Source organism: Lolium rigidum, chromosome 1 (genome assembly GCF_022539505.1).
Source record: "Lolium rigidum isolate FL_2022 chromosome 1, APGP_CSIRO_Lrig_0.1, whole genome shotgun sequence".
Lineage (NCBI taxonomy): Eukaryota > Viridiplantae > Streptophyta > Magnoliopsida > Poales > Poaceae > Lolium > Lolium rigidum.
This window is the reverse complement of record NC_061508.1, coordinates 124,252,156-124,317,781: the sequence shown is the minus strand read 5'-3', so window position 1 is coordinate 124,317,781 and position 65,626 is coordinate 124,252,156. Positions and strand designations below refer to the sequence as shown.

The 65,626-nt window shown below is 44.5% G+C and overlaps 1 protein-coding gene across 1 annotated transcript; it reads left to right on the top strand.

Moving 5' to 3' along the window:
- The first annotated feature begins 27,035 nt into the window (after positions 1–27,035).
- Positions 27,036–38,976, top strand: LOC124668075 (protein transport protein SEC23-like). Its single transcript, XM_047205304.1, has 14 exons — positions 27,036–27,137; positions 27,486–28,037; positions 28,122–28,337; positions 28,481–28,654; positions 29,376–29,537; positions 30,256–30,398; positions 30,815–30,890; positions 30,982–31,154; positions 31,248–31,329; positions 31,544–31,621; positions 37,289–37,450; positions 37,550–37,813; positions 38,080–38,184; positions 38,695–38,976. The coding sequence occupies exons 2-14, from the start codon at positions 27,528–27,530 to the stop codon at positions 38,836–38,838; spliced, it is 2,289 nt and encodes a 762-aa protein (XP_047061260.1). The 5' UTR covers positions 27,036–27,137; positions 27,486–27,527; the 3' UTR covers positions 38,839–38,976.
- Positions 38,977–65,626: the final 26,650 nt, after the last annotated feature.

Genomic DNA, 65,626 nt, shown 5'->3' with positions numbered 1-65,626 from the left:
TGACCAAGGTCAACCTCTTCATAATCATCAACTGGGAAAATAATTTAAATGAGGTGCTACCCTCATACAATTTAATCCTAACATAGTAATGATTTAATGTCATCACACAATTCAATATGATATCACTTAGACCATAGTCACTACCTCATATTGAGTTATTGGAGACAAGAATTAAATGAGAGAATAGCTCCCATAATATTTAATAATTTATTTAGATCAATTTAAATGGACTAGAATTAGCCCTAGAGCCATTTTCAAATATAGACCATGATCATACGAACAACTATGTAATATTTTTATATATTCTGATAGACAATGTGAAATATGATTTTTGAGAGTTGGAATCAACACAAAAGCATTTTTGGTTGATTTTTAATAATTGTTTGAAGTTGCAAAAGCCCCTGCCTTGTTATTTTTGTCACATTAATTCTACAAATAATCTAGAGTTGGGACCAGTGTAGTTATTTAGATAATTTTCTCAGATTTCTAAATATATAAAATTTATTAAATTTGGCCCATTAGATTTATTTCTATTTCAATTTGAACATGGCATATGTGAGCAAATTAATTAAATTCGAAATATTTGAATTTGAACGAATGGGCTTAGGCGGGAAAGCAAGTTGGGCTAAACAGAGAAAAGGAGATGGGCCAGCCCAGCTGCACGTCTCGCGTGCGCGGGCCGCCTGACGCTGGGGTCCACGCGTCAGCCTAACATAAAGGGCGAAACGGTATGTTTCAGTTTGGGCCATTGGATTAGATGGCGATCGAGCGGCTGGGGCTCGCCGTCATCTCCGGCGAGAGATAAGCTTACTAGCGGCGAGGGTCGGGGGTTGGCGAGCGCGACGGAGCTCCGGCGGTTGACGGCGACGTGCGCAGCAACGTTGGCGTTGACGACGAGGCTCCAGGTACACGCGGCTCCGCTCGAGGTGGCTCCAATCGGCGGCGATGACCTGCGGGTACTGGCGGCTCCGGCGATGAAATTGGGCGGGCTGGTGGCTAATCAAGGAGGGGCGGTGGTCGAGGTGAGTGAGAAGAGTGAGGGGAGCACGGTGGTGTGAAGATTTGGGTGCGGGGAGTGCCCCTTTTATAGAAGCGCGAGGGTCTGAGGCGCGGCGGAGGAAGTCGTCCATGGCTACGTTGCTACAGGAGCGCAGGGGCACTGACGATGATGCTCCTGGCTCGGCGACGTCATGGCGAGGACGCGAGGCTTGACGGCGGTGAAAACGATGCAGAGGAGAGGACGAGCGCGTGACGGGAGCGCTCAGTACCGCGGCGGAGGACATCGTCGACATCGTCGTCTACAGGCACGGCGCGGGCCAATGATCGTGTCTATGGCGTAGAGGGTGACGTGAGGAAGCTGGTGGCGCAGAGAGGAGGGCCAGGGGTCAACGGAGCTGTCCTGGCGACGACGTGGCCGGGCGCGTACGCGTGACGCTCGCCGTGCGCGCTCTGGCGTGCGCGTGCACGTCTGGGCCTGTCTGGGCGTGCACGGCCTGGTGAGTGTGGTGCACCCTTGGCACGATGCTCGTGTCTGGCACGCTCAGGAGAGTGTGGGGAAGCGTTGTGACAAAGGGGTGCATGCTGAGAAGGGCAGAGAGAGAGGGAGCATGTCCATGGCCATGCCATGCCACCGCATGATTAGTTTAGGTCGATTTGGTGATGATGGCATGTACCATTTCTTGTCTATTCTGCTTGGCAATGCTCAGAGAGGTCAAAGAGGTACCAGGGATGACCTAGGGCTGAAGAGAGAGGCTATGGTCCAATGGTTTATTGAGTGTGTTGGTTTGGCAGATTAGTGCGCACAACCTGTTTGATGAAATGGCCGCAAGAAAGTTACTTTCAAATTTTTGGATGAATTTTGGTGGGTTGCAATCATATATTATTTGCGGTAGAATGGTGGTGGTGGTGGTCAAATTTGAATGGTTTTACAAAAATCCAAATTGCGCATGATCTTACATATGCTTCAATGTCTCTACTTTACTTGATCATATCTTTGAATCCAAGATGAGTTTGAAGGGATGTGTTTGAGCAAAGTTGTTCACCTTGATGTTGGCTTGGATGAGGTGCAAAGAGTTGGCAATGTTTAGTTTAGAAATCTTCAAATAGAGAGGCTCAAAGTGTGCATCAGGCTAAGATTTGCCAAATTGACCATTAGTGCATGTGAGCTCATATTTCATTCAAATTTGATTTGATTTGAGTTTCTTTGATTCCAAAAGTGTTAATAAGTGTTTAGTAACCATTTAAAACCAATGGGGCAAGCCAAAATGGTCTAGGTTAAGGATTTGTAAAAATGGCCATATGCACATATGTGCATTTCATATTTTCATTTCCTTTTCTTTTTCTTTGACCCTAGGTCTTGGTTTTGAGTTCACGGAGGGTTAGATTAGATTTAGGAAGGGTAGTAAACCATTGGAGCCAAGTTTAATGGCATAGGTCAAAATTTGGTATTGTGGCTATGTGCCACATATGCTTCTATGCAAGTTTTATTTTATTTTTGTTTCATATTGAATTTGGTTTATAAACACTAGGTTAAGTGGGTGGAGGTTGTGCAAACCCTCTAATAAGATTAGAACATAGCATGGTTGATTATTTGCAATTATAGCCATAGGCTTACATATGCTTTTCTTTTTAATTTAAAATCTTTTTATTTATTTTATATTGGATGGTGACAAGAGAGGTGAGGTTTAGGGTTTTGGAATATTTCAAGGTAGTTCACATAAGCATCATGGTAATAACACAATTATCAAGCACAAGTATTATGCATAGCACCTCATTCAGAAAAGTTTTTGTTGGTTCTCATTTTTGGAAAAAGGGAAATTCATTTTCTCTTTGTTTTGAAATTTGGGATGTTACAAACCCTTCCCCCTTAAACAAATCTCGTCCCGAGATTTTAAGAGAAGTTAGGTTCCTATGAGAGATTGAGCAATTAGATTAACATGAGACATACTTGGCATGGCCTGAGGTGCTTCCTGTGCTTCTGCTGCATTCATGTGGTAGAGGCGGCCGTTGCGGTTGTTCTGGTTCCTTCGGGCTGCGAAGCGGCGCTGTTGCTGAGCAGGTGCAGCGGTATTGGCGGCAATCTTGGCAAGCTTCGTGGGGCACTCATTGGAGTAGTGACCCACTACTCCACATTCATAGGAGTTGATGGTGGACTTGTCCTTGGGGTTGACGGGAACAGCGTTGCTTCCAGTCATTGGGACAGTATTGGGGATGTTGTTGTTGCCATTGGGGTGGTTATTGTTGTTGGTGCGGTTGCCGTTGTTATTGTTGTTGTTGTTGTTGTTGTTGTTGTTGTTGTTGTTGTTGTTGTTGTTGTTGTTGTTGTTATTGTTGTTGTTGTTGTTGTTGTTGTTGTTGTTGTTGTTGTTGTTGTTGTTGTTGTTGTTGTTGTTGTTGTTGTTATTGTTGTTGTTGTTGTTGTTGTTGTTGTTGTTGCTGTTTCTTGGGCGGTATGTCTGAGCAGGGGGCTTGTTGTATCTTGAGGCAAATCCTCCAGTTGAGCTGTTGCGGTACTTCTGGGCATTGTTGGGTCCATTCTGGTTCATCATCCGGCGCTTGCGGTTCTCGTTGGCTTGGTGCAGCTTTCCTTCCATTTGTATGGCTGAGTCTACCATGGCTTCTAAGTCAGCGAACGGAATGTTCACCAACACAGTTTGCATCTCGTCATGCATTCCGTTCAGAAATCTCTCCTTCCTTTTCTCGTTGGTGTCGGTCTCATCCGGGGCGTACCTTGACAGAGTAAGAAACCTGTCGCGGTATTCCACCACGGACATTCTTCCTTGCTTGAGTTCGCGGAACTCGTCTCTCATCTTCTTAATCAGTCCTTGGGGCACGTGATACTTGCTAAACTTCAGGTTGAAGTCTTCCCAGTTCATTATTTGTCCGGCATTCATTGCGCAGGCACTTGTCCACCGAGCTCTGGCAGGTCCTGATAGGTAGTGAGTGGCAAGCAGTACTTTTTCAGCGGCTTCAACTCCCGCAGCTTCAAGGTTGTTCTCCATTGTCTGGAGCCAGTCATCAGCATCTAAGGGTTCTTCTGTCTTGCTAAACATCGGAGGGTTGGTGTTCTGAAACTCTGAAAGTTCTTCAGTTTAGATCCAGGGTGATCATGGTTTCCATGGCCTTGACTATTCTGGGCTATCTGCTGCAGTGCGGCTATGTTGGCTTGTCGTTCAGCTCTCTCGGCTTTGCGGTCTTCCATCATCATCTGTATCATCTGCATCATTGCGTCTTGGTTGGTGCTGCGGGTTGGTGGGGCCATCTGAATATTGAGGTAGATGATAAGATAAGAGGGAAATTTCTATGGTTTGTTTGGTTTAAAGTTCAAAAAGTTTCAAAACTTGAGTAGTGTTGAGGGGGTACAACCAACAACACTTTTTCATTCATACCAAACATCACATATTACAAAGCTAACACACCGTTGGTTTTAAGAACCATTCATCGCTCTACGATACAAGGGAATCCTGGTACAAACTCACACCTACGATAGTGCTTTAGTGATACTACACTTCATGGTGGGTTCTTCATCTTCAGGGGTGGTGTGCTTAGCGACGAGCGCGGGCGTTGTCCAACTCCTTGCAGGTCTTGTGAAGCAAGAAGTCGAGGCATGTAACATAGCAGTTCATCTCCGGGTGCGGTGGCATGGTTAGTGGTCTTCCCATGGGGTCATGTCTTGGGTAGTAAACAAAGCGAGTGTTCTTGATCTTGTTCTCATTTTGTCCACACAGACGGGCAATTGCTTCCTGCATGGCTTTGGCTATTCCATCCTTCCAAGTGTTTCCCGTTACAGAAAACCATATGGTTTCCCATATTGGGGCTCCAAGCTTTCCTCTCAGATCTGCAGTACCTTCCCACCGAGGTGGTCTTCCCGATAGATGGTTGAGGGGTATTCCGAAGAACTCGGGATACGGGCGTCCTAAATACTCCACTAGTTGCTTCAAATCCTTCTCGAACATCAGGTCTCCTCCGTGGCCAATCTGATATGACTCATAGTGGTACTCCATCTGTGAGCAATTAGGATGAGTCAGTTAGAGAAGTGAGAAAGTGCGCAAAATTTTATGTAGATTTACAAGAAAAAGTAGAGTATGGATTTCTCTTTTTGAAAAAGATCTCAAGGATAAGAGTGAGAATAAGTTTTCATAAATATTCACTTCATTGGTTTTGAAACTAAGTTTTTGAGACGTCCATTCTAACTAGGGTCTCCTAAGGTCAACAATGGCTCTGATACCAACTTGTCAACACCCGGATTTTGAAGTCCAGATGCCTATTATGCCATTCATCGCAATCCCAGGAATATTGTTTTTGCGAGACATAATAGATTGATATCACAACACATCATTCATTACAACACATAATCGTCTTACAACAAAGGATCACATGATCCAGTACTAATACAACATAGGGGATCTAGGGATCCAATTACAAAACACATAGCGGAAGCGAAGTAGCGCTTGTGGTCCATCTGTTCCACAGGCAACTGTTGACGTCAGGAGTAGTCCTAGTTGTCATAGACGTCCTGCTGTCCATCTTCCTCGTACTGCTGTTCTCCTTCATAGTCTGGCCATTTGAATAGCCAGGGACAAAGCCATGAGTACTTTAAAGTACTCGCAAACTAATACTATTGTAAGCACTATCAACTATAGTAAAGGGGTGCTAAGCTCTAGGTTTATTTGCATAAAGCCAATTTTAGTTCATAAACATTTAGTAAAAGGCTCTTCATTTGCTAACTAACTCAAGTGGGAACATTAGTGTCATTCCCACAACTCTTTTGTGATTCAAGTCAAATTTACCATTCACCTTTCAAGTTCAAGTCATAAGTCATATGTCACATTTTTGAAAATGGTCTGATGACGGAACAGTATGGCCTTTCCAACAGTCCTTAACTGTGGACGCGTCTATTCGAATAGTTTTACACTCTGCAGAGGTTGCAAACTTGTGCCACAACATTTGATTACATCCGTCAGGGATAACCCTGAATAATCGTAACTCAGTACGCGGATCATCAACCATAACCTTTCACTTACATATCCTAGTATAGGCACCTCTCCCCATGAGCTTGGCCTCCCGAGTGAAGACAGGACGATCAGCCACAGGAACCGCACGAGGCTTGGGCCGGACATTCACCTCATTTCACGTCATTTCACATCATTTCTTTTTTTGTAGAGGCAGCTTTCGGCATAACCCCGATGACGCTTGTTTAGAGGGAACCCATACTAAGACACATAAACTTCCAGTTAAGCCCTACCCATAATCAGGTATTGTGGGGGTACTTGTAAATTGGAATGGTATCGCATCCGAACCCAACCATCAGTTTTTGTAAAGTTCACCATGTCATTCACAAGTCATATTCACCTTCAAAATCTTTCAATAGAATGAATCATCATTCCAATGTTTTCAAAGTCATTTCATTTCACCTGTTCCCACCTAGAGTATTCAATTTTATTTGTTAGCACTAGCAACTAGTCATGAGGGGTGCTAACTAGCTTTGATTGCCATAGGCTAACTTTGATGATCTTGTTCTACTCTAGACCAAGTGAATCATGAATCAAAAAGTACTTTGATAAAACAAAGCAATAAAGCTTGTAAAGTAAAAAACTTGGGATAGGACTAGTAAGCATAAAGTAAAATGTGGTGATACCTTGCTCTTGTAGAGCTTTGCACTTTGCAAGAATATTAGCTTGCCTTGGTTGGTGTATTGATCAAAGTGGTCTTCTTCTCCTTGGAAGTAGACCTCCTCCTCCTCTGGATACTCCTCGGTACCAGCGTCTAAAAACGAATACGATACACACAATCACCAAACAAGGCTTAACACTAGACTAAGCACAACCTATGAGTCACACAAGCTAGGCTGGCATCACAACATTATTATTATGTTGGTTGATTTTATTTTCTTCTTTAATAAAAATAATTTCCTCTCATTACAATATATTATTTAGTGTTGCTATTTAATTCTTTGGAGAAATAATTTCCTCTCATTGAATCTTGTTAAGATTTAATTCCCTTAATTAATAATATATGACCTAGGTTGACCAAGGTCAACTTGTTCATAATCATCAATTGGGAAAATAATTTAAATGAGGTGCTACCCTCATACAATTTAATCCTAACATAGTAATGATTTAATGTCATCACACAATTCAATATTTGATCACTTAGACCATAGTCACTACCTCATATTGAGTTATTGGAGACAAGAATTAAATGATAGAATAGCTCCCATAATATTTAATAATTTATTTAGATCAATTTAAATGCTCTAGAATTAGCCCTAGAGCCATTTTCAAATCTAGACCATGATTATACAAACAACTATGTCATATTTTTATATATTCTGATAATGTGAAATATGATTTTTGAGAGTTGGAAACAACTCAATCGCATTTTTGGTTGATTTTTAATAATTGTTTGAAGTTGCAAAAGGCCCTGCCTTGTTATTTTTGTCACATTAATTCTACAAATAATCTAGAGTTGGGACCAGTGTAGTTATTTAGATAATTTTCTCAGCTTCCTAAATATATAAAATTTATTAAATTTGGCCTAGTAGATTTATTTCTATTTCAATTTGAACATGGCATATGTGAGAAAATTAATTAAATTCGAAATATTTGAATTTGAACGAATGGGCTTAGGCGGGAAAGCAAGTTGGGCTAAACAGAGAAAAGGAGATGGGCTGGCCCAGCTGCACGTCTCGCGTGCGCGGGCCGCCTGACGCTGGGGTCCACGCGTCAGCCTAACATAAAGGGCGAAACGGTATGTTTCAGTTTGGGCCGTTGGATTAGATGGCGATCGAGCGGCTGGGGCTCGCCGTCGTCTCCGGCGAGAGAGAAGCTTACTGGCGGCGAGGGTCGGGGGTTGGCGAGCGCGACGGAGCTCCGGCGGTTGACGGCGACGTGCGCAGCGACGTTGGCGTTGACTACGAGGCTCCAGGTACACGCGGCTCCGCTCGAGGTGGCTCCAATCGGCGGCGGTGACCTGCGGGTACTGGCGGCTCCGGCGATGAAATTGGGCGGCGCTGGTGGCTAATCAAGGAGGGGCGGTGGTCGAGGTGAGTGAGAAGAGTGAGGGGAGCACGGTGGTGTGAAGATTTGGGCGCGGGGAGTGCCCCTTTTGTAGCAGCGCGAGGGTCTGAGGCGCGGCGGAGGAAGTCGTCCATGGCTACGTTGCTACAGGAGCGCAGGGGCACTGGCGATGACGCTCCTGGCTCGGCGACGTCATGGCGAGGACGTGAGGCTTGACGGCGGTGAAAACGATGCAGATGAGAGGACGAGCGCGTGACGGGAGCGCTCAGTACCGCGGCGGAGGACATCGTCGACGTCGTCGTCTACAGGCACGGCGCGGGCCAATGATCGTGTCTATGGCGTAGAGGGTGACGTGAGGAAGCTGGTGGCGCAGAGAGGAGGGGCAGGGGTCAACGAAGCTGTCCTGGCGACGACGTGGCCGGGCGCGTCTGTGATGCTCGCCGTGCGCACTCTAGCGTGCGCGTGCACGTCTGGGCGTGCACGGCCTGGTGAGTGTGGTGCACCGTTGGCACGATCCTCGTGTCTGGCACGCTCAGGAGAGTGTGGGGAAGCATTGTGACAAAGGGGTGCATGCTGAGAAGGGCCAGAGAGAGGGAGCATGTCCATGGCCATGCCATGCCACGGCATGATTAGTTTAGGTCGATTTGGTGATGATGGCATGTACCATTTCTTGTCTATTCTGCTTGGCAATGCTCAGAGAGGTCAGAGAGGTACCAGGGATGACCTAGGGCTGAAGAGAGAGGCTATGGTCCAATGGTTTATTGAGTGTGTTGGTTTGGCAGATTAGTGCTCACAACCTGTTTGATGAAATGGCCGCAAGAAAGTTACTTTCAAATTTTTGGATGAATTTTGGTGGGTTGCAATCATATATTATTTGCAGTAGAATGGTGGTGGTGGTGGTCAAATTTGAATGGTTTTGCAAAAATCCAAATTGCACATGATCTTACATATGCTTCAATGTCTCTACTTTAATTGATCATATCTTTGAATCCAAGATGAGTTTTCAGGGGTGTGTTTGCGCAAAGTTGTTCACCTTGATGTTGGCTTGGATGAGGTGCAAAGAGTTGGCAATGTTTAGTTTAGAAATCTTCAAATAGAGAGGCTCAAAGTGGGCATCAGGCTAAGATTTGCCAAATTGACCATTAGTGCATGTGAGCACAGATTTCATTCAAATTTGATTTGATTTGAGTTTCTTTGATTCCAAAAGTGTTAATAAGTGTTTAGTAACCATTTAAAACCAATGGGGCAAGCCAAAATGTTCTAGGTTAAGGATTTGTAAAAATGGCCATATGCACATATGTGCATTTCATATTTTCATTTCCTTTTCTTTTTCTTTGACCCTAGGTCTTGGTTTTGAGTTCATGGAGGGTTAGATTAGATTTAGGAAGGGTAGTAAACCATTGGATCCAAGTTTAATGGCATAGGTCAAAATTTGGTATTGTGGCTATGTGCCACATATGCTTCTATGCAAGTTTTATTTTATTTTTGTTTGATATTGAATTTGGTTGATAAACACTAGGTTAAGTGGGTGGAGGTTGTGCAAACCCTCTAATAAGATTAGAACATAGCATGGTTGATTATTTGCAATTATAGCCATAGGCTTACATATGCTTTTCTTTTTAATTTAAAATCTTTTTATTTATTTTATATTGGATGGTGACAAGAGAGGTGAGGTTTAGGGTTTTGGAATATTTCAAGGTAGTTCACATAAGCATCATGGTAATAACACAATTATCAAGCACAAGTATTATGCATAGCACCTCATTCAGAAAAGTTTTTGTTGGTTCTCATTTTTGGAAAAAGGGAAATTCATTTTCTCTTTGTTTTGAAATTTGGGATGTTACAGATACGTTCTTCATCCAAAGAATACTTGGTGCTGCAGACGAACAGGGTGTCATCCGAACCTAGCCTGTGCCTGGTGTCGCAGTTGAGGCAATAATACGACATCAGATCGGACGATGCAGAATCATCGGATCCAACATACATAGATGATGTCGAACGGTGCGGAGACGATGATGGCGAAGATGTTGGCGTTGATGCTGATAACGTAGCCGATTGATTGACCGAGACCGGAGTCGATGCGGTCGATCCTGCAGCTGATGAAGCCAAAGTCCTTGACGTGCTGGGGGACTTAGGGTTGACGAAATCCTACAGGCTAGCACGAGACATCGGAAACCAAACAAACGGGGAGAGAGATTTACCCAGGTTCGGGGCCCTCGATGAGGTAAAACCCTTACTTCCCGCTTGTCTGATCTTGATTATCGAATATATTGGGTTACAACGGGGTAGCCGATAGGCTATGGTTTTTTCTCGTCGAGAGGCTAAAACTCTAGGATTCTAGAACTTGACTTGCGGTGAATATATGTGTTGAAGTTATCTCTCGGCGGACCCTCTCCTGGCCCTTATATAGCAGGCCAGGTCCCGAGAGTTCTGTCCGGACTCGACTAGGTTACAAAGAGATCTACTCTAATCTTTCCTTGTTTAACGTCTTCTTGCCTTGTTCATCAAGAATCCTTCTTCGGGTGAGTCTCCTTTACTGGAACCGACGTATGGGCCCACCATGGTTGTTGGGCAATCTTCATGGGCCCCTAGCTGGGCCGTAGGAGGTAGTCTAATGTTGGTTACTCGAAGGGTAATGCCCACATCAGCTTGCAAGATCACAAATAACATATAAAACAAATCTATAATCAACTCAATCATAGTACTCAATATTCATCGGATCCCAGCAAACACAAGATGTAGCATTACATAAAGATGATCTTGATCATGTTAGGCAGCTCACAAGATCTAAACATGAAGCATAAGGAGGAGAAGACAACCATCTAGCTACTGATATGGACCCGTAGTCCAAAGATGAACTACTCACGCATCACTTCGGAGGCGGGCATTGATACGTCTCAAACGTATCTATAATTTCTTATGTTCCACGCTAGTTTTATGACAATACCTACATGTTTTGTTCACACTTTATGTCATTATTATGCATTTTCCGGAACTAACCTATTGACGAGATGCCGAAGTGCCAGTTCTCGTTTTCGCTGTTTTTGGTTTCGAAATCCTAGTAAGGAAATATTCTCGGAATTGGACGAAATCAACGCCCCAGCATCTTAGAATTCCACGAAGCTTCCAGAACACCCGAGAGCCACCAGAGGAGAGCCACAGGGGTCCCACACATGGGGCTGGCGCGGCCAGGCTAGGGCCCGCGCCACCCTATTGTGTGGCGGCTCCGTACCCCTTCCGACTCCGCCTCTTCGCCTATTTAAAGCTCCCTGACCTAAATCTTCGATACGGAAAAACCACGGTACGAGAAACCTTCCAGAGCCGCCGCCATCGCGAAGCCAAGATCTGGGGGACAGGAGTCTCTATTCTGGCACGCCGCCGGGACGGGGAAGTGCCCCCGGAAGGCTTCTCCATCAACACCACCGCCATCTTCATCAACGCTGATGTCTCCCATGAGGAGGGAGTAGTTCTCCATCGAGGCTAAGGGCTGTACCGGTAGCTATGTGGTTAATCTCTCTCCTATGTACTTCAATACAATGATCTCATGAGCTGCCTTACATGATTGAGATTCATATGAGCTTTGTATCACAATTAGTCTATGTGCTACTCTAGTGATGTTATTAAAGTAGTCTATTCCTCCTTCACGGTGTAATGGTGACAGTGTGTGCATCGTGTAGTACTTGGCGTAGGCTATGATCATAATCTCTTGTAGGTTATGGAGTTAATTATTACTATGATAGTATTGATGTGATTTATTCCCCCTTCATAGTGTAAAGGTGATAGTGTGTATGCTATGTTAGTACTCGGTTTAAATTGCAACGATCTATTATGCTCTAAGGTTACTTAAATATGAATGCCGAATGTTGTGGCGCTTGTTAACTCCGGCTTGAGGGAGCTCTTGTAGCCCTACACAACGAATGGTGTTCATTATCAAACAAGAGTATATGTAGCACAAAGGAAGAGAACTTATTTATTTATGTGATCAATGTTGAGAGTGTCCACTAGTGAAAGTATGATCCCTAGGCCTTGTTTCCAAATACGCAATCATCGCTTGTTTACTCGTTTTACCGCATCTTTACTTCCTGCAATATTACTACCATCAACCGCACGCCAGCAAGCACTTTTCCGGCGCCGTTACTACTCGCTCATATTCATTCATACCACTTGTATTTCACTATCTCTTCGCCGAACTAGTGCACCTATACATCTGACAAGTGTATTAGGTGTGTTGGGGACACAAGAGACTTCTTGTATCGTGATTGCAGGGTTGCTTGAGAGGAATATCTTTGACCTCTTCCTCCCTGAGTTCGACAAACCTTGGGTGATCCACTTAAGGGAAACTTGCTGGTGTTCTACAAACCTCTGCGCTTGGAGGCCCAACACTGTCTACAAGAATAGAAGCACACGTAGACATAAGGCACTTTTCTGGCGCCGTTGCCGGGGAGGAAAGGTAAAAGGCACTCATACTCCGGTCCCAGGTAACTAAGTACTTTTCTGTTGCCGTTGTGTGTGTGCTCGAAGCTATTTCGTTTAGATCCTGCAATTGCATCTTTTGGTTTCTTGTTAAACACTAGTAAGGCATAATGGAAAACATCTGTGAGCTTTTTAAACTATTTCCTGAGTCAAGACATGAATGGTTTAATGCGAAAATTAAAAAACCTATGGAACCTTATTTGCATGCTAGTAGCAATGATATTAGTATGAACGCTTTGAACACCATTGTTGCTAATGATATGGAAAATCCTAAGCTTGGGGAAGCTGGTTTTGATGAGCATGATATTTTTAGTCCCCCAAGCATTGAGGAGAAAATTTTCTTTGATGATACTTTGCCTCCTATTTATGATGATTATAATGATAGTGGTCTTTTGGTGCCGCCTACTATGGAGGATAAAGTTTATTATGATGATACTATACCTCCTATATTTGATGATGAGAATAATAATGATAGCTACTTTGTTGAATTTGCTCCCACTACAACTAATAAAATTGATTATGCTTATGTGGAGAGTAATGATACTTTTATGCATGTGAATAAGAATGCTTTATGTGATACTTATATTGTTGAGTTTGTTCATGATGCCACTGAAAGTTATTATGAGAGAGGAAAATATGGTTGTAGAAATTTTCATGTTACTAAAACACCTCTCTATATGCTGAAATTTTTGAAGTTACACTCGGTTTTATCTTCCTATGCTTGTTACTTTGCTCTTCATGAACTTGTTTATTTACAAGATTCCTATGCATAGGAAGCATGTTAGACTTAAATGTGTTTTGAATTTGCTTCTTGATGCTCTCTTTTGCTTCAACTCTTATTTCTTGCGAGTGCATCATTAAAATTGCTGAGCCCATCTTAATGGCTATAAAGAAAGAACTTCTTGGGAGATAACCCATGTGTTTATTTTGATACTGTTTTGTTGTGTCTTGGAAGTTATTACTACTTTAGCAACCTCTCTTATCTTATTTTATTGCATTGTTGTGCCAAGTAAAGTCTTTGATAGTAAGGTTGATACTAGATTTGGATTTCTGCGCAGAAACAGATTTCTGTCTGTCACGAATTTGGGCAGGGTTCTCTGTAGGTAACTCAGAAAAATCTGCCAATTTACGTGCGTGATCCTCAGATATGTACGCAACTTTCTTTCAATTTGAGCATTTTCATCTGAGCAAGTCCAGTGCCTCAAAAAATTTCGTCTTTACGGTCTGTTCTGTTTTGACAGATTCTGCCTTTTATTTCGCATTGCCTCTTTTGCTGTGTTGGATGGATTTATTTGTTCCATTGACTTCCAGTAGCTTTGTGCAATGTCCAGAAGTGTTAAGAATGATTGTTTCACCTCTGAACATGTGAATTTTTGATTATGCACTAACCCTCTAATGAGTTTGTTTCGAGTTTGGTGTGGAGGAAGTTTTCAAGGGTCAAGAGAGGAGGATGATATACTATGATCAAGAAGAGTGAAGAGTCTAAGCTTGGGGATGCCCCCGTGGTTCATCCCTGCATATTTCAAGAAGACTCAAACATCTAAGCTTGGGGATGCCCAAGGCATCCCCTTCTTCATCGACAACTTATCAGGTCACCTCTAGTGAAACTATATTTTTATTCGGTCACATCTTATGTACTTTACTTGGAGCGTCTGTTTGTTTTTGTTTTGTTTGAATAAATTTATGCTTGTGTGGGAGAGAGACACGCTCCGCTTTTTCATATGAACACTGGTGTTCTTAGTTCTATCTTTAATGTTCATGGTGGAGTTGAAAATCGCTTCGTTAATTGCTATATGGTTGGAAACAGAAAATGCTGCATGTGGTAAATGGTATAACGTTTTGAATAATTTGATACTTGGCAATTGTTGTGCTCATATAGATCATGTTTAAGCTCTTGCATCATGTACTTTGCACCCATTAATGAAGAACTACATAGAGCTTGTTAAAATTTGGTTTGCATGATTGGTCTCTAGAGTCTAGATATTTTCTGGTTAAGGTGTTTGAACAACAAGGAAGACGATGTAAAGTCTTATAATGCTTACAATATGTTCATATGTGAGTCTTGCTGCACCGTTTTATACTTGAGTTTGGTTGAAACAACCTTGCTAGCCTAGCCTTGTATTGAGAGGAATTCTTCTCGTGCATCCAAATCCTTGAGCCAAAAACTATGCCATTTGTGTCCACCATACCTACCTACTACATGGTATTTCTCTGCCATTCCAAGCAAATACTTCATGTGCTACCTTTAAACAATTCAAAAGTTATTATCTCTTATTTGTGTCAATGTTTTATAGCTCATGAGGAAGTATGTGGTGTTTTATCATTCGATCTTGTCATTTACTTTTGACAGACTTTCACAATGGACTAGTGGCATATCCGCTTATCCAATAATTTTGCAAAAAGAGCTGGCAATGTGGTTCCCAGCCCCAACTAATTACAACTTTCATTAATAATTCTCTTCACATGCTTTTCCCTGATCTATCAGTAAGCAACTTAATTTTGCAAATAGACACTCCTTCATGGTATGTGATTGCTGGAAGGCACCCGAGGATTCGGTTAGCCATGGCTTGTGTAAGCAAAAGGTTGGGAGGAGTGTCATCCATAAATAATGAAACTAAAGTACATGTGTAAACAAAAGAGAAGAGGGATGATCTACCTTGCTGGTAGAGATAACGTCCTTCATGGGAGCCGCTCTTGAAAGTCTGGTTGATGAGATAGTTAGAGTACCCGCTACCATTCGTTGACAACAACAAACACCTCTCAAAACTTTACTTTTATGCTCTCTATATGATTTCAAAACTTAAAAAGCTCTAGCACATGATTTAATCCCTGCTTCCCTCTGCGAAGGGCCATTCTTTTACTTTATGTTGAGTCAGTTTACCCACTTCTTTCTATCTTAGAAGAAAACACGTGTGTCAAATGTGTGCATTGATTCTTACATGTTTACTTATTGCACTTGTTATATTGCTTTATGTTGACAACTATCCATGATATATACATGTTACAAGTTGAAAGCAATTGCTGAAACTTAATCATCCTTTGTGTTGCTTCAATGCCTTCTACTAAGAATCTATTGCTTTATGAGTTAACTCTTATGCAAGACTTATTGATGCTTGTCTTGAAAGTAATATTCATGAAAAGTCTTTGTTATATGATTCAGTTGTTTACTCATTGTCTTCATCATTGCTTCGAATCGCTGCATTCATCTCATATGCTTTACAATAATGTTGATCAAGATTATGTTGGTAGCATGTCACTTAAGAAATTATCATTGTTATCGTTTACCTACTCGAGGGCGAGTAGGAACTAAGCTTGGGGATGCTTGATACGTCTTGTGATTTATTCCCCCTTCATAGTGTAAAGGTGACAGTGTGTATGCTATGTTAGTACTCGGTTTAAATTGCAAAGATCTATTATGCTCTAAGGTTACTTAAATATGAATGCCGAATGTTGTGGCGCTTGTTAACTCCGGCTTGAGGGCGCTCTTGTAGCCCTACACAACGAATGGTGTTCATTATCAAACAAGAGTATATGTAGCACAAAGGAAGAGAACTTATTTATTTATGTGATCAATGTTGAGAGTGTCCACTAGTGAAAGTATGATCCCTAGACCTTGTTTCCAAATACTGCAATCATCGCTTGTTTACTGTTTTACTGCATCTTTACTTCCTGCAATATTACTACCATCAACTGCACGCCAGCAAGAACTTTTCTGGCGCCAATACTACTGCTCATATTCATTCATACCACTTGTATTTCACTATCCCTTCGCCGAACTAGTGCACCTATACATCTAACAAGTGTATTAGGTGTGTTGGGGACACAAGAGACTTCTTGTATCGTGATTGCAGGGTTGCTTGAGAGGGATATCTTTGACCTCTTCCTCCTCGAGTTCGATAAACCTTGGGTGATCCACTTAAGGGAAACTTGCTGTTGTTCTACAAACCTCTGCTCTTGGAGGCCCAACACTGTCTACAAGAATAGAAGCACCCGTAGACATCAGGCATGGTGATGAAGAGGCCTCCGGTGATGATCTCCCTCTCCGGCAGGGTGCCACGAAGAGATTCAGAACCCTCCCGAACTAGGGTTGACGGTGGCGGCGGCTACGGAACTTTTCGTGGATAGAGGCTCGGGTCTTTAGGTTTTTCCCGAGGATGTCAATTTATAGGCGAAATGGCGATGTCGGTGGGCGCCCGGGGGGCCCACACCATGCCTAGGCGCGACCAGGGGGCGCCTAGGGGTGGTGTGGCCGCCTCCCGGCTCTTCTCCGTCCCCACTTTGGACTCCGTCTTCGTGACAACAAAATAGAAACTTCGGCTTTTGTTTCGTCCAATTCCGAGAATACTTCCAGAACAACTTTTTTGAAATACAAAAACATCAGAAAACATGAACTGACACTGTGGCATCTTGTTAATAGGTTAGTTCCAAAAAATACATAAAAATGGCACGAAGTGTAAACAAAACATATAGCAATTGGTGTAAAACAAGCATGGATCATCAAAAATTATAGATACGTTTGCAACATATCACTCCAGACAAGTTCATCGAGTTCATCGATGATGTCGAGCCGTCCCAGTTGCAGCTACGGGAGGCCCGCTGCAACTTCTGTCGGTGGCCTGTCGAGGTCTTGTTCGACGGGCAGAGCAAGATGTACCTGCACACGGGGTGGGACAAGTTCGCCCGCGACCTCGCGCTCGAGCCCAGCTGCCAGCTCACCTTCCTCTACGAGGGGGACGGTGAGATGATCGTCAAGGTGTTCGACGACACATCCTGCCGCAGACACTACCACACCGGCGAGTCCGGCTCGTACACTGACAAATAAAACTGATAGAATGTTCTTTCTTTGCAGCTAATATGGCCACGAGCCAATGGAAGCCACTAGTGACGGTTTCTGGATGTTCTTCCCCGAAAGGACCAACATGGCTATAATTACCAGCTGGATTTTCCAGTTTGGGTGATTGAGTGTGCCCGAGAGTATTCTTTCTTGGCAACGAACATACGGAACCAACACTAGTTAGGTTTCGTCATTTTGCAATGTATTAATTTGCGCCAACCATGGTTCAAACTATGTATTAGTTTGTGTAAACCATGTTCCCAATTATGTATTAGTTTGTGTAAAACCATGTTCCCAATATGTAATGTTTGGAACTATGTTTTAATGGAGAAGAGGAAAAAACAAGTATAAAAAAATGTGTCGCCCCGCTGGAGCCACCCCTAGGCGCAGACGGACGCGCGGACAAAAACGGTCATTTTCGCGTCTGCCAGACGACGCAAACGGACACGCGCAAATAATTTGAATGTCTGAAATGCGTCGCCCCGTTGAAGATGCCTAAAATCAATGTGGTATTCTCAAATATGCTCATTTGATGGAAATAAGATAGGGAGATGGATTCAAACATTGGTTTGCAGAGGTGCTGTGGCAATTGAAGAATTTAAAGTGATCACACCGCTCACTAAGAGTCATGTCATACTTGCGGTTCCTCAGCTGGAAGGTGACTGTATCCACACCTTCATTCGTGCTCCTAAAGAAGGCGAGCATGATGTGCTTCAATGTCTTCAACAACTCCAAAGTTAAGCGGCAATAGGTCGGGGCATCCTGTAAATAAATTCTTGCAACCCCACATTAGTAATAAGCATATTTAAATTGGTACATAGCCCGAGATGGTTAACAACAACGGTGCATGCCCATTTGGTGGACTTGATGGTGCATGCAGGAGGTGCATGCTTGAAGCGGGCAAAGTCCTGCTTCCTACTCAGCTCAACCCCGAGGAACTCATCCACGGGCGGAGCTAGAGCCAAAATGACCCGCTGTCATCCAATACATCATATAATTTTTCATTTTAAGTAGGGGTGTCACTCACTAAGAATATATGTAATATACAAAGAAATTTGGTTTGGAGCCGGTGTCCTGTGACACCTGCAGGCTGAACCTAGGTCCGCCCATCCTCGGTGGCCTTTCCCCTCCTGGATTGTCCCCTTGTGTTCATATCTAACAATGGTAAACTTTGAAAAAATTAGCACCTTGGTTCCAATAGATTAAAGCAGTAGTCGGTCATCTATAAATTACGTGCAAACATCTCCTCAAAACAATACTACAAAACATGCTCAACAACAAAAAATGGTTCATATTATTTTATGAGCTAAGATTTGAAATATAAAGATTTTGGGCAAATATTCGTAAAAAGTAACTGAGGATCGGAGGAGAAACGTGCCGTAGATCGTTGATGCAAGAGGACTTGCCGAGAAATCAACAGAGTAAAGAGATCCTCAAGGGGGGTTTCGATAGTTTGGAGGAAGAAGAAAAAAAAAGATGTTTGTGATCTAAGATACCACTTCCCGAGCAAATAGAGTGCCTGCTCAACTGATACAGGCATACTCTACGAGCGGGGATGCTTGTACCAGTGCTCGTTATCTTCCCAGTAGATTTGGATACCTTGGCCGTTATCATTGTACGTTCACATGTGCTCGTTAAGATTAATGTTTCCACGATTGATTTTTTCGATGACCTAGTATGGTCGCGTTGTACGATCAAATTGAACAAAATTCAAGAAAAAAGCAGCACACACAAGCCAGCTCTATTGCTTACCCCATGGTTTTTGCGCTTGTTGAAAACCCAACCGTCGTGGTTGTCGGTGCCGGAGACGTACCGCTTCACGACGACGCCACAGTTGGAGCATGGAACCAGGGGAATGTGGGGCGCATAGTGGCGGAAGCAACGACGAGCAAACCGAGCTTGATGCAGACATCGCGGCCACCAACGACGACCCGCGGCGAGAACTCCGGCAGCACAATCGCTCCGGTGGTAGGGATGCAACTGATTTGGAGCTAGGGTTTTGTTTTGGAGGGAAGATGAATTGTTCGCCCGGATGGGGGTATGGTAGTTACGTCGGTTTAGCATTTTACCCCTCCACCTTCTCCAATCTTTGACTCGACCCCTCCCGCGACTGACAGCGGGCTCAGATGCGCGCCAACAGCCAGAATACAATGCGTGTCGACACATAGTGACCATCGATGAGACAGCCTGATGAGGTCTAAGACCCCGTTTGTGGCCCGATCTTGCGGTTGACCCGAAATCCAAGGAGGGAGAGAGGGAGAGCGCGAAGAACACGATGAACACGAAGAACACGAAGAACTCACGCACGCACACCAACCCGATACAATCGATACTTACCCCCGTGGCTCGATGGACCACGCCAATAGAATCAACCCGGAAGAGACGCGCGGTAGAATTCCGAGAGGAGAGATTGGTGAGGGAGATGAATCTAGGAGTGGGAGAGAGAGTGGGTAGCACTAGAATCTCACACACCAAATCCAATCATCCAACAAGGGTAGCCTTGATACAAAGGGGATGAAACCCTAGGGAGACAAAGCTCAAATCCATGTCTAAGCCTAAATCTTGTCTAAAGAGGTAAGGGGCGACCTGGGGGCTTATATAGGCATACAAGGCGACCTGGGTCGAAGAGGTACGAGTTGGTGGGTCAAACCCGTGAAATCCGGTCACAGGGCCGGTTGGACCGGGCCTGGGACCGGCCCATCCGGTCCAAAACCGGATCCTGGACCGGACGGTGACCGGGCGAGGCTTCGGGAGCCCCGGGATTGCTTCCGGATGGCACCGGTCGACGTTCCGGTCGAAAACCGGCCAGGCCGGTCAGGAGCCCGGTCAGACCGGCCCTGTGACCGGGTGGGCCGGTCAGGAGCCCGGTCAGACCGGCCCTGGGACCGGCCGGCCTTCCTCCTCTCGCCTCTTCTTCCTCTTCCTTCCTTCTTCCTTCCTTCTTCTTCTTCTCTCTTCCTTGCACCATGGGGGTTCCTTCTCTCCGGTTCCTCGATGACGCTTGTACCTAATGACATGTAACACACCGACATGAGGTAGCATTCCATCCAAGGTATTTACGAGGTCGAGTGTCGAGAGGAAGGAGTTCACCTTGACATATATGGCGGGGGATTGTGTTGTTGGTCCACTTGGGGGACTCCTTGGCCATGGTGTAGCGTCGATGATAGGCGGGACTGCACTTGTTGGTCTTGAGGCGTAGGTGTCCAAAGGCCACCCCGCATCATCTCCCCCCCCCCTTGGGGAAGAGTCGTCCTCGACTCTTGTTCCTCCTCATCGATGATGTAGTCCATGACGGTTCTCCCATGTTGTGGTAAAGGGATAAAGTCGCGGTCGAAGAAGAACTTGGGGAAAAACAACTTGCGAATGGAAAGCTTGTGCATGCCAAATTTGTGATCGGCGAACAAAAGGCTCTCAATAAAACACGAAGCATCAAGTCGTTTCTCCAAGAGGCATTTGGCAAAAAAGGGAACCAAAAGAGTGTCGATGTATCCAAAATGTGGTAGGGCAAAAATTTGTGCATGTAAGAGTTGTAAGGTGTCAAAAATGTGTGGTGTAGCATTGTCCCAAACAAGTGGAAAAAACAAAAGGCAAGTATTGGCGGCAAAATTTTGGGAAAAATTGTTATGTGCAATGGCAAAGAGATGGAAACTTCTAGCTTGGGAAAGTATGGTTGGCGTGAGCCAAGTATGGGTATCCTCAAGTGTCGAAGCATCCATTTCAATTGCCAAAGATGAAATGAGAAATCCAAAGAAGAGCAACTTTATGAGTTACCTGTGGCACAAGATGCATAAGGTGTCTCTCACATGTATGACATGGTCCTTGAGATTCTCGGAGTGTATGATGAAAGCATCAAGACATACAACAACCATTGTGCCAACAAGATGAGTCAAGATATGTTGCATAAGAGGCAAAAGAGTTGACGAGGAGTTGGACCAAACCGGAAACTCGACAAGGCAAGTCGGAAACACACGAGGGCGAAGGCTTGTGGGAACATACCCTTTGGTGTGATTCCCGCGGGTTGGGTCCTTGTTGGGGTAGCTCTCAATTGCGCGTTTCGTGAGCTCATGCTCCGTGGCGGTGGAAGTTGTCGTACGGGTACCTATACACACAATAGAGAGTACAAAAAGCGTGTGTGCATGGTAGAGGAACACATCATCCATCATGATGTTCCATGTCTTGTGCACATCACCATTAGTGTCAATCAAGATAGTATGAAATGCATGGCGATGGTGCAAATGGCACGAAGGTGTATTCATGGCATGTGATAACTCATGATCATCAAGAAGTGAGAAGGCTATGGGGGCCATCTCGTGGACAATGAAATAAGCATTCTTGCATACCAAGCATAAGAAAGAGCAATTGTTCACAATCTTGGATGCAAGGATCATGGAATGGTGTAAACATTTGGGGCAAAGCATGCGGAATATGTTATCATCGTTGTCGACAACCCTATGGGAAGAGCTAGTGTTCATCAAGGGTGTCACAACACAAGCATGATCATTATGGCAAGCAAGCGGAGAAAAAGTGAAACTCTCGTAGCATGGCATGGTCGTGGTATCACAAGCAATCAATTCCACATGATCAACAATGTTATCAAGCAAAGCATCACATGGGAAAGTGAAAGTAGCATGTGAAGTAGCAAATGGATCATCAAGATCATGCATGCACTCATAAGTCATCATGTCCACTAGTGGGATCATGGCATCATCAACACCTATGTTGTTACCTTTGTAGGCCGACTCATGTGAAGTAGGTGTTGTGGAAGTAGGAGGATCCATGTGGTCGACATGTCCATCTTGGAGCAAGCATGGTGAGATATCATCATCTTCATGCACCATGTACATCTTCTCCATGATCGGGAACTCGTCTTCCGTGGAACCTAGTGCAACATAAGAAGACACAAACGAGGGAGAGGTTAATGTGTTAGCAAATGCGATGTCCTCCATGGACCTATCATCTACCTCTCTCAACTCACTTAGTGTATCACTCATGTCCTCCAAACGGAAGCACTCAAACTCACATATGGGGTGGAAGTCACTCAACTCACTATCACTCTCACTCAAGTGGGCTAAGTGGCTCTCATGCTCACATGGGATTGGTACCAACTCATCGATCAAGCATATAGGAGTAGGCTCGACTTTCTCATCTCCATACGCCTCCTTGGTTGAAGGGAAGTTCCCATGCTCAACCATCTCAACTCTATCGCCTCCCAAATCGTCCTCCATCGGTGGCGCCGTAGTGTCGTGGAGAGCTAGGCTCGGATCCACATCATCCTTGCGTTGTCCTTGGAGGTCTTCGTCTTGAAGTGTGGGCGCCGTAGGCTTCTTGGTGGCTTGGTCTTGTAGCTCGTCGAAGTGGAGCATGTCGGTGCTCGTCGATGTGCATTGCCATGCCATGTGACCCTTAGCCTTGCATACCTCACATAGGAGATTGGGACATTCCCGTGGAGGGTGGCCTTGTTGCTTGCACTTGTAGCATCGGAGTCCATAGTCATATGACGAGCTAGAGGCCATTGTGGTGGTGGCACAAGAGGTGGAAGTCGCCTCATGAGGAAGGTATGCGCGATGTGCACTTGCCATCGTCGGAGTGGTAGACACCAAATGATGGTGTTTGTCGTCTTCATGTCGAGGATCTCGTCTTCGTGCATCATCACCATGGCTTGAGTGGTGTCGTAGAAGATCCGTGGAAGATGTTGGTCGATGGCGCTCATGGGGTGGCTTGTGTCGGCGATGATCACGGGGTGACATATGTCGATGGGAGCCATGCGACGGTGGTGGTCGACGACGATCATGAGAAGGTGTATGTCGATGACGATCCTTGATGTGCCTAGATGATGGCTCATGCGGCTTGGCATAGTGCTTGTGGCGCCTTGTGGAGCTTGGAGAAGAGTGTCGATGATGATCATGTTGGGGACGCTCTTGATGCTCCATATGATGAACTCTCCGTAGATGATCATGTGCATAAGCACTCTCATGGTGGCGCCTTGTGGAGCTCGGAGAAGTGTGTCGATGACGCTCATGATGGGGGCGCTCTTGATGATCCATAAGATGGTGCCATCGTGGAGGTCCTCTATCTTCATATGTAGCTCCATTGGCCAAGTAGGTGACTAGGTGAGGCTCCGCCATGGTGTCGATGTCGTAGGCGTGGCGTTGCTCCACCATGTCGTCCATGCTTGATGAGCCATTGTCGATGTAGAGCTCGTCGAAGTCGTCCTCAAAGTGGTGCTCCACCATGTCGTCCATGTCGATGATGCTTGGGGAGCCATGGTGGTTGTCGAGCTCCTCGATGTCGGAGATGTCGGTGATGCTTTCGGAGCCATAGTCGGAGTAGAGCTCCACATGTTCCTCCACATCCGCGGTACTTGAAGAGGTATCCTCCTCGAAGTTCTCCGTGTACTCCTCCGTATCTTCATCTTCGCTATCCATGTTAGCACGATGGTATCTATATGGTGTATGTTAGTGGAAGAACACTACCTCGCAACCTTACCGTGGTATGACAAGATTGGGGTGATCCAACAAAACCGAGAGTTAGAACAATTGTATCGGGCACTCACACAAAAGCACACGCAAAAGCTAGCAAATATGGTGTTAGGTGAGTATGGTGGAAAGCCAAAAGACGAAATCCGAAATCAAGTGTATTGTCAAGAGTGGGTAAAATCCAAGAATATCAAATGTCAAAGCGATGATCACTATAAACACGGAAAATATGTGGAACACACACACGGGATAAGCGGGGTTAGTGCAACCAAAAGTGAGCGGAAAAGTGTATGTAAGGGTGCTCGGTGTCACACTAACACAAGGAGAGGCAAAGCTTTGGTTGCAAATTGAGAGACAACTAGATTCGCACGCGACCTCTCTTCTCTTTTCTCTCTTTTGCTTAAAAGCTTTTTCTCTTTTTGTATTTGGTGGCACTTGCACTCTTTTGTATCTATGGTGGCACTTGCACTCTTTTGTATGTATGATGGCACTTGCACTCTTTTTGTGCTTTTCTTTCTTTTTCACGCTCTATGTTAGCGTTAGCTCGCTCTTGCTATCTTGCCACACGAGTTTTGCTTAGAAGCTTGACTCCACACTACACACACACCTCACAATCGGGGCCACGTGCAATGTCTCGCAACACTCAATAAGCAATGCTCGATAGGATAGATCGCAAAAGAAGAGGGGTTACAAGGGGAATGCAAGTTATACCTAAGATGTTAGGCGGTGATGAACACACAACTTGCCATGATGGTGGTGATGTCAAGAGTACGGTTGCAAGTCCGGGGTGCCGAGGATATCGTCGCTTGCTTCGGAGCTGCGGGTTAGTTTCACAAACAAGACACTCAAACCGGAACAAGCAAACACAAGTTAGCGGAAGAAACAGGTCAAAGTAGCTTGGCGGTGGTGGCGGTGGTATGCCGGTGGTGGATGGTGTCGATGCTCTTGCGGTTGCGGCGGTGGATTACGGGGCTGCGGTGATGTTTCCCGGTGGTTTGGGGAGGGTGGCGGTGCTTGCCGGCGGCGGAGAGGGTGGCGGTGGTTGGCGGAGGTGGTGGTGGAGGTGGCGCCCGGTTGGCGCCCGGTTGACCAGGCCTCGGACCGGCCTGCCCGGTCTACGAGCCCGGTTGACCGGGTTCCGGCCCGGTTGGCGCCCGGTTGGCGCCCGGTTGGCGCCGGTTGGCGCCGGTCTGGCGCCGGTTGACCGGCCCCGGCGTCGAGTCTGTCACGGTCACCGGCCCGGTTGGCGCCCGGTCGACCGGATTTCGCGGGGCACGTTTTTCTCTCTCCTGTTCTTGAGCGAAATCAAGCCAAATCGACCAAAACGAAGGGAAATGATGGAATTGGGGGCTAAAAGTTGGGGAGATAGTAGATCAAGCACTCCAACACCAGATCCACGGACCAAAACCACTCAAAACGCAACCAAATCGCAGATCGGTCAAGAGGCAAATTAGGGCTATTTTTGGGGATTTTTGGGGAAAATTTTTAGAGACGAAATTGGATGGGTGGGGGGTCAAATCCGCGGAAACCAAAGGCTGCGGATACCATATGATGAGGTCTAAGACCCCGTTTGTGGCCCGATCTTGCGGTTGACCCGAAATCCAAGGAGGGGGAGAGGGAGAGCGCGAAGAACACGATGAACACGAAGAACACGAAGAACTCACGCACGCACACCAACCCGATACAATCGATACTTACCCCCATGGCTCGATGGACCACGCCAATAGAATCAACCCGGAAGAGACGCGCGGTAGAATTCCGAGAGGAGAGATTGGTGAGGGAGATGAATCTAGGAGTGGGAGAGAGAGTGGGTAGCACTAGAATCTCACACACCAAATCCAATCATCCAACAAGGGTAGCCTTGATACAAAGGGGATGAAACCCTAGGGAGACAAAGCTCAAATCCATGTCTAAGCCTAAATCTTGTCTAAAGATGTAAGGGGCGACACGGGGGCTTATATAGGCATACAAGGCGACCTGGGTCGAAGAGGTACGAGTTGGTGGGTGAAACCCGTGAAATCCGGTCACAGGGCCGGTTGGACCGGGCCTGGGACCGGCCCATCCGGTCCAAAACCGGATCCTGGACCGGACGGTGACCGGGCGAGGCTTCGGGAGCCCCGGGATTGCTTCCGGATGGCACCGGTCGACGTTCCGGTCGAAAACCGGCCGGGCCGGTCAGGGAGCCCGGTCGGATCGGGCCTGTGACCGGGTGGGCCGGTCAGGAGCCCGGTCAGACCGGGCCTGTGACCGGCCGGCCTTCCTCCTCTCGCCTCTTCTTCCTCTTCCTTCCTTCTTCCTTCCTTCTTCTTCTTCTCTCTTCCTTGCACCATGGGGGTTCCTTCTCTCCGGTTCCTCGATGACGCTTGTACCTAATGACATGTAACACACCGACATGAGGTAGCATTCCATCCAAGGTATTTACGAGGTCGAGTGTCGAGAGGAAGGAGTTCACCTTGACATATATGGCGGGGGATTGTGTTGTTGGTCCACTTGGGGGACTCCTTGGCCATGGTGTAGCGTCGATGATAGGCGGGGCTGCACTTGTTGGTCTTGAGGCGTAGGTGTCCAAAGGCCACCCCGCATCACAGCCAGCCGTATTCAATTACCGTAGAATGTGTATTCCTGAGTATGGTTGAGTATGGTGACAGAGGCTGCAGGGTTGCGGAGTTTGGGTACGCACCATGTATTTTAGGGCTCCTTTGATTTAAAGGATATGAAAAGCATAGGAATAGGAAAGGTATAGGATTGGAATGGCATGTCTACTTGAAACCTATAGGAAGATGAAGTTTGTTTGATTGTAGCAAAGGAATTTTTCCATGAGGTATGAGTTAATGCTTTTTTCCTATAGGAATTACACTACAAGATTTCTATAGGAATTTTTCCTATAGGATATGTTCCTATGAATCAAACAACATGTATAGGAATTTTTCCTATAGGAACCATATCCTACACAATTCCTATGCAAATCCTTTGAATCAAAGGAGCCCTTACTTTTTAGACGCCCTTGCGGAACAAAGTTACTATGCTCTAACCATTCCTCCAAACACCCTTTTATATCAATATTTACGAATTTAAACACGATTTGTTGAGTACAAAAATGAAATTCAGGAGCTGATTTGTATTGATTGCTCAGTTTGTGAAAAAATCGGGATAGAAAAGTATCTTCACTTGGTGTGGTTTTTGGGGTTTCTCCGTTCCTGCCCAATAGACCCAGAACGGGTCAGAACCCCCAGCTCCCCCGCTTCCGACTCCAGCGCCGCGGAAATACCTCTCGTCGCCGCCGCCGGGGAAGAGAAGTACAGCGCCGGCCGAAGACTCGCCACCTCGACGGCGAAGGTACTATCTTCCCCGCTTCTCTCTATTGGGCCGTCGCCGGCCGGGCAGGAAATACCCCAGCTTGATATCTGCCGTTACGCGAACCCTAACTTAGCTTGCTTAGGTTGGTCTGATTCTGTTCATCCTTTTCCAAGACAAGATACTTCGATTTTGATCCATCCATTTACTCGCGAATTCGATTGGATTGTTCTAGGACCTTGATTTCCCAGAAATTTGGTGGTTTAACGCCCACACGTGCCTGTTTAAGTCCGCTATTAATTGGTTATTATTAATTGTCATGCAGTTCAGACAGCCTCGTGCTGTGCCTGTTTAAGTCCTATATTAATTTGATTATTAATTGTCATGCAGATCAGACAGCCTCGTGCTTCAGGCAGAGCCTGATCACAGAGAATGGCTGAGTTCCTGCAACTCGAGATCCAAGATGGGGTAAGGATGACCTGGAATGTCATACCGGGCACCAAGCAGGATGCTGCTAAATGTGTTGTCCCTGTTTCTGCCATATATACTCCTCTCAACCCGAACACCGAAATTCCTGTTCTTCCATATGCTCCCCTCCGCTGCCGCATCTGCCGTTCCATCCTCAACCCCTTCTCGATGGTCGACTTCAATTCAAAATTGTGGCTCTGCCCATTCTGCTTTCACCGCAACCACTTCCCCCAGCAATACTCTACTGTCTCGCCGACCAACCTACCTACCGAACTGTATCCTCAATGTGCTACTGTTGAGTACGTGGCCACTGCTGAAACAGGTCCCGTATCGCCACCAGTCTTCCTCTTTGTTGTTGACACTTGCATAATTGAGGAGGAAATTGGCTATCTGAAGTCTGCTCTAGCGCAAGCTGTTGAGCTATTGCCGGACCATTCCCTCGTCGGATTTATAACTTTCGGGACATATGTGCAGGTTTATTCGCCTTTCTCTCATAACTATTTTACTGCTTAATCTTCTGATCAAAAAAATGATAGGAATATATGTTGATCCATGTAGGTGCATGAATTGGGTTTTGGCTTGTTGCCTAAGTCATATGTGTTCAGGGGGACAAAGGAGGTTACCAAGGATCAAATTCTTGAGCAAATGGGTTTCTTTGCAGGGAAAACAAAACCAAAAACAGGTGTGATTGCTGGCGCAAGGGATGGTCTTTCAGCAGAAAGTATTGCTAGGTTCCTGTTGCCTGCTTCTGAGTGCGAGTTTATGTTGAATTCAGTTAAGAACTCTCCTTACTTATCCAGGAACTTGAGCAAATTTTAGGTCTCTAATGCAATATTTATTATTTCTCTATCGCAAAATAATATTTTTGGAAAAAAAATCAGTTGCAAATTGTTGATGTTTGTTTGCTATTTCTGCAGGTTATAGAAGAACTGCAAAAGGACCCGTGGCCTGTTTCTGCTGATCAGCGAGCATCAAGATGCACTGGTGCTGCGTTAAGTGTTGCAGCCGGTCTATTGGGGGTTTGTGTACCTGGATCAGGTGCTAGAATTATGGCATTTATAGGTGGTCCGTCTACAGAGGGACCTGGTTCTGTAAGTCATTTCTGCAACGAATATCACATCTTATTTTCTTCTTTGTTGATGTTGTACATGTACAACCCTCCGTGTTCTGGTCATGCCACAGTGATAAGGGCAGAAACATGTCCCTACCCCCAGCAATAATTAATCAACATTTCTTAGCATGCTTTGGAGTATTTCTAACACCCTTGTCCCTTGCCCAGTTCAGCTCGTGTGCTTACTAATAGTTGTGAGTTAGTCCCAACTAGCTAGTTTAGCTGCTTTATTAAAGTAATAAGTTCAATATAGACCTTGGACGACCCCATGCTGAGTTATTACCTAGGTTGATCCTTTTAGTGTAAAACAAAGATGAAACCTTGATGTTGATATGTGATGGACATACCCAGGTATTATGTATTTAGAGTCCATGTGATGGATGTTTGTGGTTTGCTCACTTGCTCTGTGCTTTGCTGTTCCAGGGATAGTTTCTTATGTATTCTCTGTAGTGAAGCTGACCCAACTTTTGTACTTAAGTTAGCTCATAACTCATTTAAAATTATGGTGCCTTTTCTGATAAAGTTCCAGGGAATAAGAGTATGCAACATTTTTTGCGGTAGTACTCCAGTTTGGAGATTTTTTTTTTGTTGAGAAGTTGGGGTTATCCTTGGGAAATAGCATGATACAAAACCTGGGTTTTCCTTAGAAAATAGCTTGATACATTAATACATTCTGATGATATTTTTTTGTGTAATGTCAGATAATATCTAAGCCCTTATCAGAGCCAATTCGTTCACACAAAGACCTCGATAAAGGTTCTGCTCCACTTTATAACAAAGCTGTTAAGTTCTACGAGGGGATTGCAAGTCAGCTTGTGCATCAAGGGCATGTGCTTGATCTATTTGCATGTGCACTTGATCAGGTTTGTCCCCTGCCCTTTGTTGTATAGATTATCCATATCACCTTTTCTTCGTCAAGAACAGGCATTAATTTGATAATGAGAATACTGTTTATTTTCTCTGTTTCGGTCACTGCCAATGTAGTAGACTTGAACCAGTGTTGCTGTGTATCATTCATACATACACTGCTACCGCATAAGCATGCTTGTCTCACCATAATGTGAAAAATATTAGGTGAAGCATTTATTGCCTTGAAACTATTTGTGTAAGCATTTTTTTTTTGTCTTGGAAGTCCCATGATTTTTATTATGATTGTGTATGATGCTATTTCAGTCACTAAATTGATACTACTCGTGCAAGCCTTTATTGTCTTGGAAGTTCCATGACTGCAAGATACTGTTATTTCAGAATTCAGGTGGATGCACCTAATCTCATAATGTAAACTTCTCTTAACCCGATTTGTTAGATAAACTTTGGCAAATTTTACCAGCTAAGAGAGTAGAGAATACATAGAGGAATGGCGACCCATTCTGAGTAGAACTGACAAGTCACTGATAATGTACAAACCACCTTCTTTTGGTAACTATCTAAAGTGCTTATGCAATAGGATTTGTCAAAAAAAAGTATAAGGCCAAATGTCAGCGAAAATCTATTGTTAGCGCACTGTTAACTTATGCATGATCTTCCAATGTCTATGCACAGCCGCCTTGATATGGTTAATAATATATTCTAATTCCTCAGGTTGGTGTTGCCGAGATGAAGGTTGCAGTGGAGAGAACTGGGGGAATAGTTGTGCTTGCAGAAAGTTTTGGCCATTCTGTTTTTAAAGATTCACTTAGACGCATTTTTCAGTCAAGCGATAATGACCTTGGCTTATCGTTCAAGTAAAGATACTCTTCTGACTGCTTGGTTTAGCTGCATGTAGCATATTTATGTTTGGTTTGTCTTCTCTGCAAATATATTTTGGGAATTGCTTTGACTCTATTTTTACTGCAACCAGTATTGTCAGTTGCTGCTTTTAATTTATTTTCAAAGGCATCTATGACCATCATAGATAAGTTTAGTGCTCCCCAGTACTGATTGGGATTTAATTTTGAATTCTGATGCACTAATTGACTATGTTTCTCGAGACAAAAGTGCTTGTGTGATACATATACTTCGTTCTAATCATCCACATAGGTTCGTCATACATGAAACGGCAGTTTCAAGGGTGTAAAATACATTAATGCCACCGAGTAACCTGCCGCAGTACAGCTTTGTTATTGAACCATCTGTTTATGTATTTACATTATTTTTGCAGCGGTATATTTGAGATCAACTGCTCCAAGGATGTCAAAATTCAAGGCATCATTGGACCTTGTACTTCCCTTGAGAAGGTACAGTATGTGCTTAGTTACATGTTACTGTTTTAGAACGATGGCTGTATTCTGTACTTATTAGTCTTTTGGCATGTTGCTGCTTCTGCAGAAAAGTCCTCTATCCTCAGATACAGTGGTAGGTCAGGGGAACACTAGCGCTTGGAAGATGTGTGGTCTAGACAAGAAAACATCACTATGCCTAGTATTTGATATTGTCAGAAAAGATGCCCCAGACACAACCGATCAATCGAAAAATGAGTTCTACTTCCAATTCTTAACCTAGTATGGAATCTGCTATCCCCCTTCCATCTCCTTGTTGAACAGTTGATACTGTTGCAGAAGTATATGTGTCTGACTTGGAGGTGCCACATGCAGTTATCAGCATCATGATGGCCAGATGAGATTGCGATCGACTACAATTTTGAGAAGATGGGTTGCTGGTTCTGGCAGTGTGCAGGTAAGTTTTACTTCGTGCACCTTGATGAGTTTTTTTTTCTTTTAAATGTTTTCTCCTTTCGTTTGTACCCATTTCTCAGAATTTAGTTAGCTGAACAATTCTACTGAACCCATTTCATTGTGTTACCCTACCCAGTGTTTCAGTGTTTCCTCAATCCTTTAGAAAGAAAAGCGATGCAATATTGTTACTTATTGGATTATTTCATGTGCTGTAGGAGCTAATAACTGGCTTCGATCAAGAGGCAGCAGCAGCAGTCATGGCACGCTTGGTCTCATTCAAGATGGAAGCTGAGGTACTTTCTGGTAGCCTGTTACTCTCCTTAAATTGTTTCAACACTTAATGTGGCCATGACAGACCATCCTTTATGTTTTGGAGATCAAATATAGCATCATAAAAATTTTGGAAGCATGAAATTCAGCCTTGCATATCTTCTGTTTATGCGATATATATACAACAGCCTTCCTTTTCTGTTAGGATTGTTCGTGGCAAATTTACAGTTTGCTTGTAGAAAAATGTGTTAAACCCAGTTTCATTATTTCATACTGACCCAGGTCCTGCACAAGAGTTTGTGACTTAGGGGGTAAGTCGAGTCAGACCTATAAACATTATATGTGCTTAGACTTGTGGAATTAAGAATACAGAATTAAGGGCCTCTTTGTTTGTGCTTCTACTGGCTTTCCACGGAAATAAGCCACCAAATCCATTGGCGGAGCCAGGATAACAACTCTGTGTTGTCAGCTTAATGCTGTGTAGTCAAATACATGTGTTTGTATAAATTTTTAATGGGATTTCTATTTTCGTGCCCTCAGGTCCTGGACCTTAGTTGTACTTAGTTTTTCCCAGCTCCTTAGTTTTTCCCCAGTTTTCCCAAACCCTCAGAAGGAGCTCGGACGGGAGGATTCTTGTTTAGTTGACTTCCGTGCTGACGTGTGGGGCCGCGTCGCGTGGGGCTGGTAGAAAGGGACCGCGTGGGACAGGACGAGACCGCGTTTGGTTGTACGTGAGAGCTCGGTTCTGTCTCTCTCTGCCCAAATAGTCATTTTTCAGAGCGCCTTTTTCCCCTCTCTCACAGTTCTCTCTTTTTTCACCAAATTAGTATCAAATCTAGAGAAGCTTCTATTTTTGTCTTTCTTCAGTGATTGTTGCCTTTTAGCCCTCGTTTTTTTGCCTATATGGTAATAAATCTACTAACAAATCTAGAAGCTAGTATAGGATAAATTCACAGCAGCATAATAAATCCAGAAAACTAAGTATAATACATAAACTGCATACAGCAGCCAAAAGCAGCCAATAACGATGTTAATATTCACGACAAACTAAGCTGAAAATAATACAAGACGCAATGTATGGCCAACATGAAGATTAGGATACCCCAGGATGAATGAATTTGTTCTTCATTCAGCATATATTTCTTTGTCGCTCCATTGAGTGATCTGAAGGAAATATTCATTGAACTCATTCCGTCTGCAGTGTGCAGCCAATACATCCTCCAAACGTTATGGCCTTTGTTCATTTCTCAGACTGTAGTTTCCTAATCTATCCACACGTACTGGCCACTCATCTCAGTTCTTTATATCATCAAAGTACTATCTGATATAACCCAAATCCGCGTACTAGATGCAGCCAGGTCGAAGTGTCGGGTGCACTCTGGTGTCGATGGAGATACACCGGATATAATGGACGAAGAAGGCACGACTGCCAATGTTACTGATGGCATGGAGAGAGTGGTTCTCAGTGTCCACACGGTACACCAATGGTTGACCTTCCTCCAAATGCCTGTTGTCACTGCCGCCGCCCAACAACACAAGCAGCAGATCACCATCCGACTTCACAAGGTAGAACCTGTCATTTCCAAGTTCTGGAAATAAAAATAGTGTCTCCATGTTGACAATGCTTGCGCGCTGCTCCAACTGGACATTGTTGGTGCACACTAATTTTCCGAACTTAAAATTGTTCATAGCTATTGCATACAATTCACCATTGAACGGGGTAATGCAACGCAGAGAATGGTTCTCGATCAAAAATCTTCCTTCTCCCCAATCTTCATCTATACCCTTAGTTGGAGTGCTCTCATCGACCCAAGCAATTTCCGCCGGGTAATCTGTGGAAAAGAAGACCATAGTCGGGGACTTCATTACAGCGACTGACTCCAGAATAACACATAGCATCTGCGCCTCAAACATAGTGTTCAATGTCTTTGTGAGTGGTCATACATTGCGTCTTGTATTATTTCAGTTTAGTTTGTCGTGAACATTAACATCGTCATTGGCTGTTGTATGAAGTTTATGTATTATACTTAGTTTTCTGGATTTATTATGTTGTTGTGAATTTATCCTATACTAGGTTCTAGATTTGCTACTAGATTTGTTACCATATTGGCCAAAAAACGAGGGCCAAAAGGCAACAATCATTGAAGAAAGGCAGAAATAGAAGCTTCTCTAGATTTGATACTAATTTGGTGAAAAGAGAGAACTGAGAGAGGGGAGAAAAGCGCTCTGAAAAATGCCAATTTGGGCTGAGAGAGACAGAACCGAGCTCTCACGTACAGCCAAACGCAGTCTCGTCTTGTCCCACGCGGTCCCTTTCTACCAGCCCCACGCGACGCGGCCTCACACGTCAGCACGGAACGGTCAACTAAATGGGAATCCTCCTATCTGAGCTCAGACAAGGGCTTGGGGAAAACTGAGGAAAAACTAAGGAGCTGGGGAAAACTAAGTACAACTAAGGACCTGAGGGCAGGAAAATAGAAATCCCATTTTTAATTCTTTTTTGCACACTTCCAGCTTATATTGTTGAAAAACTGTGTTCTCATTTGACTACACAGCTCAGGTGTGGCTCCACCACTGACCCAATCAAAACAAAGGGATCGGCTTTGTTGTGGGCTTTGCCAAGCCACCCACGAAACAGCCAGACAAGAAAAAGCACCTCGAGAGGTGCTTCCCACGGCTTCCAACTCAACTCCCCCAAAAAAAGTTGGGCTGTGTGGCTTTTGCCTTACAGTAAATAGTCAAAAAAAAGTTTAATCTAATATAATATAGAGTTTGCTTATTGTTCAAGTAAATTTAGCAAAACTCCAGGTCTAATAACAAGTCTACAGATTTAAGGGCCATTTTGCAGAACCACAGATTTAGGGCCAACTTGTAGCACAAAACTATGAGTTGTAGGACGAGTCCACGTCATACTCAGAGTCGTGGACCAGCTCCATGCTGAAACTCGTTCAGTTGGATTGGTAGTCAAGCGATTTGACGTGGTGCGTGGAGTCCATGGTTTTGTAATTTTGACCTATGTGAGCTGGTGGTCAGACCGGGTGGGGATATGGACGCATCCTGAGAATTCAGGAGATAGGCCAGTACCTTCTGCTCTGGCAGATGATCGAGGGGACTACTCTCAGGTCCGAGCCTGACCACCTTCTTTGGCTATGGACTGCCAGCGGCACCTACATGGCACAGTCGGCATACCTGGCCAAGTTCCACGGCTCGCTAGCTTGCCCGGCTTGGAAACACATCTAGAAAGCCTGGGCACCACCGCGGGTGAAGTTCTTCGAGTGGCTGGCCTTCCAAGATCGTTGCTGGACGGCAGATCGTCTTGAACGCCATGGCCTACAACATCATCCTCGCTGCATCAGGGGCGGATCCAAGGTGGGGCAAGCGGGGGCCTGGCCACCCCCAACAATCGGCCACCCCCATGAACAAACAGTGGCCATTACTAATTACATTGCTAATTAGATTTTTATACGGCCATTTAACTAAAAGCCTTGCTGCCACATGTCCCAGAGGCCAGAGCCCAACTAGCACATGGATTGACTTAGGCTAACTGCCACACGATCTACTCAGCATCCGGTAGATCAGCGTATCTGAGGCATGGAGTGGTTAGAACCCTTAGCGGTCTGTTTCCTCTACTAGTATTACTAGATGATCGATCGCCGCCACCTCCACCCGTGCAAGCTATGGAAGTATCAACCATACCTCTCGCTGTTACTGACCGTCCGGAAGAGGCTGCTACTGAGATTGTCCTTCTCCTCTTCCGCATCATAACTCAGGCACTCAGAGATGCTGCGGCGTCTACCGTTGTCGGCTTGCCGCATGCCGTATCGTCGAGTGAATTCACCAATAGATTATTTGCCAGGGTATGACCGTAATGTTTTTCTAGTTTAATGTTGTAATAATGGATAACACATTTGTTTCTAATCTTTTAGATAAGAGTTAGAGATCCAAATTTATCTTTTCTTTAATTTAGTTAGACTTCTTTTAGATAAAACATGAAGAGAAAAAACACCAACATAACTTATTGCTTTTTGTGAGTCACCTTGGATCCTTGTGCCCTAAAAATTCAGATTCTGCTTAGACTTATATCAGCACCATTACGAGGTATTAACTAGCACGATCTTGTAAGCAATCATAAAGCTGAATTTGAACCTATTGTTGTAAAAATTGTGTCATTGTATTTATTATATATATGTGAAAAAAATCCAAACAAAGTATTGGTGTGTACAGTTGCAAAAAAAAACACTAGTTCCTGTCAGGCCAGCGCATCTCGGCCCCCCCCTATGGTCAAATCCTGGATCCGCCCCTCGCTGCATGCTCTGTGACCAGGAGCCAGAGACCATGTGCCACCTGCTCATCGAATGCCCATTCTCCAAGCAGGGTTGGCACAAAGTTTTGTCCTGGCTTCGGATGACCTGTAGCCCCCCAAGCAACGCTGATACTTCTCTGATCGACTGGCTTGTCGCTGTGAAACCTGGGAACCCCGAAGCCACTGCGCAAAGGCCTAGGCACCACTGCACTGCTCGTGCCCTGGATGCTCTGGAAACACCGGAATGCTTGTGTCTTTCAAGGGGCACGACCCTCCTTCAGCAAAATCATGTCCGCGATCAAGGACGAGGCAGCCCTCTGGGCGCAGGCCGGCGCACTTGGTTTGAGAGTGTTCTGCCGACAACCTGAGACGTACACTAGGGCTTTTTATTTCTATGCTGTAACTCACCTCTTAGGAGGCCTGTAAACTCAACCCTATCTGTTCAATGAAATGAGATGCTAAGGTCCTTCACGTTTTCTCAAAAAATATGGACACACCCTACAGCCCATTAGTTTCATGATACAAATGATCCTTAAATCTGTAGCTCTGTGAAATTGGTCTGACAGTTTGTAGTTTGTGCTAGTTTGTTCATTTATTCTGTAGTTTTATGAAATATTTACTTGGTCCATTTGCTGGGTTCAGGCAATACTTTAGTCCGATAAAGAGAGCAATCCTAAAAATTATCTTATTGATTGAGGATGTGAAGAAAATTGAAATCACCACATTAGTAGGAGCCTAGGAGGATCAAAAGGTTTCCTACATTGGATTAGATGTCACACTAGATCGGTACATTCCAATTATAATGCTTGAGATTTCTCCTTTAACCACTTCTATAAGAAGACATCGTCTAAAAAGGATGACATACATAAACTCAGTTTCTAAGTAGGCATGCCATACATGCTTTGTTAGAAATGAAACCATTAAGAGTTCGTTTGGCACCCATCATTTTGTTTCATTTGGCAGAAATGAAATTGATGATATCATTTCATTCAGCAAATTTACAGAGATGACAGGGTACCAAGAGGAATTAAGGTTAGGCATGGGATGAAATCCATGGAATTCTCAACTGAATTATAATACCAATTCCGTGGCAGCCAAACAAAGGTTATTTCTCGGAATCACAAATGAATCACTTGATTCCAGCCCCAAATGATGGAAGCCAAACGAGCTCTAAGAGGAAACCTCTTATACATTGCATAGGAAACAAACTTTGACCATAAAGGAAACAGTTCGCTCCTCAAGCACTCAATTAGTTTCAGTTATAATTTGCTGCCACAGTTATTGTTGCTGCTTGCATGTTCTGACATGAGTTCCATCTTTGACTATTCCTATATGTAAAGCTTGCTATATTCCTCTTTTTATAGCATGTTGTTGGTGTTTCTTTCAGGTTGATTTTGACCCTGTAAGATGGCTTGACCGAGCATTGATTAGTTTATGTTCGAAATTTGGAGACTATCAGAAGGAAACACCTTCATCTTTCAGTTTATCGCCGCGCCTATCAATTTTTCCGCAGTTTATATTTAACTTGAGACGCTCTCAGTTTGTTCAGGTAAAGCATTATTTTTGCCCTAATTCAGTGAGTCATGCTGATTAAAAGATCAAGTGGAAATTATATTTCTCTTTGCTCATAGTTAATTACCCGATGCAGGTTTTCAATAATAGTCCAGATGAAACTGCTTATTTCAGGATGATGTTAAACAGAGAGAATGTAGCGAATGCAGTTGTGATGATCCAGCCATCGCTTATATCATATTCATTTCAGTCAGAACCAGAGCCTGTGCTATTGGATGTAACTGCAATTGCTCCTGACAGGATCCTTTTGTTGGATTCTTATTTTACCATTGTCGTATTTCATGGGATAACGATCGCACAGTGGCGAAAGGCTGGTTACCAAGATCAAGAAGGGCATGAGGTAAATTTTCGTTGCCCAAAAACCATGATAACAATAGAATAATTTTTCTGCTCCATGTTGCCTTTATTGCAAGTTTGTGGAAAATTTATCTGTGGATTTTTTCTAAATTTTTTCCAAGAAGAATTCATAGAAAACATGAATGCTAGATATTTTGCATTTGATGGTGTATAATTAGTATGCATGTTAAGAAAAATCATGTGAACTGCTTTAAATATAGTACTATATGCAACAGGCATCTCGAAAAGCTGATCTTGTATAATGTTCAGGTGTTTGCTAAATTGTTGCGTGACCCCAAGGAGGAAGCTGATTCGGTAATCAAGGAACGCTTTCCTGTGCCTCGTTTGGTTGTCTGCGATCAATATGGTTCTCAGGTAATTTGTTTCTACTTAATCTGTCAGTGCAATCTGCAAAAGAACTCTTATAGAGGAAAATCGATCTCATGTCAAAACCCCCCATGGAAGAGCTTGTACCTCCCATGCAACAAGGTGCTTAGATAATTTATACAAGCTGAACTCGTTAGCGACAATGCCAACCCTGAAGCGTGAAACATCCCACACTGGCAACATGGCTGGGAATTTAGTCCCTAACTTCCCTTGCAAGTTGCAAGCATCGCATTGGACATGACCTTTGGGGTCAGGAGTGCAATTCCTGAACCTGCAGTGATAGTTGCAACTACAGTGGATTTAGATCACATATAAATTTTAGTAAATGCTCACAGTTTTAATAATTTTTGAACGGGATGGTCAAAATTTGGCCTGCGAATAGCAATTAATAAGTCACTGATGATCAGTTAGTGTTTTCAAAGCATACTCAGTGCCAGATTAAAAACGATCAGCATTTCATATAATTTATTTACTTTTACTTTATTTATGGAATTGCAGGCTCGATTCTTACTGGCAAAGCTTAATCCATCTGTGACGTATAACTCTGACAACCCTCCGCCTCCTGGAGGGGATGTCATATTCACAGATGATGCAAGCTTCCAGGTCTTCATGGATCATCTCCAGCGGTTGGCAGTTCATTAGAACTTGGAGGTGCGGCAGTTTTGCCAATGATATCTTCTGGTGTACAGCAAGAACTTTTTTTTGTATGTGTATAATTAGTATGCATGTTGCCACTTGCTACATCTGTGGCGACGGATAGTAAGGTTTATTTCGTGTAACCCAGGATGGAAAATCAAACATTGTCCGTCTTACCCTTCTTGATTGATCGTGGCTAGCTCCAAATAAGATTTTAGCTTTATAGCCTGGTCATCAGCGGGAAATGCACTTTGGCTCATAGGAGCATATGCTCCCATTATGTGAATCCACATTTCAAAGTGTCAAAAAATTCTAAACTAAAATTTTACATGTATATCTAGACATTTTATGTTGGTACACAAGTTTTCAAAAAAAAAATTAAAATTATGTGGCTCCTGTAAAAAGACAAATTTTGATGCTGTAACACGACTACGTATAGTATATTTTTTTGCCTTTTTTATACACACCACACAAAATGTTGTTTTTCCACGAAAACTTGTGAACGAACATAGGATGTCACAATGTATACCAAAAAATTTATGTCAGATTTTTTTGACATTTATATAATTGTTTTTTATTTATTTTCTATAATAGGTGCATATGCACGCGTGTGCCAAAACGCCACCTCCGGTCATCAGCTTGGTACTATCCAGTGTTTAACTGTATATCTTTTATCTCGATTTGTATTATGTATGTAGATTTGAAATTTTGTGGCATGTTAGATACTAGTAGTGGTATCATAGTTTATAGGTTTTTAAAATTTTAATTTTTTTCCAAAGGTTTCTACTTGTTATTGCGACATGATGTGTTGAGGTGGCTTGCTGGGACGGGGGACTTCAAAATCGTTTTCTTTTTCGAGCAACAGTAGGAGAAACCCCCCCCCCCCCCCTCCCCCCTGCGCACCATGTTTGTTGGTTTGAGTTACATTACATGAAAACAGAATCGGCTTCTAATCTTGTAAGGTTGCTGAAAACGCGGACAATCACGTTAGTGTAATATAGGAACATGGGAGCCGAATTGAGTTTGTGTACCTGCTTTGCGGCTTCTGTTTCTAGATAATTCACAAAAGAAAGAACTTCTGTTTCTTGATGATTGATTGTAGTGAAACAAAAATGTTCTCCGATTCTTTACCAGTTCCTACTCAGCCATAAACGCATCCACGTAATTATTCGTTCATCCTTGTTGCACGATGTCAGATTATTTATTATGCAATAGCCATGTCGTGTTGAGAGTATGAATTCTTAATTAGGACTTAGGAGTACTATGGTAAATATTATAAAAAGAGCATCGATTGCCATTATTCGTATCAAACCAATAGCGATTCATACAAGCTAAATCTTCTAATCAATGGTGGGCCAATAATGAATTTTTTTGCATATGTATTAAGACGCTCGGCCTGATTTCGAAATTGTCCAGAGTTTTATATGTTGTTTTCATTGCAAAATGATGGGTCTCCTTCCGTAACTTTCCAATTACGAGTACGAGAATTGAAAGACATGAAAATTCTCAATTCTCTACGGCGTCTAGGAGATAGATAGAATATTTTCAGGAACAAGAAAATAAGAAGAATCTTTCTCTCTATTCACTACCATTCCGCGTCTTCGACTTCTAAGTTCTCTCCTGCTTCATCCACAGATTTTGGCGTCTACAACATCATGGACGGCATCAACAATGGTCATGATGATGCTGGAGCGACTTTCCCAGTCGTGACTATGTGCTCCTCATCTCAAATCTTGCGCTACTATTTGTTTCATATTTATATATGTTGCATGTGCTTAGTCTGATGTGTAGGCTAGTGCATCTGTGATATTGCTTTCGGTAATTAAACTCACTCGGAAATTGGCTAATCATTTAACAATTCATAAACCTTATATGCTAAGGCAATTTTCACCGTCCGATTTTGCTCCTGCACCCAAACCGATCCCGTTTACGGGTTCTAATTTCAAAAGATGGTAGATTAAGACCTACTTGTGGCTCACTGCTATGGACATGGTCGAGTTGCGGATGGTACTCCCAGAGATCTGCTTACTCTTGATGAGGATAAAGAGTTCGGGAGGCCACCGTACTCTTTGTGGGTGCCATCTGTTGTGGGTATACTTTATGGGTATATCAACGGCATGGCCTAGATCCGGCAAGCCCGGGTGGCCCATAGTTGGTGATGAGGCATGTGGCCCATCGAGTGGCCCAGTTGCTGTAGATCCTGAAGGATGAAGTCCGACCAGGAGCAGGAAGCCGGATCCCAACCGACCTACGAAGGAGGCCGGATCCGTGACGGCCCATGAAGTATCCGGATCCAGCACGTACTTAGGGGTAGGCGGATCCTTGACGTACACGGCAAGACTTTGTACCGTAGTTAGGCAACTTGTATTCCGGCTAGGACTCTCCGTGTAAACCCTAGATCCGAGCGCCTTTATAAGCCGGATCCCGGGAGCCCTAGAGGCACAACCACAACTCATTGTAACAACGCGAAAGCGCCCAGATAATTCCAGACAAGCAGCAGTAGACCCTGTCATCGTGCAGGTGTTCCGAAGCTGGGTAAATCGCGTACCACCGTCCCGTGTGCACTCGGCCCTATGGCCCCTACTTCTTCTCTCCCTCGTGAGGATCCCTCCTCCGAGGCACCGTCGATTAGGCAACGACAGTTGGCGCCCACCGTGGGGTGATACGTTCAAAACGTATCCACTTTCCCGAACACTTTTGCTATTGTTTTGCCTCTAATTTGTGTATTTTGGATGCAACTAACACGGACTAACGTTGTTTTCAGCAGAACTGTTCTGGTGTCTCGTTTTTGTGCCGAAATCCAACTTTCAGGAAAAACCTCGGGATTTTGACAGAAGGCCCTATTTTCCCGGAAAACTCACGGAGCCGAAGGGCAAATCAGGTGGAGGCCCGAGGGCCCCACACCCTAGGCGGCGCGGCCCGGGAGGGGGCGCGCAGCCCTAGTGTGTGGCCCCTCGGGCAGGCCTCCGACGCCCTCCTTCGGACTACTTATCGCCCTCGACCTAAAAACGCACGGGGAGAAGTCGAAGTCGCCAGAACGCCGCCACATCGCGAAACTCCGTCTCGGGAGCCAGAAGTCTCCGTTCTGGCACTCCGCCGGGACGGGGAATTGGAGGAGATCATCGCCACCATCACCACCGATGCCTCTTCATCAACCAGCCATGTTTCCCCCATCCATGTGTGAGTAATTCCCCCGCTGTAGGCTGAAGGGGATGGTAGGGATTGGATGAGATTGGTCATGTAATAGTGTAAGATTGTTAGGGCATAGTGCCTAGTGTCCGTAATTGGTACTTTGATGATATTGTTGCAACTTGTTATGCTTAATGCTTGTCACTAGGACCCGAGTGCCATGATCTCAGATCTGAACATGTTATTGTTTCATCATGATATTCATTGTTTATGGTCTTACCTGCAAGTTGTATACACATGTCGCTGTCCGGAACCAATGGCCCCGAAGTGACGAAACCGGGACAACCGGAGGGGATGGTAGTGATGTGAGGATCACATGTGTTCACGGAGTGTTAATGCTTTGCTCCGGTACTCTATTAAAAGGAGTACCTTAATATCCGAGTAGATTCCCTTGAGGCCCGGCTGCCACCTGGCTGGTAGGACAAAAGATGTTGTGCAAGTTTCTCATTGCGAGCACGTACGACTATAATTGGAACACATGCCTATTGATTGCTTTGTACTTAGACACCGTTTTATTATTATCTGCAAATGCACTGCTTGATTGTTACATGAGTTTCTCTCATCCATGCAACGCTCGTTATCCGTCCCCGTGCCTACAGTATTTTAATCCTGCTGTTTACTATAATCACTACTGCTGTTTCCGTTACTCTGCTGCTGTTATTTCACTACTGCTACTGCTATAAAACCGTTACTACTGATAAACTCTTGCGAGCAAGTCTGTTTCCAGGTGCAGCTGAATTGACAACTCCGCTGTTAAGGCTTTCAAGTATTCTTTGTCTCCCCTTGTGTCGAATCAATAAATTGGGTTTTACTACCCGCGAAGACTGCTGCGATCCCCTATACTTGTGGGTCATCAAGACCGTTTTCTGGCGCCGTTGCCGGGGAGCATAGCTTTATTTGGAAGTTCACTTGGATTTATATTGTTCGCTGCAAATTCTCCATCATGGGTAAATCTCGCGATCCTAAAGTCGCCATATTACCATCCACTACAAGAAAAGGTACAACTCTGAGTACCTCTGCTGCTCTTGATTCACCATCTGTGATTGATAAACTTGTTTCACCACCACATGCTTCACTTGCTGATACTTCTGTTGAATCTGAAAATTCTTATAATGTTGATGATGCTTCTGCTGTGCTTGATGATAGTGGTTCATTGGGAACTTTTCTAGATGCTACAATTGCTAGGTCTAGAAAAATTGAAAATGCTGAAACTCCTGATGTTACTGTTGGAGATATGCCCAAGAGGCAATAATAAAAGTGGTTATTATATATCTTTATGTTTATGATAAATGTTTATATACCATGCTATAATTGTATTAACCGAAACATTGATACATGTGTGATATGTAAACAACAAAGAGTCCCTAGTATGCCTCTTAACTAGCTTGTTGATTAATGGATGATTAGTTTCATAATCATGAACATTGGATGTTATTAATAACAAGGTTATATCATTATATGAATGATGTAATGGACACACCCAAATTAAGCGTAGCATAAGATCTCGTCATTAAGTTATTTGCTATAAGCTTTCAATACATAGTTACCTAGTCCTTATGACCATGAGATCATGTAAATCACTTATACCGGAAAGGTACTTTGATTACACCAAACGCCACTGCGTAAATGGGTGGTTATAAAGGTGGGATTAAGTATCCGGAAAGTATGAGTTGAGGCATATGGATCAACAGTGGGATTTGTCCATCCCGATGACGGATAGATATACTCGGGCCCTCTCGGTGGAATGTCGTCTAATGTCTTGCAAGCATATGAATAAGTTCATAAGAGACCACATACCACGGTACGAGTAAAGAGTACTTGTCGAGGAGACGAGGTTGAACAAGGTATAGTGTGATACCGAAGATCAAACCTCGGACAAGTAAAATATCGCGAGACAAAGGGAATTGGTATTGTATGTGAATGGTTCATTCGATCACTAAAGTCATCGTTGAATATGTGGGAGCCATTATGGATCTCCGGATCCCGCTATTGGTTATTGGTCGGAGTGAGTACTCAACCATGTCCGCATAGTTCACGAACCGTAGGGTGACACACTTAAAGTTGGATGTTGAAATGGTAGTACTTGAATATGGAATGGAGTTCGAATATTTGTTCGGAGTCCCGGATGAGATCCCGGACATCACGAGGAGTTCGGAATGGTCGGAGAATAAGATTCATATATAGGATGTCATTTTATGTGAATTAAAATGTCGCGGAAGGTTCTATGGAAGGTTCTAGAAGGTTCTAGAAAAGTCCGGAAGAAACCACCAAGGAAGGTGGAGTCCACATGGGACTCCACCTCCATGGCCGGCCAACCCTAGTGGGGGAGGAGTCCCAAGTGGACTCCCCTTAGGGGGCCGGCCACCCCCATATGGGAGGTGGAACTCCCACCTTTGGTGGGAGTCCTAGCTTGGCTAGGTTTCCCCTCCCTTTGGAAGGTTTTTGGTTCGGGTCTTATTCGAAGACTTGGACACCAACTCTTGGGGATCCACCTATATAATGAGGGGCCAAGGGAGGGGGCCGGCCACCCCAAGACCACAAGCTGGCCGCCCCCCCTGAAGTGGCCGGCCACCCCCTCCCAAACCCTAGCCGCCCCCGCTCCTCCATATCTTCCGCGTAGCTTTAGCGAAGCTCCGCCGGAGTTCTCCACCGCCACCGACACCACGCCGTCGTGCTGCCGGATTCAAGAGGAGCTACTACTTCCGCTGCCCGCTGGAACGGGAGGTGGACGTCGTCTTCATCAACAACCGAACGTGTGACCGAGTACGGAGGTGCTGTCCGTTCGTGGCGCCGGAACCGATCGTGATCAAGATCTTCTACGCGCTTTTGCAAGCGGCAAGTGAACGTCTACCGCAGCAACAAGAGCCTCATCTTGTAGGCTTTGGAATCTCTTCAAGGGTGAGACTCGATACCCCCTCGTTGCTACCGTCTTCTAGATTGCATCTTGGCTTGGATTGCGTGTTCGCGGTAGGAAAATTTTTGTTTTCTATGCAACGTTATCCTACGGTGGTATCGAGCCGTGTCTATGCATAGATGGTTGCACGAGTAGAACACAATGGTTTTGTGGGCGTTGATGCTCTTGTTATCTTTAGTTGAGTACTTTGCATCTTTATGGCATAGTGGGATGAAGCGGCTCGGACTAACTTTACATGACCGCGTTCATGAGACTTGTTCCTCGTTCGACATGCAACTTGTATTGCATAAGAGGCTTTGCGGGTGTCTGTCTCTCCTACTATAGTAAAGATTCAATTTACTCTTCTATTGACAACATTAGTATCAACGTTGTGGTTCATGTTCGTAGGTAGATTAGATCTATATCGAAAACCCTAAACCACGTAAAATATGCAAACCAAATTAGAGAGCGTCTAACTTGTTTTTGCAGGGGTTTGGTGATGTGATATGGCCATAATGTGATGATGAATATGTATGAGATGATCATTATTGTATTGTGGCAACCGGCAGGAGCCTTATGGTTGTCTTTATATTTCATGTTGAGTAGTATTTCAAAGTAGTTGTAATAGTTGCTACATGGAGGACAATCATGGAGACGGCGCCATTGACCTTGACGCTACGCCGACGATGATGGAGATCATGCCCGAAGATGATGGAGATCATGTCCGTGCTTTGGAGATGAAGATCAAAGGCGCAAAGACAAAAGGGCCATATCATATCACATATGAAGCGCATGTGATGTTAATCCTTTTATGCATCTTATTTTGCTTAGATCGCGACGGTAGCATTATAAGATGATCCCTCACTAAAATCTCAAGATAATAAAGTGTTCATCCTTAGTAGCACCGTTATCAAGTCTTGTCGTTTCGAAGCATCTCGTGATGATCGGGTGTGATAGATTCAATAAGTACATACAACGGGTGCAAGACAGTTTTGCACATGCGGATACTAAGGTGGCCTTGACGAGCCTAGCATGTACGGACATGGTCTCGGAACACATGATACCGAAAGGTAGAGCATGAATCATATGATTGATATGATGAACACTTTGAGTGTTCGCCATTGAAATCACACCTTTTCTCGTGATGATCGGGTTTAGGTGCGGTAGATTTGGTTCGTGTGATCACTAAGACAATGCGAGGGATATTGTTTTGAGTGGGAGTTCACCTAGATTTTTAATTATGTTGAATTAAAATTTGAACTCAATTTGTCATAAACTTAGTCTAAACTATTGCAAATATATGTTGTAGAGATGGCGTCCCCAATCAATTTTAACCGAGTTCCTAGAGAAAGAAAAGCTTAAGAGCAACGGTAGCAACTTCACCGATCTGGTTCCGTCATGTGAGGATCTTCCTCTGTGGCGGAAATCTGCAATATGTGCTTGATGCACCGCTAGGTGACCCTCCTGCAGAAACTGAAACCGATGAAGTAAAAGCTGTTTACGAGACTCGGAAAACTCGGTACTCTCAAGTTCAGTGTGCCATCCTGTGCAGTCTGGAATCCGATCTTCAAAAACGTTTTGAGCACCACGATCCTCATGAGTTGATGAATGAGCTGAAAGCTATTTTTGAGACTCATGCGGCCGTGGAATGCTATGAAGCATCGAAACATTTCTTGCAGCTGTATGATGGAAGAAGGCAGCTCCATTAGTGAGCACATGCTCGCCATGACCGGGCATGCGAAGAAACTCGGTGACTTGGGAATAGTGATTCCTAACGGATCGGGGATTAATCGTGTCCTTCAATCACCGCCACCAAGTTACAAGAACTTTGTGATGAACTACAATATGCGAGAACATGAACAAGGAGTTACCTGAACTCTTTGGCATGCTAAAAGCTGCTTGAGATTGAGATCAAGAAAGAGCACCAAGTGTTGATGGTCAACAAGACCACCGGTTTCAAGAAACGAGGGCAAGTCTAAGGGAAAATTCAAGAAGGGTGGCAAGAAAGCTGCCACGCCTCCTATGAAACCTAAGAACGGCCCTAAGCCCGATGCTTGAGTGCTATTACCGCAAGGAGAAGGGACACTCGGAAGCGTAATTGCTCCAAGTATTTGGCGGATCCGAAGAGCGGCCTTGTCAAGAAGAAGAAAGAAGGTATATCTGATATACATGTTATAGATGTTCATTTCATCGGTTCTCGTTCTAGTACACGGGTATTTGATACTCGGTTCGGTTGCTCATATTTGTAACTCGAAACAGGAACTAAAGAATAAACGACAAGCTGCTGAAAGATGAAGTGACGATGCGCGTTGGAAACGGATCCAAGGTCAATGTGATCGCAGTCGGCACACTTCCTCTACATCTACCTTCGGGATTAGTTTTAAGCCTAAATAATTGTTATTATGTACCTGCGTTGAGCATGAACATTATATCCGGATCTTGTTTAATGCAAGACGGTTATTCATTCAAGTCTGAGAATAATGGTTGTTCTATTTTTATGAATAATATCTTTTATGGTCGAGCACCTGAAAAGAATGGCTTATTTCTATTAGATCTCGATAGTAGTGATACGCATATACATAACATTGATGCTAAGCGAATTAAATTGAATGATAATTCTACTTATATGTGGCACTGTCGTCTTGGTCATATTGGAGTGAAACGCATGAAGAAACTCCATACTGATGGATTACTTGAATCACTTGACTTTGAGTCACTTGATAGATGCGAAGCATGTCTGATGGGAAAAATGACTAAGACTCCATTTTCTGGTATGATGGAGCGAGCTAATGACTTATTGGAAATCATACATACCGATGTGTGCGGACCAATGAGTGTAGCATCACGCGGTGGTTATCGTTATGTTCTAACCTTCACAGATGATCTGAGTAGATATGGGTATATCTATTTCATGAAACATAAATCCGAAACTTTCGAGAAGTTTAAGGAATTCCAAAGTGAAGTAGAAAATCAACGTAACAAGAAGATCAAATTTCTACGATCTGATCGTGGAGGTGAATATCTGAGTTATGAGTTTGGCATGCATTTAAAGAAATGCGGAATACTTTCACAATTGACACCGCCGGGAACACCACAACGAAACGGTGTGTCCGAACGTCGTAATCGAACTCTCTTAGATATGGTTCGTTCTATGATGTCTCTTACTGATTTGCCGTTATCATTTTGGAGTTATGCATTAGAGACAGCCGCATTCACTTTAAATAGAGCACCATCAAAATCCGTAGAAACGACACCGTATGAATTATGGTTTAATAAGAAACCTAAGCTATCGTTCCTTAAAGTTTGGGGTTGCGAAGCCTATGTAAAAAAGTTACAACCGGACAAGCTAGAACCCAAAGCGGAGAAATGCGTCTTCATAGGATACCCTAAGGAAACTATAGGGTACACTTTCTATCACGGATCCGAAGGCAAAATCTTTGTTGCTAAGAACGGAACCTTTCTTGAGAAAGAATTTCTCACTAAAGAAGTGACTGGAAGAAAAGTAGAACTCGATGAGATTAATGAATCTATACTCGTTGATCGAGTAGCGCAGATACCGGAAGTTGTACTGTACCGCCTACACCGGCAACGAGAGGAAGCTAATGATAATGATCATGAAACTTCGAACGAGGAAACTACCGAACCTCGCAGATCGACAAGGGAACGTGCCACTCCTGATTGGTATGATCCTTGTCTAAATGTCATGATTGTGGATAACAATGATGAGGACCTGCGACGTATGAAGAAGCGATGATGAGCCCGGATTCCAACAAATGGCAAGAAGCCATGAAATCCGAAATGGGATCCATGTATGATAACAAAGTATGGACTTTGGTAGACTTACCTGATAGCCGAAAGGCTGTCGAGAATAAATGGATCTTCAAGAGAAAAACAGATGTTGATGGTAATATTACTTGTCTATAAAGCTCGACTTGTCGCAAAGGGTTTCCGACAAATTCAAGGAGTTGACTACGATGAGACTTTCTCACCCGTAGCGAAGCTAAAATCTGTGAGGATTTTGTTAGCAATAGCTGCATTTTTCGATTATGAGATTTGGCGAGATGGATGTCAAAACGGCGTTCCTTAATGGAGACATTGAGGAAGAGTTGTATATGGTACAACCCAAAGGTTTTGTCGATCCTAAAAATGCTGACAAAGTATGCAAACTTCAGCGTTCAATCTATGGACTGAAGCAAGCATCAAGAAGTTGGAACCGACGCTTTGATAAGGTGATCAAAGACTTCGGGTTTATACGATGTCATGGAGAGGCTCGTATTTACAAGAAAGTGAGTGGGAGCTCGTAGCATTCCTGATATTATATGTAGATGACATATTATTGATCGGGAATGATATAGAACTATTAAGCGAGTGTAAAAGGTTATTTGAATAACAGTTTTTCAATGAAAGACCTTGGTGAAGCATCATATATATTAGGCATCAAGATTTATAGAGATAGATCAAGACGCCTAATAGGGCTATCACAGAGTACATACCTGGACAAGATTCTAAAGAAGTTTAGAATGGACGAAAGTAAGAAAGGGTTTTTACCTATGTTACCGGGCAAGGTCTTGAGTAAGACTCAAGGACCGGCTACGGCAGAAGAAAGAGAAAGGATGAATCGGATCCCCTATGCTTCGGCGAGTAGGCTCTATTATGTATGCCATGCTATGTACAAGACCGGATATAGCGCATGCTGTTAGTTTGACTAGCGAGATATCAAAGTGATCCGGGAATGGAACATCTGGACAGTGGTCAAGAATATCCCGAAGTACTTGAAAAGAACTAAGGATATGTTTCTTTGTTATGGAGGTGACCAAGAGCTCGTTGTAACAAGTTACACCGATGCAAGTTGGAACACCGATCCCGATGACTCTAAGTCACGGTACGGGTACGTGTTTATATTGAATGGTGCTGCGATGAGTCGGGCAAGCTCGAAGCGAGTGCACGGTGGCGAAGTCTTCAACAGAATCGGAGTACATAGCGGCTTCAGAGGCTTCATCAGAAGCGGTATGGATGAAGAGGTTCATTGTAGAGCTCGGTGTGGTTCCTAGTGCATTGGACCCATTAGTCATATACTGTGACAACATGGGTGCCATCGCCAATGCACAAGAACCAAGGTCACACAAGAGGCTGAAGCATATCAAGCTGCGTTACCACTCGATTCGCGAGTACATCGAAGATGGAGAAGTAAAGATTTGCAAAGTACACACCGATCCGAATGTAGCAGATCCGTTGACTAAAGCTCTCCCTAGGGCAAAGCATGACCAACACCGGAATGCCATGGGTGTTAGGTTCCTTACAATGTAATCTAGATTATTGACTCTAGTGCAAGTGGGAGACTCGTTGGAGATATGCCCAAGAGGCAATAATAAAAGTGGTTATTATATATCTTTATGTTTATGATAAATGTTTATATACCATGCTATAATTGTATTAACCGAAACATTGATACATGTGTGATATGTAAACAACAAAGAGTCCCTAGTATGCCTCTTAACTAGCTTGTTGATTAATGGATGATTAGTTTCATAATCATGAACATTGGATGTTATTAATAACAAGGTTATATCATTATATGAATGATGTAATGGACACACCCAATTAAGCGTAGCATAAGATCTCGTCATTAAGTTATTTGCTATAAGCTTTCAATACATAGTTACCTAGTCCTTATGACCATGAGATCATGTAAATCACTTATACCGGAAAGGTACTTTGATTACACCAAACGCCACTTGCGTAAATGGGTGGTTATAAAGGTGGGATTAAGTATCCGGAAAGTATGAGTTGAGGCATATGGATCAACGGTGGGATTTGTCCATCCCGATGACGGATAGATATACTCTGGGCCCTCTCGGTGGAATGTCGTCTAATGTCTTGCAAGCATATGAATAAGTTCATAAGAGACCACATACCACGGTACGAGTAAAGAGTACTTGTCGGGAGACGAGGTTGAACAAGGTATAGTGTGATACCGAAGATCAAACCTCGGACAAGTAAAATATCGCGAGACAAAGGGAATTGGTATTGTATGTGAATGGTTCATTCGATCACTAAAGTCATCGTTGAATATGTGGGAGCCATTATGGATCTCCGGATCCCGCTATTGGTTATTGGTCGGAGTGAGTACTCAACCATGTCCGCATAGTTCACGAACCGTAGGGTGACACACTTAAAGTTGGATGTTGAAATGGTAGTACTTGAATATGGAATGGAGTTCGAATATTTGTTCGGAGTCCCGGATGAAATCCCGGACATCACGAGGAGTTCCGGAATGGTCCGGAGAATAAGATTCATATATAGGATGTCATTTTATGTGAATTAAAATGTCGCGGAAGGTTCTATGGAAGGTTCTAGAAGGTTCTAGAAAAGTCCGGAAGAAACCACCAAGGAAGGTGGAGTCCACATGGGACTCCACCTCCATGGCCGGCCAACCCTAGTGGGGAGGAGTCCCAAGTGGACTCCCCCTTAGGGGCCGGCCACCCCCCATATGGGAGGTGGAACTCCCACCTTTGGTGGGAGTCCTAGCTTGGCTAGGTTTCCCCTCCCTATGGAAGGTTTTTGGTTCGGGTCTTATTCGAAGACTTGGACACCAACTCTTGGGGATCCACCTATATAATGAGGGGCCAAGGGAGGGGGCCGGCCACCCAAGAACCACCAAGCTGGCCGCCCCCTTGAAGTGGCCGGCCACCCTCTCCCAAACCCTAGCCGCCCCGCTCCTCCATATCTTCCCGCGTAGCTTTAGCGAAGCTCCGCCGGAGTTCTCCACCACCACCGACACCACGCCGTCGTGCTGTCGGATTCAAGAGGAGCTACTACTTCCGCTGCCCGCTGGAACGGGAGGTGGACGTCGTCTTCATCAACAACCGAACGTGTGACCGAGTACGGAGGTGCTGCCCGTTCGTGGCGCCGGAACCGATCGTGATCAAGATCTTCTACGCGCTTTTGCAAGCGGCAAGTGAACGTCTACCGCAGCAACAAGAGCCTCATCTTGTAGGCTTTGGAATCTCTTCAAGGGTGAGACTCGATACCCCTCGTTGCTACCGTCTTCTAGATTGCATCTGCTTGGTTCGTGTTCGCTAGGAAAATTTTGTTTTCATGCAACGTTGTCCTACATCACCATCGTGATAAGTCGACTGTTCACGCCACAAGCTTCACTTGTATTCGCGAATCTGAAATTTCTCATAATATTGTGTTTTTGTGCTTGATGATAGTGGTTCATTGGGATCTTTTCTAGATGCTACAATGCTAGGTCTAGACAAATTGAAAATACGAAACTCTAATGCTACTACACGTTAATTCACTGAACTTGATTATTCTAGTGATGATCCCGATGAAGATTATGTGGAGCTTAATGATGATTTTATTAATAGATGCAATGCTCACTGCTGATGCAAGTAAAATTAAAAAGTTTCTCACACAATATACTCGTTAGACATAAGTTATCTCCTGATCCTAAATTTGCCACATCTCCTATATGCATTAAGGATAAAGATTATGATTTTTCTCTTGATCTATCTCATATAGCTATTGTAGAGAAAGCACCCTTTTGTGGTACTGAAAAAGAAAGTGCTGTAGATCACATGATTGAACTTTCTTCTATGAGTAGTTTGTTTTCCGATGATATCAAGATGCGTACTTACTTTGTCGCTAAAATTTTTCCTTTCTCATTAAAGGATGATGCTAAAACTTGGTATAATAATTTGCCTCCTGGTTCTATTAAAAATCCAACTGATTTGCGTGATGTTTTCTTTCGAAAATACTTTCCTGCTAGTGCTCAACATATTGCTTTACAGAGAATTTATAGATTTGACTAGGGAGATGAAGAGAAATTGCCTGAGGCTTGGGCAAGATTTTGTTCTCTTATCAGAGCTCGACCTGGACATGATTTAGAAAAGAATGATCTACTTGATATATTTTATAGTGGACTAACCATTGAGTCTAGGGCATATTTGGATAGTTGTGCTGGTTGTGTTTTCAGGAAAAGAACTCCAGCACGAAGCTGAAGAACTATTGGCTAAAATAGGCCGGAATCATGATGATTGGACTACGCCCGAACCAACTCCAACGCCAATATTGAAGAAGAGGGGTTTAATTAAATTGAATGATGAAGATATGAGGGAAGCCAAGAAGTCTCTCAAGGAGAAAGGTATTAAATCTGAAGATGTGAAGAATCTACCTCCCATAGAAGATATATGTGAGATAATTCCCCCTTCATCCATGATTGAGGTAAACTCCCTTCAGCGCTTTACTAGGGAAGATATTCCGTATTCAAAACCTCCTGCGCAATGCTTAGATGAGTTTGATAATTATATTGTTAAGCAAGAAAATTTTAATATGAGAGTAGAGAATCATCTAATGGAAAATTCTCAAGCTATTAGCAATTTGCATGATATTGTGGAGAGAACCTCCAATGATGTTAAGATGCTTGTTAAACATTTTCAAATGGTTCAAACTCAAATTGATCAACTCACCAAAGTGCAAAATGACTTATATCTAATCATAAATGCCACTTCAAGTGCATTTATGATGCATCCTACATGCGTCATGTGAAACATGACAAATAAGAAAGATTAGTCTAGTGGAAATCCCTTTCCACAGGAAATAGTATCACACAATTGGAAAGTCCCCAAAATAATTCTAAAGAGAAATATGCTTATGAAGTAACAACTAGAGGTGGTGTCTCTACCCAGGATCCTCTATATCCTGAAGGGCATCCCAAAAGAATTGAACAAGATTCTCAACGCATTGAACCTAGAGCTCCTTCTAAGAAAAAGAAGAAGAAACATAAAAATGTTGTAGAATCCTCTCGAACCTCGTTAGTGATCCTAATAGTATTTCTATTTCGATGCTGAAACTGAAAGTGGTAATGAACATGATAATAATAATGATAATGATAAGAATGATGTTTCTGATAAAGAAGAAGTTGAAGATGAACCTGAAAAGCAAGATAAAAATAAAAAGTATACTAAAGAAGATTTTATTGCTAAGAAACATGGTAATGAAAGAGAACCTTGGGTGCAAAAGCAAATGCCTTTTCCTGCTAAGAAACTAAAATCAAAGGAAGAAGAACACTATAATAAATTTTGTGATTGGATGAAACCTTTATTCTTGCAAATCCCTTTGACTGATGCTATTACATTACCTCCTTATTCAAAGTATATGAAAGATATTGTTAGTAACAAAAGGAAAATCCCCAATGAGGAAATTTCCACCATGCTTGCTAATTACTCTTTTAATGGTAAGGTTCCAAAGAAGCTTGGCGACCCAGGTATACCTACTATTCCTTGTTCTATAAAGAATAATTATGTTAAAACTGCTCTATGTGACTTGGGAGCCGGTGTTAGTGTTATGCCTTTTTCTCTTTATAAGAGACTTTACTCAGATAAGTTGATACCTACTGATATATCTTTGCAAATGGCTGATAAATCTACTGCTATTCCTGTTGGTATATGTGAGGATGTTCCTGTTCAAGTTACTAATAACCGCTTGATATTAACTGATTTTGTTGTGTTGGAAATGCTCGAAGATGACAATATGTCTATTATTCTTGGCAGACCTTTTCTTAACACCGCAGGGGCTGTTATTGATTGCAATAAAGGAAAGGTTACTTTCAATGTTGATGATAGGGAGCACACCGTCTATTTCCCCAAGAGGATTGATAAAGCATGCGGAGTTAATACTATTTCTAATGTGAGAACTATCAAAGTTGGAACTATCGATTGTCCTATATATGAGCCTAAAGAAGAATATCAAACTCTTGTGATTGGATCCATATCAATACAATTCAAGGTAACATGATTGATTTGAGGTTTATTTCTTCTTATGCTATGTAAAATTTATTTGGTAGCAAGACTTGATCAACCTTGTTAAGCAATACTTTTATATGCATAGAGGAGGTAAACAACATCTCTTTCTTCCTCCACTTGCTCTAGTTGCTGTAGCACTTTTATTTTTCAAAGTTCCTTAGTTGATTAGAGATTTCAAAAAATTTCCCAGCCAGTAATAATAAACTTAATACCCAGAAATGTGCATTTTTCAAAGTTTTCAAAAATTCGCAAAAATTACACCGTTGGTCCTATTTTTCGACGAGGCACCTGGGAGCACCTGGGGATGACCAGTGGGGCACCCTAGGGTGGCACCCCACAGGACGGCGCGGCCTGCAAGGGGGGCGCGCCACCCTGGTGTGTGGGTCCCCCTTTACCCCACTTTGGCATCTTTTCCTCCCACACTCTTCTCTCTCCCGAAAAAATCGACACCAGCTTCCTCTCACTCGTGTTTTTGCTCAAGAACTCCAGATTTCTCGATCTCTTTGCTCAGCCCAGATTTCTGTCTGAAATTTGGCACATTTGCTCTTCGGTATGTGACTCGTTCGATTATCCAAGTAGAATTTTGTTTGGTGAAGTATATCTTGCATATTTTGCTGTTGTAGGTAACATGTTTAGTGAGCTTGCATGCTTGTTCTAAGTGGTAGAAACTAGTTTTGATGCATGATTAGTACTCTAGCAAGTTCCTATGGTAGTTTTCCTCAATTATATGTCACCAAATCAAGTTTTATATTGTTTGTTGAAAAATTTCAGAAAATGGAAGGAGGTAGGCACCAACTCAACCAACATGAGTTGGAGGTGCAACAGAGGTCATGAGAGTTCACCCGAGAAGAAGGAGTATACCCCACTTACTATCCGTGCGTGGATTTTATGAGAAGTGCAGGGATCTTGCAGGATGTTCAAAGTTTAATCTCTCGTGCGGGTTGGATGATTTTGTTGATGGTGAACCATGCCAATATGCAAAACTGACTATAGTCGTAGTGCAGGATTTTAAATTCAATTGGTCACGATCTAACCCCATGGTTCAATACAAAATTTATAATAAACCTGTCAACTTGCCATTCAATGATTTTTGTGCAGCAATCGGCAGTGCCGCAGTGGAGATCATGCGAGAAGATAAAGGGATCGCCGCAAGAGTTCTTGGACCTCTTCAAGATGATTTGTCATGGAAGAAGCTTCTCGGAGGATGGTGGTAAAATTAGTAGCATTCATTTCCCAGCTATTCGTTACTTTGCTTATTTCATTACCAAGTGCGTTCTAGCAAGGAAGAACGGAAGTAAATTATCTATCCAGGATCTAGCCTTTCTAGCTGCTGCATTACAAGGTAATAGGACTTATAACTTGGGTGCTTTGATAGCCAACAGACTTGCTACTAACCGTGAGAAGGGAGGAATTTGTGGAGGTCTCATCGCCTCTCGCTTATTAGCTATGCATAATGTAGAACCTCACCATCTTGATATTCAGCTCCCCTAGAGAAACTTGACATAGTCTCCATGATTAAGCATGAATTTGTTTCGATTCGTCTAATTTGAGCAACCTGTCTTATAGAATAACATTCTACAAGAAATCTTGGACAATGACTAAGAAAACTGGAAAATTAGTAGGATTGCTCGCACCTGCTCTGTTTAACCTTGATTCCAGGGAGGATTGGTCGACCACGGAAGGTGAACTGAAGGCATACACGAGAGAGATGGACATCGTGCAAGAGACAACACGGATGAGGTCGAGGAACACCTCGACTCGTCATCGATGCAGCAAGCTCTTCGCATCAACACGTTGGGCATGAGGAGCCTCACGTTTTTCTTCTCCATCGGTGCCTTATTATGACTACTCCATGTATGATCCACCGAGCATGGAACCCAGGATCCTCGTTGGGGTTGATCTCCACTTAGGCCAAAAGCCTAAGCTTGGGGGAGGTATACCGGCATCACTCATTCTTTGCATATTATGGTTGCTGGATACTTGTACATACTTGTTTAGTCTCTTTGAGTGGTTTTCTAATGAGAGGGAGATGATATTTGGGGAAGTGCTGCCTGAAAACAGATTCTGGACTGTTACTAGAAATATTCGTGCGCACAGCAAGAACGTTATTTTGAGCTGCCAATTTTTGTGAATGTTCCCCAGGTTGTTATCTAACTTTCATTAGTTGAACACTTTTCTAGCTGAGCAACGGAAGATTTTTGTAAAAATCGATTTCTGTACTGCTGTCAGGCTTTGGCAGATTTCTGTCATCTCGCTTTTCTGTGTTTCTTTTAGTTTGCTATTTCTTGTTTTTGCTTTGTTTCTTCCCCAAAACACAAAAAGACCAAAAATATTTCTGTTGTTTCTCTTCACCACTTGTTTACTTTGGTTTCTTGCATTTGTTTCGCTTTATTTGCTATTGCTAGTTTGCTATAAGAAAACCCAAAAAGATTTTGCTTTGTTTTTGTTTCCTTTTATTCTTGTTCTCAAATTCGAAAACACCAAAAATATTTGCTGTTCTTCTTTGGTTTGTAAAGTTCATTATGAGTTCAATGGTCTTCGGTGGCTGGAGCGTGGTTTTCATTTCATATTATCCAAGCTACACAAGTGAAAAGGAAATAATGACGATATTCGACAATCTGATTGTGGTGAGAGGCTGGTATGAACTCTATTTGTTTTCATTTTTGTACATATACTCATCCATGTGAGCATGCTTAGTTGGTTCATGTGAGGTATATGTCATTTAAGAAAGTCTAGTAGTTCATGATCTCTCATGTTCAGCTCCAATTTATTAATATGAGTAGCATGTCATGGATGTTTGCTTGCATTGTTTAATTCATAGATAGGTATGATATTGTGGTATCCTCCTCTGAATAATTCGGTTGAATTAACTTGGCACATGCTCACGCATGCATATGACTGAACAAAAGTCAATTAAGCCTCGATGATTTACATCGCTTCGAGTTCTTGTATCACTTTTATGCCTCGGTTAATTTATTTTGCCGCAAGCATGATTATGACAATTCTTGCTCTCTTGATTTGTCGCTCCCTAGTCTTTTGCTAGCCTTCACTTGTACTGAGCGGGAACGCTGCTCGTGCTTCCAAACACACGAAAACCAAGTTATTCCAGAGTGTCCACCATAAATACCTATGCATGGCATTTCAAACCATCCCAAGTAAATTCTCATGCGCTACCTTTAAAACCTTCAAAATGCTTCTTAATTTGTGTTGATGTTTCATAGCTCATGAGGAAGTATGTGGTGTTTAACTTTCAACCTTGTCATTTACTCTTGACGGACTTTCATATGGACTAGTGGCACATCCGCTTACCCGATAATTTTGCAAAAAGAGCTGGCAATGGGGTTCCCAGCCCCGATTAATCAACTTTCACTAATAATTCTCTTCACATGTTTTGCTCTGATTCATCAGTAAGCAACTTAATTTTGCAAATAGACACTCCTCCATGGTATGTGATTGATGGAAGGCACCCTAGGATTCGGTTAGCCATGGCTTGTGTAAGCAAAGGTTGGGGGGAGTGTCACCCATAATAAAACTAAAATACGTGTGTAAACAAAAGAGAAGAGGGATGATCTTCCTTGCTGGTAGAGATGACGTCCTTCATGGGAGCCGCTCTTGAAAGTCCGGTTGGCGAGGTAGTTGGTGTACCCACTACCATTCGTTGACAACAACAAACACCTCTCAAAATAATTTTAGTCATGCTTTACAAATGAAAAGCTCTAGCGCATGTTAATCCCCGCTTCCCTCTGCGAAGGGTCAATCTTTTACTTTTATGTTGTGTCTCCATCCTTTCTTTGAGCACTTTCTTGAGAGCACAACTGTCATTCTTAGTGTAATATGCTTGTCTTAAAATATGATTGATTGTGGTATAACTTTGATGCTTTTATCTTTGACAATCACTATTTCTAGTCTTTCTATGAACTTCGGAGGTGCCTGAGCATTTATGTTTTGCTGATCAAATATGGGCAAGCGAGATACCACTCTATCATACTCTTTTATGAACATTGCAATCTTGCTTATATACATGATTCATGATGCTTATTATTAATTGTTGGTACCTTTCCATGATTGACATAGCTATTTGATGATCTTATTTGCATGTATCTTATTATGAACTGCCTAAGTGTTAGCCATAGCATGAGAATATTTACATCATATGAACAAATGTGTTCGTGAAAGTTCTTTTATCGCTCAGTTGTTAACTGAATTGCTTGAGGACAAGCAATAATCTAAGCTTGGGGGGAGTTGATACGTTCAAAACGTATCCACTTTCCGAACACTTTTGCTATTGTTTTGCCTCTAATTTGTGTATTTTGGATGCAACTAACACGGACTAACGCTGTTTTCAGCAGAACCGTTACGGTGTCTCGTTTTTGTGCAGAAATCCAACTTTCAGGAAAAACCTCGGGATTTTGACAGAAGGCCCTATTTTCCCAGAAAACTCACGGAGCCAGAAGGGCAAATCAGGTGGAGGCCCGAGGGCCCCACACCCTAGGGCGGCGCGGCCCAGGAGGGGGGCGCGCGGCCCTAGTGTGTGGCCCCCTCGGCAGGCCTCCGATGCCCTCCTTCGAACTACTTATCGCCCTCGACCTAAAAACGCACGGGGAGAAGTCGAAGTCGCCAGAAACCCTCCAGAAAGCCGCCACATCGCGAAACTCTGTCTCGGGAGCCAGAAGTCTCCGTTCTGGCACTCCGCCGGGACGGGGAATTGGAGGAGATCATCGCCACCATCACCATCGACGCCTCTTCATCAACCAACCATGTTTCCCCCATCCATGTGTGAGTAATTCCCCCGCTGTAGGCTGAAGGGGATGGTAGGGATTGGATGAGATTGGTCATGTAATAGTGTAAGATTGTTAGGGCATAGTGCCTAGTGTCCGTAATTGGTACTTTGATGATATTGTTGCAACTTGTTATGCTTAATGCTTGTCACTAGGGCCCGAGTGCCATGATCTCAGATCTGAACATGTTATTGTTTCATCATGATATTCATTGTTTATGGTCTTACCCGCAAGTTGTATACACATGTCGTCTGTCCGGAACCAATGGCCCCGAAGTGACGAAATCGGGACAACCGGAGGGGATGGTAGTGATGTGAGGATCACATGTGTTCACGGAGTGTTAATGCTTTGCTCCGGTACTCTATTAAAAGGAGTACCTTAATATCCAATGAGATTCCCTTGAGGCCCGGCTGCCACCGGCCGGTAGGACAAAAGATGTTGTGCAAGTTTCTCATTGCGAGCACGTACGACTATAATTGGAACACATGCCTATTGATTGCTTTGTACTTAGACACCGTTTTATTATTATCTGCAAATGCCCTGCTTGATTGTTACATGAGTTTCTCTCATCCATGCAACGCCCGTTATCCGTCCCCGTGCCTACGATATTTTAATCCTGCTCGTTTACTATAATCACTACTGCTTGTTTCCGTTACTCTGCTCGCTGTTATTTCACTACTCGCTATCGCTATAAAACCGTTACTATCGATAAACTCTTGCGAGCAAGTTCTGTTTCCAGTGCAGCTGAATTGACAACTCCGTCTGTTAAGGCTTTCAAGTATTCTTTGTCTCCCCTTGTGTCGAATCAATAAATTGGGTTTTACTACCCGCGAAGACTGCTGCGATCCCCTATACTTGTGGGTCATCATGGGGCCAGCGGCGTCTGGAGGCCGGAACCGGGAGGGTTCCGCCATGGGAAGCTACGACGACACCATCGCAGTGGGGCGCGTCCTTTACGCCAGAAATCTGCCGATCGTCCCTCCGGATGAGTGCTGGATTCCGGCTAAGACAAACCCCGTCAAGCTCTCCATCGTCCCAGTTGGCGGCATACACATCTTCATCGGGGAAACCGTCGATTTCGACGGAAACCCACTGGTAACTAGCGCTGACGCGACCGCTGCTGAGCAGGACGCAGTCGCGAAGATCGGATCTGAGATGCAGGAACTTCCCAAGGAAGCTCCGCCTTAGATCTGAAAAAATCAAAACCCACCCAATCCGCCCCTAAGCAGGAAACAACGGTGGAAGACCAATGCAGATCCGCCTGGGTCTCCCAGGTGTTAGAGAAGCAAAGGTGTCACTTCGTACACTTCTTGGCCCATACCGCCGGAACCGCCCCTCAAGAAGCCGGAGCTGGTCCCGAGCAGGTCGAGGCACCGGAAAACGACGCTGCTCCGGATCAGCAGGAGGCTGTCGGAGAAAGCGGTACTCCGGTTGAAGAGTCGATCCTGGGCAACCTAAGCCCAATTTCCGGGGATACCCCCTCCATGGATACTGAAGAGTTCGATCGCAAGGTGAAGGAATACGGATACCGTGATCAGCCCGAAGTTGAATCCGCCCAGCCAAAACAGGTTCTCGCAACCTTGGCGGCGCTGGACCAACGGGAATCAGAGGATGACAACACCTACTCCGATCCACAGCCATCCCATGCAGGATCTCCGCTCTCGCGGGAACGTCCGCATAAGGAAGTCCTGTCCCCAGAAGAACTGGTTGAGCAAGCAGGCATGGATGCAATCGCACATTCAGATATCCTCAACAAACCCATACCTCCTGACGATGCCGCAGATCCGGAGGCTCTAGAGGCCAAAAGGCAGGAGATGCTGGCAACAGCCCAGAAATTCGCCAGAACCGCAGCGGCAATACTGGATGAGAGGAAAGAAGCCGCGCACTTCGTGGAAAATTTCCACCAGCGAGAGCTTGAGGTTGATGAACAACTGGTAAAAGTCAAGGAGCTCCAGCAACACTGGAAAGATAAGGTCACCGAGCTTCAGCGGGAGGCCGATAAAATCAGGCGGGATGCTATACCTCCCCGTAAGATCACCTTCGCGACCCCCACTGAGCAACAGCCACTCGCAACTCCAAAGGATAACATGAAGAAGGCTGCAGAGATCTTGAAGAAAAAGACCGAGGAGATTGACATCGACTACGTCCGTACGCTCGTTGCCTCGGCAATGAAGCAGCAGAGCAAGGCAGACACTTCGCGCAAGTTGGAATCCAACCCGGATCATTGCATCTCTACCGCGCAGAAGGACGCCTACGACAATCGCCATCGCGATAACGAATCGCGAACCGGATCCTCGGAACGCAGAAGGAAAACCAGAGAACACCCAAATCCAATCCCTGTACCATCAAAGACACCTCCGTCAGATCCAAAGAAGGGAAAGGATGCGATGTACACTGGTAGGAACAAGTACCGGAATCCCTCACCTCCACCCAACGGATACCCGCGTCCTCCACTTCCTCGCCGCCATAGTCCAGTCGGAAACACCAGGCCTCATGGTCCAGGTGGAATCAACATACGCGACAACGTGCCGCCTCCGAGGAACAGAGAGCGTACACCGGAACCCCGTCGAAGCCGGAACAACGATCGAGAACCCGAGCCTAGGAGGAGTCGGAACGAGGACCGCGAGCCGGAACCACGCCGAAGCCGGAACGATGAAGGCAGCCAGCACCATGGTGAAGGCAGCCACCGAAGCCGGAGTCAGCACCGCGAAGGGAGAGGAGAGTCGGATGGCGGAAGCAAGAGGTCACATCGGCCCCCTCGTAGGTCTCCCTCACCACCACCTAGCGGTGGAGGCGGAGGTGGAGGCAGAGGTGGTGGCCAGAGATCTCGCTCTCGCTCAAAATCCCCCCGCCACGGCTCGCGTGATGCACGGGAACGTCTCAATGAATACAGAACTGACTACATAGGCCCAAAGTGCTTCGGCAGGACGATTCGAGAGGAACCAACGCCAAGGATGAACCTCAAGCTACCCGGAAACCTGAAGACCTTTGATGGCACGGAAAGGCCGGATACCTGGATTGAAGATTACTATAATGCAGTAACCTTTGCCGGAGGAACCCCTAACATCGCCTGCTGCATGCTTCAGCTGTACCTTGTGGGTCCAGCCCGGATCTGGCTCAGCGACCTCGAGAAGAATTCCATCTTTTGTTGGTTTGACCTGAAGACCGCATTCGAAAAGCACTTCAGGGGCACCTACAAGAGGCCTACCACGACGAGCGACTTACATGCATGTATTCAGAAGAAGGGTGAAACATCAAGGAACTTCCTCACCCGATGGCTAGCAACAAAGAACGAGTTTGAAAATGTCGATCACACCACAGCTATGCACGCCTTTATAGGTGGACTGCAGAGGGGAGGATTGCTGCGGCACAAGCTCACTTGCTTGGCTAACGCAAACAAACTGACTTTGGATGACATGATCTCCATTGCCAGCGATCACACTGCCGTCGATGACGATGCAGGCGGAGACCTCGCAGCCACAGCAATCCCCCTGCACCAGCAAAAGAAGAACCGTGATAACGGTAACACCAGCGACACTAAGCGGAAGAATCCACCTGATGACCAGAAGAGTGGCGGATCCGAGATCGTCGCCATGGCTTTCCAGCGCGGAAGTCAAGGAGGCGGAAGAGGCCGCGGAGGCGGAGCCGGCAGGGGCCAGCAGCATGGTGACGAGGTCACCGCTGCCGGAACCCGCGCCCCCCAAACATACGAGGAGTACAGAGACATGCCCTGCCTGGCCCATTTGGATCCGGCTACGGGGAAGTCCACTCACACTAACCGCAACTGCAAGTGGGTCAACGATCTCAAAGTTGACCCGGAAGCAGGATACAAGCGAGCCCGGAAGCACCGCCCACGCGGCAAAGGAGGCAAGGGAAAGAATAAGGACAAAGAGGAAGACAGTTCCGAGGCAATGGATGAGGACGATGCTTCGCCGGACCTCAAAGACGGATCCGCAGCTAAATCCAACCCCTTTGGCAAAAAAAGTGTAGGCGCGTACCACACCTTCCTCGGAACCCCAACAGTCCGCGCAAGCAAGTCAGCTTTCCGGATCCTGAACGCCACGGCTCCACCGTGCTGCAGGTATGTCGGGTGGTCGGAAGTCCCGTGCACTTTTGATAGGCAGGATCACCCTACCATTGTGCCAAAAGAATGCTACGCCTTGGTTGTAAGTCCCCGCATTGACGGGTATGACTTCTCCAAGTGCCTCATGGATGGCGGTGCCAGCTTGAACATCATGTACCTGGAGACTCTGGAGCGGATGAACCTTACCAAGGAGCAGCTTAAACATAGCACCACTGAATTTCATGGTGTGGTTCCGGGTAAAAGGCGAATTCCCTCGGCAGCATCAGACTTCCCGTGGCCTTCGGCGACATTAATAATTTCCGCGAAGAGATGATCACGTTTGAGGTCGTGCCCTTCAAGAGCTCCTACCACGTCATCTTCGGCAGGCTCACCTACCACAAGTTCCACGCAAGAGCATGCTACATCTACAACAAGCTCAAGATTCCGGGTCCCAATGGTATGATTACCGTATCCGGAGACTACAAAAAGGCTCATGAATGCGAGTTGGGCGAAGCCGCCTTCGTAGAGTCTGTGATATCTGGAGAGGAGCTGAAAGGCTACAGAGCCGCGGTGGATCCGACTGAGATGCAGACCACCAAGAAACAGGTCTCCGAACAGAAAAACTCCTTCAAGGCCGCGATAGAGACCAAGAAAGTCAACTTCAAGGAAGGGGACGCTATCAAGCAGGTCTCGGTCGGAGCCAACATGGGCCCCAAATAGGAAGACGCGCTCGTCGAGTTCCTCCGCGCTAACATGGATATCTTCGCATGGCAGCCCTCTGACATGTCCGGAGTACCAAGGGAACTCGCCGAGCACTACCTCAACATAAACCCGGGGGCTAAACCGGTGAAGCAAGCTATGCGACGCTTTGGAGATAAGAAGCGCCGCGCCATAGGAATGGAATTAGCAAAGTTACTAGAGGCAGGTTTTGTAATAGAAGTTATCCATACTGATTGGGTCGCAAATCCCGTCCTTGTACCCAAAAAGAATTCTGAAATACTAAGAATGTGCATCGATTACTCCGGCTTGAACAAGCATTGTCCGAAGGATCCGTTTCCCCTGCCGCGCATTGACCAAGTCATTGATTCGACGGCAGGGGCGGAACTTCTGTGTTTTCTTGACGCATATTCCGGGTATCACCAGATCCGGATGAAGAAGTCCGACCAAAAGGCGACCTCGTTCATCACCCCATTTGGCACTTACTGCTATGTTACCATGCCCATTGGCTTGAAAATGCAGGTGCCACCTACCAACGTACGATGCAGCGGTGCCTGAAGGACCAAATTGGCCGGAACGTGCACGCCTACGTCGACGACATCGCGGTCATGACCCGGAAAGGATCCGGCTTGATCAGCGACCTCACAGAAACCTTCGAGAATCTCCGACGGTAAAAATGATGTTGAACCCGCTGAAGTGCGTCTTTGGCGTTCCAGCCGGAAAACTCCTTGGCTTCATCGTCTCTAATAGGGGCATTGAAGTTAACCCGGAGAAAATCAAGGCAATCCTGTGCATCAAAAGGCCAACTTGTCTCAAAGATGTGCAACGACTAACTGGTTGTGTTGCATCAATCAACAGATTTGTTAGCCATCTTGGCGAGAAGGCGCTACCCCTGTACAAGCTATTGAAGAAGACAGACAAATTTGTCTGGGACGAGGCAGCAGATGCAACACTTCAAGGGTTGAAAAAATACTCACCTTCCCACCTATTCTAGCAGCGCCAGGAGAGTCAGAGCCTATGCTCCTTTACCTGGCGGCTACCAACAGAGTCATCAGCCTCGTCATCGTGGTGGAGCGACAGGAAGAAGGACACGAGTATGGAGTCCAAAGGCCAGTCTACTACATTAGCGAAGTGCTGACGGAATCCAAACAAAGATACCCTCACTTTCAAAAGCTAGCCTATGGAGTATTCCTGGGTAGCAGGAAGCTGAGACACTACTTCCAGGAGCATCCAGTAACAGTCGTGAGCAAAGCTCCGCTGTCAACGATTCTCAACAACGCTGACGCAACAGGACGCACAGCAAAATGGGGCATTGAATTATCCGCCTTCGACATCAACTACAAAG

Bases quoted from the DNA above. Each gene is read 5' to 3' on its own strand.
- LOC124668075 (XM_047205304.1), top strand. From the start codon at position 27,528: ATGGCTGAGTTCCTGCAACTCGAGATCCAAGATGGGGTAAGGATGACC. The intron at 30,399-30,814 runs GTAAAGATACTC...TTATTTTTGCAG, and splicing joins GACCTTGGCTTATCGTTCAA to CGGTATATTTGAGATCAACT. The intron at 31,155-31,247 runs GTATGGAATCTG...TGCCACATGCAG, and splicing joins TACTTCCAATTCTTAACCTA to TTATCAGCATCATGATGGCC.